Source organism: Adiantum capillus-veneris, chromosome 29 (assembly GCF_014529385.1).
Source record: "Adiantum capillus-veneris isolate H3 chromosome 29, ASM1452938v2, whole genome shotgun sequence".
In the NCBI taxonomy this organism is placed as follows: domain Eukaryota; kingdom Viridiplantae; phylum Streptophyta; class Polypodiopsida; order Polypodiales; family Pteridaceae; genus Adiantum; species Adiantum capillus-veneris.
This window is the reverse complement of record NC_140959.1, coordinates 90,113,682-90,185,770: the sequence shown is the minus strand read 5'-3', so window position 1 is coordinate 90,185,770 and position 72,089 is coordinate 90,113,682. Positions and strand designations below refer to the sequence as shown.

Below are 72,089 nucleotides of genomic sequence, written 5' to 3'. Positions count from 1 at the left end.
TAATTTGGGAAAAAAAAATTAAAAATCATTTTTTTCCGAAAATAGCATTAAAAGTTTCCTTTCTTAATGTGACAGTCAAATCGCGCTATGAAAATGGACTTTTGCCTCAATGTGATGCATATCTTTAAATAATATGTAAAAATGGTACTGAAACAAATTGTACACAAGACCGTTATTGTTGAATGAAAATTTATATTCAAAGTCCAAAATTTGTGAAAGCTAAGTAAATTGATTACAGAGGGGATTGTTTCCAAAAATGTAAGAGTTTCAAAGGTGTAATAGTGATAGCATAGCTCCATCCATGCCCCAATCATCTTGGACCTTCATTTTGTCTTCCATTCTCTTTCCAATCTACAAACATTCAGCAAAAAGTGAAGCAATCAACATCACACTTTGATGGACCAAAACTTTAGTGAAAGGATCTCCACCTCGTGACCTTGGAGATGAAATGGAGCTTGTTGAAGGTCCTCAAAACCCATAATGGCTAAATGTTCACGCACATTGTTGAGAGTCCAATGCTTGTTCACCTGGACAGCTTCCAAAGCATCGTAGGAATCCTCACTATAATGTCAAAGCTTGCAATAGATCCATCTACACACTATAAGGGAGTCCACACTCCAAGCTTGCTCATCCGATGATCATAGTGAGATTGCATGTACAAGGAGGTGCAGGATTTTAAATAGCGCATCCCAATATCTAATGCTCCAGCCTTATAACGATACCTATCTCCATTGTGCATGCCTTCCACAAAACCCTAGTTCTCTTCTAAAAGACTCCCTAAATCCTCATAATGCACATCTTGACATACAAGCATTGTGGTTGTCTCCGCAAATGCAAACTCTTCAAATACATATGCACAAAAAAAAAAGGCAAACACCAACTCAAGCCCACATATCTTGACACTTTTGAGTAGTTCAAGGAGTTTTGGACATCTTTTACCATCTTTTGTTTGAAAGATGCTACCAACTATAAATCTAGCACACTCCACACTTAATGAGGAAGATAACTTGATGGGTTCAAGCTTCCCATAACCTTGTGTAGAAGTAGATACAATATAGGAGTGAGAATAGAAGAAAATTCTTCTTTGATCCAGTTTGGCTGGGAAAAGGTGTGCGGAAATTGTTGCTTCAATATCCGCATGTATAGCATTGAATGTGCCGGAGAGGCGATTAAGTGGTTGCTCCTAGTGGAAATATGACTGCAAAATCAAGCCAAAACATAATAATGAAACCAAAAAAACAATACAATGTGACTTCACACCTAGCTTTGTATTCTCCAAACATGTACTTACAAGGTGCTAGGAATCGAGCTCACTGTTGCAATTGCATACTTGACATTGAGAAATATGTTGCACAATGGCTACAGTCCCCTTGTCCTTGTGATTCTTGAAGTTAAGGAGCTTTCATTTCCAATTATGATCCAAGTTTTCAATGTTTCAAACAAGGTGAGGTCCAATAGCAAATGGCTGCATGTATACCCAAGCACCTTTGGTAAACTCTTGTGGTAACCACTCACCATCTATACCTCTTGTGTTGTGGCATGCAAGTGTTTTGACCTCATCCTTTGGCCACCTTTGCATAGTAAAACTTGCCATGGGTGAGTAAAGGAAATTAGGAGGAGAAGGAGGACCTTGCTTGTTGCTACAATGCAGGTAGGAGAAAGGGAATGAATTTTTTTGGTGTGTCAATGGGAGGTGGTAGTGGAAGAGAGGGGGAGGAGCATGGTTGGTGCCAGAATGTAGATAGGAGAAGGTGGATGACCCTTGCTTGGTGATGGCAATGGGAGGTGGGAGGGGAGGAGAGAAGAGCTTCCTTGCAGATGCAACGGAGATGGTAGTAGAGAGATAGTGTTGGAGTAGAGGGTGAGTGTGATGGTTGCAACCAAGAGGGCTTGGAAAAGGGATTCTAGAGAGAGAAAAACCCTTTTTACATATAGAGTAGTTTTTTTTGGAGGTGGGGGGGGGGGGGGGGGGGCTTTGAAGAGTCGAAAATGATGTTTCAAAAGGTTTTGAAAAAAAATGAATTTTAGGATTTTTTGGTGTACTTTTTGACTTTTGGATGTCAAAAATTTCTTTTTTGACGGTAAAATACGTTAAGGGGGATAAGGTTTGATTTTTGAAAAATTTCAATTTTTTGGGGGTTTTCCAATACTGGGAAAAAAGGAGAGAAACTTGGAGCTTCCAAAAGCCCTCCCCCCCCCCAACACACACACACACACACCTTCTCACTAGGTAAGAGGCCATTACCAAATGTGTAAGACTACTTTGTTCCCCTAGTATTTTGAGGGAATAGAGTGTGTCCACCACCCTCTTCCTATTGGTTGGCCTCTTATTAATTTTAATCTCAAAGAGCCCCTAAAGGGTTCATACTTTTCGTAATGTCTCTTTCTCTCTCTCTCTCTCTCTCTCTCTCTCTCTCTCTCTCTCTCTCTCTCTCTCTCTCTCTCTCTCTCCTTACGTACACCTGCATCCTTTGATAAAGCCTTTGGATATAATAGAGATATCCAACATCAATTGAATAATTTTGTATTATTGCCCTTTTCTTGTTAGCAAAAATATTGAACTATCCGACTCATGAGTATGAGCTTCTCATAGTCAGCATCGAGTTGTGCTTAACTTTTTACTTTTGACTAATGTTCTTGGATGGCATTCCTGTCTTTATCTCATAGTCTTTGCATCATCTAATTATCTCAAATTATTTCTTGTTATTGGCCTCACATGGCTCATGTTATCATTTCATAAGTGCTTACAATTTGCATCATTATAAGCATAAATGACATGTACAAACTTAATCATTCTTGGTCTATTTGGCACTACAACATGTCACACAAAAATCGATGTCTATACCTACACAAATAAATGGGTTTTAAAATATAAATATGTTTGTATTGGCATCATATAGGCAGCAAAACCATATCATGAGTATAGGCATCGGTATAGGTGTTGGAATAAATGTTGTAATAAGCATCTAAATATTTGCTAGAAAGTACGGACTCCTATATATTGCTTCTAACACCAATGCCCATACCAATGCCAAAACTTGCAAACATTTTTCAAGCAGAGAGCATTGCAACTAGTGTTGCATGTACACCAAAAACCAATCCTCTTTGGTCAAAAGGAAGAGTCAAAAGAAACCACACTTTATCGACATGTTGGCTAAAAATTGGGCAATACAGTGAGAGCAGATCTGCATTGTAACCATAACCATTACCATAAAAATATTTTAGAACCATAACCATAATCATAACCATAACCATGATCATAAGCATAAGTATAACCATAATAAGATTCATAAACCATAACCATAACAAGATTCCAAAACCATAACCATAACTATAACAAGATTCCCAAACCATAACCATAACCATCACAAGATTCCAAAAACATAACCATGATCATAACAAGATTTCCAAACCATAACCATAACCATAACCATGACCATAACAAGATTCTAAAACCATAACAACGATGAAAACCATAGCCATAACCATAACAAGATTTCCAAACCATAATCATAAATTCATAATCATAACAAGATTCCAAAACCATAACCATAATCATAAAAATATTTTCAAACCATAATCATAACCATATCAAGATCTTCAAAACATAATGATTACCATAACATGATTCCAAAACCATAACCACAACCATCACAAGATTCCAAAACCATAATCGTAACCATAACCAAAGAGAAACTCCATAACCATGATCATGCTCAAAACCACAACCATAACCAGTGACCATGATCATAATCATAACAAAAACCAAAACTAAGTATACATGAACCATAATCAATGAAAACAAATTCATGAACCATAACCATAACCATAACTAAATATATATGAACCAAAAGTATAACCATAACTAACTATATTGAATTGAAACCATATACATGAGCCATATTCATCAAGGTAATGCCTTAATCAACAGACTCTTCCCCATCCTAAAGCTGGCATAGAAGATCTAACAATCCATGCTTGTATCCACTTTTCTTCTGGACGTGTCAAAGGATGCTTCATGGAAATTTTCTATAAGATAAATATTACAAAACATATGCTATTTAAATAGTATATAACACTTAAACACTCATGTCAAAGAGTATTGTATCATCCACTCCTAAGATGTGAAGATTCAATAGACTCTAGATATACTCTAGATGCATCTCATTGTTGTTGGAATCTATCAAGATGGTCATATGCCTCTCGTGCAATTCTTGCTTCCTCCTTTTGTATCCAACTATATCGGCTTTAGTTCAATATTTGTGTACATGTTTCTTCCCTTTGATCGGCGGTGTGACATCATCTCAATCACCACATTCATAAGATTCTAGTCATTGCAAATTGGATTGTACCCATCTACCAACATGTAATCTATGTGAATGACCTGAATAATGTAATTCTTTCTCTCTTGATCCTGAGCATCCCAATGCTTGAGTAGATCAAACCTTACAACCATAAAGAAGAAAATAAAAATATTCAAGCATTGACCAAGCACCAAGTATATAATGCATATAGGTCTTGCTTTCAAGGTACTTAACTGATTGCCAAATCCTGGCCAATTGTCCATGGTTCACATGAGAATGCCTTGCCAACCACATGTCAACCACATCAATCCCATCTCCAAGATTGGTACATGTCAACCACATCAATCTGTGTCCACAAGATTTGAAGCTCTTCTACAAGTGGTGCCAAATAGATGTCCATGTTCTTTGCCTTGTACTTCCCTAGGACAATCAATGACAATAGCAGACGGTCCTTCTTGATAACCAACCATAGTGGAATATTATAGTTCACCAAAAAAATACACCATGTGCTCAATGAGAAATCCGTAATCCAAAAGGGTTCAATCCATTGATTGCTAAACCAAGATAGGCACAATGAGGCTCTTTTCAAATGCATGTCATCTTTCTTCTATGTGCTTCCATGCAAGAGAATCATCAATCACATAAAATGTGGATCTAGTGTTTTGATGCCATGTCATCAAAGCTTCTAGACTTTACGTGAACATGCTCTTTATTCTTGGAATGATTGGAAAGTGTCATAGAATCTTTGGAGGGATAAATTCTCCTTGTGTATCCTCTCTATACCTCTTTGATCCACATTTGGGACCCAATTCTAAATTCTTATACTCATAGTACATAACCATTAGGACATGCATGTATATAATTATAATCCATCTCCAAGTTCATAAGAAGCTATATGGTGGCCGGTCGGATAGGAGGCATGTGATTGCCTTCTGGAAAAGTTTTCTCGTTGAGCAATCTGACAATACCACTCAAACAATTTAAAGAAGAAGTTTGTGTTAAAGCTTACTTAGTGTATCATATATTCACCTTAAAATCTCTATGACACTCATGTCAAACTATCTTTAAATAGATTTTATGGTAAGCATTTCCAAAGTTATACAAAGAACAAACATTTTTGCACCATTGTAAAGCGGCATGTGAGCAAGAGCTTATTACACAGCACACAATCACATGCCATCCTATGTCCATAATTAATCTAGTGATTACACAAAAAATTAATATAGGTAATGGTGAGTGCGATTTGTTATTACAATATATAATATTTAACACAGAGTCAATGAACAAACGGCTAGCCCTAGGCAAACTAAAATGGCCAAACCATAAGATGCTAACCCTAAGCGACTAGCCCTAAATGGATTAAAGTGGACAAGCCAATGCGACCCTAAGCCGATTTAGAGGGACCAATCTTTGGAAGCTTTACACGATCAACCCTAGGCGCCTTTACATGACCAACCCTAAGCACCTTTACACCGCCAACTCCTAGTGGCTAAACCAAAAACTGCTCATCTTAAGCGGCTAGCCCTAAGTAGATTGAAATGGCCAAACAAACACCGCCATAACCCAATTAAGAGAAGCCAAGCCTAAGAGTATTTACATAACTCCTAGAGGCCACCTAGGCGTCTTTACATGGCCAACTTCTAGCATCCAAACCTAAGTATCTTTACACGGCCATATTCTAGTGGCCAAACCAAACCAAGGGCTTCTACAAACCTAAGCACCTTTACATCGCCAGCTCCTAGAAGACAAACCAAAGCCACCAACCCTAAGTGGATAGCCCTAAGAAGATAGAAATGGCCAAACCAAAATACGCCACCAAACCAAATCCACCAACCCTAAGTGGATAGCCCTAAGAAGATAGAAATGGCCAAACCAAAATACGCCAACCCCAAGCGTCTTTACATGACCAACCCTAAGCACCTTTACACGGACAAGTCCTGGAGGCCAAACCAAAAGTCACTCACCCAAAGTGGCCAGCTCTAAGCGGATTGAAATGGCCACCCTAACCCAATTTAGAGAAGCCAAAACCAAGGGACGTTACATGACCAATCCTAAGTAGCTAACTAATGTGATGCTAAGCCGGTTTCAAGGACTTAAAGGTTCCTTTAGAGCTTCTACATTGGCACAATGTAAACTACCTCACATTCTCTAGTCATTCCCGATCTCTGCACACATCAGTTCAGAGGTGCATGGAGATTAGGATCGTCGAGTTATAATCTTGTCTTTATTGTCCAATGCCTATATTTGTGGATGTGACATATGTGCACACCCACGTGTACATGACAGTGCATGTAGTGGGAAAAAGCCCTTTGCCTTCTCATGTTTTTCTAAATTGTGACCTCTATGATAAGCCTAGACTAACTAGAAGTTGCATCTTATCTTGGCTATGCAGTATTATGCTAACCCAAAGAGGAAAGTTCTAAGCAGACTAAGATGAACAAACCCTAACACTCTAACCTAAAAATTATAGCGGCCAAACCAAAAGCCGCATCCCTAAGTGGCTTGCCCTAAGTGGATTGAAATGGTGAAATGCCACCTTGACCTGATTTAGAGCAGCCAAGCCTAAGTGGCTTTACATGGACAACCCTAAGCAATCAAACACGGCCGACTATTTGCAACCAAACCAAAAGCCGCTAGCTCTTAGCAGACTGAAACAACCAAATCAATACAGCCATAAGCCAATTTAGAGCGGCCAAGGCTTAAGCAAATTTACACGGCCATCTTTGTAGAAACCATACTATAAGGCGCTAACTCTAAGTGGCTAGCCCTAAGCCAATTGAAACAGCCAAACCAAAAGAAAAAATTGAAACTATAAGCCACTAGCCCTAAGCGGCTAACTGTAATTCGACTGTAATAATTGGAAAATTCTATGCGAAAAGTTATAAGCAAACTGATTAGATAGCCAAACCCTAACACTCTAACCTAAAAGTCCTAGCAGTCAAACCAAAAGCCACCACCCCTAAGCGGCTAGTCCTAGGCAGATTGAAATGGTCAAATATCACCCTAACCCGATTTACAACAACCAAACCTAAGAGGCTTTACACGGCCATTCCTAAGTGGCCAAACACAACCAATTATTAGTGGCCAAATTAAAAGCCGCTAACCCTAAGCAGCTAGCCCTGAAAGGAACAAAATAGCCAAGCCAATGCTGCCATAAGGCAATTTAGAGCGGTCAACCTTAAGTAGCTTTAAACAGTCAACTCCTAGTGGCCAAACTATAAGCCGCTAACCCTAAGCAGCTCGCTCTAAGGTGATCTAGATAGCCAAACCAAAAAGGATTGAAACTATAAGCAACTAATCCTACGTGGCTAGCTCTAAGCCGATTCAAAAAAATGGTCAACTCTAAGCATCAAGTTCTAAGAAAACTAATTAGATGGCCAAACCCTAACACTCTAACTTAAAACTCCTAGCAACCAAACCAAAATCCATGCCACCCCTAAGCGGCTAGCCCTAAGTGGATTGAAATGGCTAAACAACACCTTAACCCAATTTAGAGTAGCCAAATCTAAGCAACTTTCCACGGCTAACCCTAAGCGGCTAAACACGGCCAGATCTTAGCGACCAAATCAAAAGCTTCTAACTCTAAATGACTAGGCCTTAACAATCTAAAACATCCAAACCAATGTGGCCATATTGAATTTAGAGTAGCCAACCTTAAGCACCTTTACATGGCCAATTAACTCCTAGTAACCAAACTATAAGCTGCTAATCTTAAGCGGCTATCTCTAAGCCGACTGAAACAACCAAACCAAAAATTCCTAAAACTATAAGCCACTAACTCTAAGCAGCTAGCTCTAAGCCGATTGAAACAAGTGGCCAACTCTAAGTGGCAAGTTCTAAGCGGACTAATTAAAGGGCCAAACCCTAACACTCTAGCATAAAACTGTTACCATATACATAAGGTAGTGATGTGTGTGAACACACTAGGACCGCCGGGGCACTTTTTCCCTCTTTAGGAGGTTTTTTCCCCCGTGCATTGTAAATACGCCCATCACTCTAGGGCTATCGATCTTTCCATTGCACACTAAGTAACACACTCTCTATTGTGTGCCTTGAGCTTCCTTCGTCTTCTCCAAGCTGTGTGTGTTTCTCCGCAACCCTAATTCAAACAATTGGTATCAGAGCAGGTCACGTCCTCCCGGGCTTAGTCGCCAGCTGCTCCAGCACACACCAGTTCACTTTCTCCGATTTCAGTGAGCTTTGGCGAGCGTTCGCAATTCGACAATATTTTGGGACAGCTCGAAGAGTTTGGTCTGCTCAGAATTTTGATTTGGGCTCATTTCGGCCTCCGTTTCCACCACAGGCAGTACTGCACAGGCTATTTTGTCATTTTGTGCAGAATTTCTGTCAGTGCCATTTTTTGCATAACAGGTGCCTTATAGTCTTCTGCGGTTTGTGCTATATAGCACAGGTTGTTCCCGCTCCGTTTCTCCTATTTTCGGGCAGTTTTCACATCAGGTGCAGCATGTACCACGGCTGACAACAACAACACAGATGTGTTCAAGATGTTTGCTGCTGAGGACAGGTTGGATGGGGACAACTACCCTATGTGGGCTTATATGATGCAACATGTTATTGTGTCAAAGGGTGTCTGGAACATTGTGCAGGGCATTTATGTACGTCCTGGTTCTGAGGATGTAGGCGATGTTGAGGATGTTGCAGGTCTTGCTACAAGGATTGTAGCTGTTAGAGTTGTTTTGCCTACGGCAGAACAAGCTCGTTGGGATGTTAAGGATGCGCAGGCTCATGCAGTGATTGCGTTGTCTGTGAAGCGCACCATTGTTCCTCACATCCGTTTAGAAAAATCTCCAAAACAGGCTTGGGATATTTTAGCAGGTCTTTATGCAAGACGCAATGAGCCTAAAATTGATTTGCTGCGTAAAGAGTTGGAGTCGAAGATTATGCATGAGGAAGATGATATGGACAATTTCCTTGCTAGTGTCAAGGATATCAATGAGCAGCTTATTTCTGCAGGTGAAGTCATTTCAGACAATTCCCTTGTGCAGATTGTTCTTGATACCTTACCAGATTCCTACCAGACTTTTGCTAGTACTTGGAGACTTATGACCCAAGGAAATCCTGAAGTTGTCAAGTTTGATGCATTATGCACATTGCTGTTGCAAGAGTCACTTTCTAGAAAAAACAGGACTAGGCAGCGTGCAGTTGAACAGGCTTTTATTGCTTCTCAAAGAAAGGGTGGTAACAGTAATGTAGCCACTTCTTATGGTTCTGCTGCAAGTGGAAAATATTATGTTCCTAATGCTTCTGCTGGCAACAATTCGTCTGGAAATTTTGGTGATAAGGGCAAAAAGAAGATGTGTTGCCATTATTGTAAAGCCATTGATCACTTGATCAAGTCATGTCGAAGGCCAAAGAGGCTAAGAAGAAAGAGGGTGGTTCCATTGCAAATGCTGGTTCCACGACAAATGCAGCCATTGTTGAGTCTTCTGTGAAAGGAGACTGTGTTGCTGATGTTGATGCAGAATGGGCTTTTAGTGCAGAGTGCACTTACAATCCTGCTGTCCATGATGCATGCTTGTCAGTTGCTGCAGATTCACATGTGTGGTATTTCGACAGTGGTGCTACAAAGCACATTACCTCACATCGTGAATTGTTTACCTCTCTCGAGTCTGTCCCTCATGGGAATTCAGTCACTTGTGCCAACAATGCCTCTTATCCAGTTTAGGGAGTTGGAAAGATTGTGCTCACTGCTGCTAATGGCAATTGCTTCACACTTGTTGATGCACTTTATGTACCTGGGATCAAGAAGAATCTCTTGTCTGTATCCGCACTTGCTAGACTTGGACTTGTAGTCAAATTTGTGGATGACAGATGTACAATTCATGATCTCAGTTTTGGTGATGAAATTGTTGCATCTGGGCTTTTGTGCCGTGGGATGTACAAGCTCACTTTGTATGACAAGTGTGGACAAAATTTTGCAAATGCTGTTGCAGATTCAAGGGCTATTTCAGATGCAAAACTTTGGCATGCACGTTTTGGTCATCTGAATTTTGCCAGTTTGTTGCGTTTGCAAAAATCTGATATGGTTGCCTCTTTGCCGCCTCTTGGAGCACCTGTCAAACATGTTTGTGAAGGCTGTATTTTGGGTAAGATGCAGCGTTCTAAATTTCCAAAGGATGGTTCAGTTCGGGCCACATGCAGTTTGCAGCTTGTGCATAGTGATGTTTGTGGGCCCATGCAAACTCCGTCCTTGGGCAATTACCTATACTTCATGACTTTCATTGATGATTACTCCAGGCATGCATGGGTATTTCCGCTTAAAGAGAAGTCCGAAGTTTTTATGTGCTTCAAACAATTTCTGGCTATGGCTGAAAATCTCTCGAAATGTACTATGGGCACCCTCCGTTCCGATCGAGGGGGGGGAGTATATTTCTCTTTAATTTAATGCATTTTTGGCTAGTCATGGGATAAAACACCAATGTACAGTGCCTTATACACCTCAGCAAAATGGTGTTGCTGAGAGGAAAAACAGGTCACTGACGGAAATGGCACGATGTATGGTCAAAAGTCAAGCTTTGCCGCATTCTTTTTGGCTTGAGGCCATCATGTGTACCACTTATGTACTTAACAGGTGTCCTACGAAAGCTTTGCAGTCTATTACTCCATATGAAGCATGGCATGATAGAAAGCCTTCTATTGAGCACATGCATGTTTTTGGCTGTTTGGCATATGCTTTGGTGCCACAAGTGCAACGCAGAAAATTGGATGATAAGGCTGTCAAATGTATTTTTGTTGGTTATAGTGTAGAAAGCAAAGGTTACAGGTTGTATCATCCACAAAAAAAAAACGTATTCTGGTTTCTCGGGATGTAGTGTTTGTGGAAGATTCTGTTCAGCCCTTGCTGTCATGTACTAGAGACAGTAATGTAAGCTCACAAGATATTTATGACACTTTGTTGCCTCTTTTCAGTGGTGGAAATACGAATGTAAGTTCCAATGAGGCAAATGTACAACCTATGGGGGTTTCAAAAAATGTTTTAGATCAGCCTATTATTGATGCAGACGTACATGATGTACTTGATGAGGAAAGGGCTGAACATGAGCAGGCTAGAGGAATGCCAAAATGGCTGGTGCACACTTTGCGTGACAGTAAATTGGATGCACCTTTCTCTAGTCGTACTCGTTCAGGCTCTCGCCATGCATCTTATGCATCAGATTGTTATGCTTTGGCTGTGTCTAGTTTACATGATGTTGAGGAGCCTCTGTCTTTTGATGAAGCACAGAATTCAGAAAATTGGATGGCTGCCATGCAATCAGAATATGATGCACTTATAGAAAATGACACATGGACTTTATGTGATTTTCCTCCTGGCAAAAAGGCCATTGGTACGAAGTGGGTTTACAAGTTGAAACGCAAGCCGGATGGTGAGGTCGATCGCCATAAGGCTCGACTTGTTGCAAAGGGTTATGCACAGCAAAAAGGCATAGATTATGAAGAGTCTTTTGCTCCCACTTGCCGTATGACTACTGTGCATTTTCTATGTGCATTGGCAGCTCATTTTGGTTGGGATGTACATCAATCAGAAATTGTTACTACTTTCTTGAATGGTGACATATTTGAGGAAGTTTATGTAACGCAGCCTCGCGGTTTTGTCATAAAAGGACAAGAGGACAAAGTGTGCAGATGTAAGAAAAGGCTTTGTATGGGTTGAAGCAATCTCCTCGTGCTTGGTATGAGAAAGCTGACACTCATTTGGTTAAACGAGGCTTTTGTAACAGTCCAACAGAAAGCACATTGTATGTAAAGCGTGAGGATGATGTATTTCTCATTGTGGTTCTTTATGTCGATGATTTGCTGATCACTAGACCAAATGAGAGACATATTTCTGAATTTAAGGCTGATTTGAATGCTACTTTCAAGATGAAAGATTTGGGACTGTTGCATCATTACTTGGGTATACAATTTAAGCAGTGTGATGGTGGTATTGCCTTGTGTCAGAAAAGTTACATAGAGACATTGCTATGTAAGTTTGGACTTGAGGATTGCAAACCTATTGCCACTCCCATGGAAACAGGTTTGAAGTTGAGTCTACATGATGCTGGCGATCCTACTGATGTCACTCTTTACCAAACTGTTGTTGGCTGCCTCATTTATGTATGCAACACGACGCCAGATATTCAGTTTGCAGTCTCACAGGTCAGCAGATTTATGCATATCCCAGGGTCTAGGCATTGGCAGGCTGTCAAGAGGATTTTCCGCTACCTTAGTAGCACTTTACATCTTGGCTTGTTTTATCCCAAGGGGGGATCATTGCCGCCAGACTTACATGCTTTTTCGGACTCAGATTGGGTTGGTTGTTTTGACACGCGAGTGTCCACAAGTGGTTTTTGTTTCATGCTTGGCAGTTCATGTATATCATGGTTGAACAAGAAGCAACCTACTGTGGCCACTTTGAGTTTTGAGGCTGAGTACAGGGCAGTCTTCACAGCTACGGTTGATGAGTGTGTATGGCTCAGACGCCTTATGGCTGATTTGGGTGTTGGACAGACACTGCCAACACTATCTACACTGACAGTCAGAGCCCATTGGCAGTTGCGAGGAACCCAGTTTTTCATGCTCGCACAAAGCACATTGAGGTGTATTACCACTATGTCAGGGAGAGGCTCTCAGCAGGAGAGATCGGCTTGGCTTATGTGCCAACACAAGACAAACTTGCAGATCTTTTCACAAAGGCATTGTCTCGTGAGAAGCTTGAAGCTTTCTGCAAAGCTTTGGGCTTACTCCCCTTTGTGGACTGATCTTGTCCTCAGGGCATGGCACTTTCCTTTACTCATGTGCCAGCTCTCGTTCACCGCATCACTCCAGGGGGGATTTGTTACCATATACATGTGGTAATGATGTGTGTGAACACACTAGGACCGCCCGGGCACTTTTTCCCTCTTTAGGAGGTTTTTTTCCCCGTGCATTGTAATTACGCTCATCACTCTAGGGCTATCAATCTTTCCATTGCACACTAAGTAACACACTCTCTATTGTGTGCCTTGAGCTTCCTTCGTCTTCTCCAAGCTGTGTGTGTTTCTCTGCAACCCTAATTCCAACAAAAACTTCTAGCAACCAAACCAAAAGCCACCAAATCTAAGTGGATTGAAATGTAAAAACGGCACCTTGATCGGATTTAGAGCGGCCAAACCTAAGCGGCTTCACATGTCCAACCCTAAGCGACCAAACATAGCCAACTATTAGCAACCAAACCAAAAGTTGCTAACCCTAAGTGGCTAGCCCATAATGGATTGAAACAGCTAAACCAATGCGGCCATAAACCAATTTAGAGCAACCAATCTTAAGTAGCTTTACATGGCCAATTAACTCTTAGCGGTCAAACTATAAGCCGCCAACCTTAAGCGGCCAGCTCTAAGTGGACTCAAACAACCAAACCAAAAAGGACTCAAACTATAAGCCGCTAACCTTAAGCGGCTACTAGCTCTAAGCCCACTAAGACAGGTGGCCAACCTTAAGCGGCAAGTCCTAAGCAAAATAATTAGATGGTCAAATCCTAACACTAAAACATAAAGTCTACCTCTAAGATAAATCATCCTAACATTAACATTAAGTTTACATAAATCTTCAACATAAACCTACAGCTAACACAACGTTATGTATTGATCTCTCTACTCTAGGGTTTCTTTAATGTGATCACAAAAACGCGAACATGTTAATAATCATGAGTGATCACTTTTTAAAACACATTATCACATTAAATTTTCATGTAACCTTCTTATTAACTTGCAAAAATCACCCAAGCTAGTAGTCCCACTGGGCTTTTCCACATCCTGACAGACCCGTTCGTACGTTTTTTCCATATACCAATAGGCACACCGTGAAAAAATAATAGCCCAATGGGCTTTTGGTGGGTTATCAAATCACCATTCATCGCCTTAAATGTGATAATGTAAAGTGTAATTATGTGAATATGATAAAAACATGTGGTAATCACAAAAATTTCACGTGATACATGATTAATAAATCCCTGCTCTAGTCGATTGAACTAAAACTTAAAATGAGATAGCATAAATATAGTAATTAAATATAAAATAATGTAAACATAAACATAAATTATATCTTCAATGTAAATCATCCTAACACTAACATTAACATTAAGTTACATTTGGTGACCATAAATCTTCAACAAAAACCTATGTCTAACATAACGCTAACTATTGATGTCTCTACTTGATCAAACTTAAACTTAGATTGAAGTAACATAAATATAAAGTAATTAAGTTTAAATGAATGTAAACATAAACAAATCGATAAATTTTCTTTTTAAGTAAATATTCATGTTAAACAAATTCCAATTACTTTGTTTAAGTAAACATCTATATCAAAGTAACAAATAAAGAATTGAATTCAAAAAATTACTATTAATTGTTATATTTATTATGTAAACATCTGTGTGCATGTGTAGTGTGTATATTTATGTGCAAATGTGTGTGTGTGTGTGTGTGTGCGCACGCACGCGCGCACAGACCCAAAAAAAAGAGCACTCACATTTGAACAATGTGAGCAGAAAAAACCTTTAGGATTGGAGAAAAACTTGCAATAAAACAAAAAACATACAATTTGTTACACAAACACACAAACACACCTTCACTCTAACATAAATCCCAAAAAAAAAAAACTTTGTTCTTGAAGAGGGTGTGTAAGTCTCAATACAAGGCTAGGTGAAGCCAAACTCAACAGATCTACAAGTATGGAGAAGCATAGAGGAGAAAAGGAGAAAAATCAGTACAAACCAAAAATGATCCCGTGGGTTTTGTTTTACAGCAAGGCATCAGTATAAACCTTGAAATACAGATTGATATACACATTGGTATACGCATTGGTATGTGCATCTAAATAAACATTGATATCAGAGTCGGTGTAGGCGACAATATTTTAGAATTTGATCTTTATTCAATTTGAGACTCCCTCTAGTTTTACGAATGTATATATCAACACCCCCTATCGACATCTGTAATCTAGCATTGGTCATTGATTTGGCATTGGTCATTGATTGATCTCTTGTAGTGTGGCTTTTGGCTTGAGCTAAAGAATACCAACCAAAACTTTTTACCTTTGTTATTTTCGTATACTCTAGAATCACTAACTAAAATTATTTGTTGTCTCGAACCACCCTGGTTATAGCCATGCACTTGGGTACATACTTCAATTGAGATGGGCTCTATTGGGGTGTAGGCCAGGTGGCTATGGGAAACCACCCTTACTTACTTTTTCCCCTAATCAATATAAGGAGAGAAAGTGAGAGAGTTGACCACCTCTCACTTTCCTCTCCACTAACCCACTGTGCTGTGCAGCTTCTTCTTCTTCTTCCCTAATGCCTCCTTCTCTTGCATGAGTCCCTCTCTTGCACACTCCACCGTAGCATCCATCAATTGGTATCGGAGCTCAGGGCATCCAACCCCGAGCCCCGGATCACCACGCACGCAGGGACCCCAATCAAGAAACGGGGGAAATGGGCCAAGCTTGGAGGAAGCAAATCTTGATAGAGTTGTGTGCTTGTGTGCCACAAAAGCAAGCAAGGAAATCGGGATTTGCGGGTTGAAGCGAGGGGGGAGAATTCGATCGAGCTCACAAGCAAAGGAACCCGGCCGGGCAGCGCCTTGCAAAGGTAGTACAGGCATTCGAAAGTTGAGTGCAAGCTAGTGAGAAGCAATCGAACGCGGACTGTGTAGCACGAAAGCAAAGTTTTGGGATTTTGAACGCTCGAAGCTAATTAGTGCAATAAAGGGAATGGATTGCATTTCATAAGCCATCAAGTAAGAACTTGACAGTGCTGGGCAGTAAGCAGCAAATTGAACAGCGAGATTGGGGAAAAAATGGTCAATTGAGCTTGTATATAGAAGCACAGGAGTACAGAGTTACACATAGCGAGCATGGATGAAAATTGGAAGCACTAAGGGAGGTGCAGTCCATCGGCGTGGCAACTTGAAGGCTTGAGATTCTGCGGGCAAGAACCTTGAACGAAGGGGTTTTTGATGGTCATAAACAGACACACACACAACACAGAACCAGGTACTCGAAGTATTGGTCAGGGCTACCGTGAGCACTAGAGAGTCCCTTGAGCAGGTATTTGCAATTTTGAGGCAATTGGCGAGCTTGTCAAGCTGGGAAGGAATTCGAGCAGGACATTGGCAAGCTTGTGGTGTGTTACACACACACACACAAGCCTTGTCATGCTATAGCTGGTCAAATCCTGCATAATCGACAGAGAGCTTGTTTTGCCCTTTTTTGTAAGCCTTTTAAAACAAGTTGTGTGTGCAAGATTCCATTCCCACTGCTGAACCTCGACCATTCCCCGACTCCTCTTCCCGAACCCCGAGTTGCTAGCAAAGCGAGCAGTTGATTGAGAGATAGAACCAAAAGTTGAGAGAGAGAGAGAGAGAGAGAGAGAGAGAGAGAGAGAGAGAGAGAGAGAGAGAGATAGAAAAAGGAGAGCAAAACAGTGGTTGCATCTCCGCTTCCGGACTCTCCAATTTCCTTCCCGCACACAGTGTGTGTACACTCCTCGACCTTTGATATCCAGTCGATCTATGGCATCTCCATTCTCAGGCATTTAGAAAGAGTGAGAAAGTGTCGATGGCGGCTCCGAGCATCGTCTACGGCTACTCGGCTAGCCACGCCCGTCTGGCGGCGGGAGATGACATTGACATCGGCAATTGGCACCGTTTCAACACTGACTCTCACATTTCGGCACCGACGCGACACGTAGCAACTTTCTGCATGTCAAGGCCGAACTGCCATTCGAACACCAATTGCAACCGTCAAAATCTGTGGACAAGAGCGCATGCAAGAATTTTATTTTTGCTTTCCATCCCTCTTTCTCTCGTAGTTTCCAACCGGCCCCTCTCGATGCCATGCACCGGTTGAACTCCCCCATCTCCCTCTCTTTCTCTTGGTCCATTGTCGGCCACACGCTCTCTCTCGGTTCAACCACCCAACTCCATGAAGGAGCCTCACCAAACTCCTACGCCACAAGCACCACTCTTTCACTATTTGATACAGATTTCTAATCATTGTTTTTGATAAGTACTATTTGCAGATTTTTACCTTCGCAACTGAGGACAGTTGCTTTCCAAAGGAGAGGTATGTTATGGAATTGATATTTTATTATTTATTGCAGATGTGACAGGTGGAAAATACTAGACCGAGCTAGGCGTATGCGAATGGAAATATATATATATTGTACATTTTATTGTTCAAGTGATCTATTATGAGCTTTGGCCATTTATGACCGGCCGGCCAGTTTGTACTCACAATTGACCATTTAAGAAATCTATAAAACAAATACATGCAAAAGGGAAATGGTCACTCTTGCACGAGGGAGATTGCACCCGGTGTCTGTGTACTCTTCTCTCCTCTCCTTTCTCCTTTCTCGCCGTGCCGGTATGGCACTCCGCTGTAGGAGGCACATCTGCACGTGTTTTTCTTCTCTTTCTCTCTCTCTCTCTCGCTCTATGTCTCTCTTTGTTTGCGTACGTCATTGATTATGTGTGTGTGCGACGATTCAGGTATACCAATTTATCGTTGTATGGTATGTATTGTGTTATTATGAGTATTTTGCAGGGCCATCGCGACGTTCCCGCTTGTAGCAGTGGTATCAGAGCGTAGGCTACGCTCCAAAGATTAAAGATAATCAACAACTAAGTACCTTTTTTTTCTGAATGTTTGTAGAGTTTGTTATATGCTTTCATTTGTAGTAACTAGTGTGATTGATAAAGACAGCTAAGGGTCTTCAAAATGAAAGAGAATCCCTTCTTTGTTGTCGTAATATTATGATTAGCAATGTAATTATGATAATTAATCATAATAACATATTAAAACTTAATCTTATGAGAATACTCATAGAAAGAAGAGCTTGGAGATGTTTTCCATAGCTATATAGGGAAGATATAGGGAGTACTTTATTCAAGGGATTAATATAGAGTAACAATGATTTTCTTGTGAAAGCGTAGCGAGATGACGGTTTATGATGCCAAGACGATCAAGGTCGGTAGCAATTTTAAGCCTATTAGGAAGGAGACGACTCAAACAAGAAGGTGGAGCTATAAAGGATTTATTTTTATTTTATTTTATTTTTTCATCTCTCTCACGGCTATTGACTCTCGTCAAACCCTCGTCATCCTGCAGAAATCACCAATGCGAGTAGCCCCGGGTGCAAGCAGTGCGTCATAATGCGGAGCACGCATAGTCGATGTAGTTAGATGAGCAAAAAAAAACACGAGATTCAACTTCGCAACAGCTTCTATCACCAACAACGTCTGCACTTGCTGCAGCCAGCCCTCACGGTTGGCGAGTTAACTCCACCGCATCCTCACTTTTTTTAAAGCATGCCAAATTGGCTCTGTAAAACAGCACGAAGGACAACCAACGCCTTGTGCGCGTAGCAACTTTCTGCATGTCAAGGCCGAGCTGCCATTCGAACACCAATTGCAACCGTCAAAATCTGTGGACACCAGCACATGCAAGAATTTTATTTTTGCTTTCCATCTGTCTTTCTCTCGCAGTTTCCAGTCGGGCCCTCTTGATGCCATGCAGCGGTTGAACTCCCCCATCTCCCTCTCTTTCTCTTGGTCCACTGTCGGCCACACGCTCTCTCTCAGTTCAACCACCCAACTCCATGAAGGAGCCTTACCAAACTCCTACGCCACAAGCACCACTCTTTCACTATTTGAGACAGATTTCTAATCATTGTTTTTGGTAAGTACTGTTTGCAGATTTTTACCTTCGCAACTGAGGAGAGTTGCTTTCCAACGGAGAGGTATGTTATGGAATTGATATTTTATTATTTATTGCAGATGTGACAGGTGGAAAAGACTAGACCGAGCTAGGCCTATGCGAATGGAAATATATATATATTGTACATTTTATTATTCAAGTGCTCTATTATGAGCTTTGGCCATTTATGACCGGCCGGCCAGTTTGTACTCACAATTGACCATTTAAGAAATCTATAAAACAAATGCGTGCAAGAGGGAAATGGTCAGTCTTGCACGGGGGGAGATTTGCACCCAATGTCTGTGTATTCTTCTCTCCTCTCCTCTCTCCTTTCTCACCGTGCCGGTGTGGCACTCCACTGTAGGAGGTGCATCTACACGTGTTCTTCTTCTCTCTCTCTCGCTCTATGTTTGTCTCTGTTCGCGTACGTCATTGATTATGTGCGTGTGCGATGATTCAGGTATACCGATTTATTGTTTTATGGTATGTATTGTGTTATTATGAGTATTTTGCAGCGCTATCGCGACGTTCCCGCTTGTGGTAGTGGTATCAGAGCGTAGGCTACGCTCCAAAGATTAAAGATAATCAACAGCTAAGTACCTTTTTTTTTTATAATGTTTGTAGAGTTTGTTATTTGCTTTCATTTGTAGTAACTAGTGTAATTTATAAAGACACTTAAGGGTCTTCAAAATGAAAGAGAATCCCTTCTTTGTCTCTGTTCGCGTACGTCATTGATTATGTGCGTGTGCGATAATTCAAGTATATCGATTTATCGTTTTATGGTATGTATTGTGTTATTATGAGTATTTTGCAGGACCATCGTGACGTTCCTGTATGTAGCAGTGGTATTAGAGCGTATGCTACGCTCCAAAGATTAAAGATAATCAACAACTAAGTACCTTTTTTCTTTTTTAATGTTTGTAGAGTTTGTTATATGCTTTCATTTGTAGTAACTAGTGTGATTGATTAAGATAGCTAACGGTCTTCAAAATGAAAGAGAATCCCTTCTTTGTTGTCGTAATATTGTGATTAGCAATGTAATTATGATAATTAATCATAATAACATATTAAAACTTAATCTTATGAGAATACTCATAGAAAGAAGAGCTTGGAGATGTTTTCCATAGCTATATAGGGAAGAAATAGGGAGTACTTTATTCAGGGGATTAATATAGAGTAACAATGATTTTCTTGTGAAAGCGTAGCGAGATGACGGTTTATGATGCCAAGACGATCAAGGTAGGTAGCAATTTTAAGCCCGTTAGGAAGGAGACGACTCAAAGAAGAAGGTGGAGCTCTAAAGGATTTATTATTATTTTATTTTATTTTATTTTTTCATCTCTCTCACGGCTATTGACCCTCGTCAAACCCTTGTCATCCTGCACAAATCACCAAGGCGAGTAGCCCCGGGTGCAAGCAGTGCGTCATAATGCGGAGCACGCATAGTCGATGTAGTTAGAGAGCAAAAAAAAACACGAGATTCAACTTCGCAACAACTTCTATCACCAACAATGTCTACACTTGCAGCAGCCAGCCCTCACGGTTGGCGAGTTAACTCCACCGCATCTTCACTTTTTTTCAAGCATGCCAAATTGGCTCTGTAAAACAGAACAAAGGACAACCAACCCCTTGTGCATGTAGCAGCTTTCTGCATGTCAAGGCAGAGCTGCCATTCGAACACCAATTGCAACCGTCAAAATCTGTGGACACGAGCGCATGCAAGAATTTTATTTTTGCTTTCCATCTATCTTTCTCTCGCAGTTTCCAGCCGGCCCCTCTCGATGCCATGCAGCGGTTGAACTCCCCCATCTCCCTCTCTTTCTCTTGGTCCACTGTCGGCCACACGCTCTGTCTCGGTTCAACCACCCAACTCCATGAAGGAGCCTCACCAAACTCCTACGCCACAAGCACCACTCTTTCACTATTTGAGACAGATTTCTAAGCATTGTTTTTGACAAGTATTGTTTGCAGATTTTTACCTTCGCAACTGAGGACAGTTGCTTTCCAACGGAGAGGTATATTATAGAATTGATATTTTATTATTTATTGCAGATGTGACAGGTGGAAAAGACTAGACCGAGCTAGGCCTATGCGAATGGAAATATATATATATATTGTACATTTTATTGTTCAAGTGCTCTATTATGAGCTTTGGTCATTTATGACCGGCCGGCCAGTTTATACTCACAATTGACCATTTAAGAAATCTATAAAACAAATGCGTGCAAGAGGGAAATGGTCACTCTTGCACGGGGAGAGATTGCACCCAATGTCTGTGTATTCTTATCTTCTCTCCTCTCTCCTTTCTCGCCGTGCCGGTGTGGCACTCCATTGTAGGAGGCGCATCTGCACGTGTTCTTCTTCTTCTTCTCTCTCTCTCTCTCTCTCTCTCTCTCTCTCTCTCTCTCTCTCTCTCTCTCTCTCTCTCTCTCTCTCTCTCTCTCTCGCTCTATGTCTCTCTCTGTTTGCGTACGTCATTGATTATGTGCGTGTGCGACGATTCAGGTATAATGATTTATCATTTTATGGTATGTATTGTGTTATTATGAGTATTTTGCAGGGCCATCGCGACGTTCCCGCTTGTAGCACACTATACTATGTGTTGAGATATTTTTGATAGTTTTTCTCGGTCGTTTCTAAGACTCGCACCAAAGGAGCCCTTTTTGAGTCTGTGGCTAGTCCATTTTTGTATGCATTAGCCTCTGGAGGGTCGATAGCGTGGGGTTTTCTTTGAGCTGGGGTATGCTCAAATGTTGGGACACCTTTAGTGATACAGGTAGCTGAAGTTCCCCTTTTACGGTACCCTTGCCATAGGAAATGAATCGTGACGGTTTCATATGCTTTTGACGCCGAGTTGGAAATCATCTTGGCAGTGATAATATCAGTTTTTTGATGTCCAGTTAGTGCATTTGGCACATTTATGCATATTTTGAGTTGATTTTTGACTCCTCATACAAAGAAGACTCTGCCCAAATTTCTGTAGCTGCTTGCCATAGTTTGTCACCTCTCACCCTCTTGTCAGCGATGGCTTCTTCTTCAAAAAAGAAAGAGTATTTCATTTGCAAGCTGGATGGCAGCAGCTTCACCATGTGGAAAGAGCGCATGAAAGATGTTTTGGAAAACAAAGGCCTATCAAAATCGTTGAGAGAGAGTGCAGAGAATGATGACTATATGCAAGCTCAGCGGGAGCTTTTGGATGCGAGAGCCATGGCTACGACACATCTACATCTAGCCAAGTTAGTGTTCTTCACTATCAAAGGGAAGACAACAACCAAGGAACTTTGGGATAGCTTATATTCAACATGGGAGAGCAAAATTGCATCCAACAAAGTTTTTCTCATGAAAAATCTTATGAAGATCAACATGAATGAAGGTAGCACAATTTCTAGTCACTTAAATGAGTTCAACTCCTTTTTCAATCAGTTTTGACATCTAAGGGATTTAAGGAGCTTGATGAAGAACTCAAGTCTATATTCTTGTTATGCTCTCTACCCAATTCATGGGACATTTTTTGCACAACCATTAACAATTCAGCTCCGAATGGCAAGTTAGTGTTCAATACTATCACAGATGCATTTCTCATCACTAAAGAAATTCGACGTAAATCTCTCGGCGGTGCTAGTCATAGAGATTCATATATGGCTGACAGTTCAACAAAGGCAAGAGGCCGTGACAGGAACAAATACAAAAGCAAAAGTAGAGAGCGAAATCCTCGTAGTCCTAGTAGACACAGAAACTTAAGTAGAGACCACAGTGCCAAAGATTTTGAGTGTTACTATTGCCATAAGAAGGGCCATTACAAAAAGGGTTGTCGTAATTTCCTAAGAGATGAAAAAAACATGCAAAAAGATAATTCTGGAAAAGGAAAAAGTACGGTAAAGATCAAGGAGCTCAATGTGGTTGAGTCTCCCATGCCTACCACTGCAGTAGAGGATGCTCCTCCTCCAGTGATGAACATTATGTCAACAAAGATTCATGCAGAGGTGATAGCAGATCCCTCAAATGTTCTCATTTTCACTTAAGATCTCAATCCAGATGCTTTGGTTGCACAATTTGAGGATTATGCATAGAATTGGATTCTTGATTTTGGTGCAAGAGAGTGGTTTTCCTCTTATTCATCCATGCATGGCATAGTCAAGCTTGGTGATTTCTATGAGCTTGACATTATTGGCATTGGTGATGTGAAACTTTAGATGCATAATGGCACTACTTTTGTGTTGCAAAATGTGTGCCGAAGCTTACAAAGAGCTTGTTTTTTGTAGGGCAATTGGATGATCTTGGCTACACTACATTTTTGGTAATCGTTCTTGACTGTTCCACAAGAACAACCTTGTCATGATCAAAGGTCTTAAAAACAGATCCCTGTACTCTTTGTTTGTTTTGAGTGTTGAGGAACACTCTATCTATGTTGCCAAGCTGTTGTCTATTGAGTTGTGGCATAGCCGGCTAGGGAATATTAGCCAAAAGGGAATGAAAAAAATTCAACATTTTGGCTACTTACTTGTGTTAGATTACACGGAATTTTTATTGTGTGAGCATTGTCTATATTGCAAACAAACTAGGTTGACATCTTCGCCATTGAACTAGAAACTAGGCAAACCCCTAGACTTAGTGCACAGTGTTTTGTGTGGTCCAATGCCACATAAAACTCTGGGGAGGGGCAAACTATTTTCTCACGTTCATAGATTATTCTACCAGAAAGGTGTGGGTGTATCTCTTGAAGCATAAGGAAGAGTTCTTTTCAACATTTCAGAAATTCCTCGCCATGGTTGAGAACCAATCAGGAAAAAAGCTCAAAGATTTTCACACAAACAATGGTGGAGAATATGTCTCCAGGGACTTCAAGGAGTTTTGCAATTGAAGAGGCATTCGTCGGTAGTTTACTGCTCCCGACACACCTACACAAAATTGGATAGCTGAAAGAATGAATCTCACAATTCAAGAGCGAGTTATCTCTATGATGTCTATGGTAAAGCTTACTCCAGAGTTTTGGGGGGAAGCTTTTCTAACAGTAATGCACATCATCAAGAGGTCACCTAGTTCTCCTTTGAATTTCAAAATTCTAGAGGAATTATGGATTGGAAAAACACCAAGCTATGAGCATTTACGTGTATTTGGATGTGAGGCATATGCACATATGTCCAAGCGGCACTTTGTCGCAAGCTAGATCACAGATCACACAAATGCATTTTTATCGGCTATGGTGCAAATGGAGAGATGGGCTATCGTCTCTGGCACTAGAATCCAACAACGTCATTCGTAGCTCACACATAATTTTCAATGAATAAAGAATGCACAAGAAGCCCATTAAAGAATGAGAGTATAGACGCATTTGTTTTGAGGATGTTGCCTCTGAACTAACTCAGTTCAGTAGTGTTGCACCTAATCCTCAAGTGCAAGATACTACTATTGCTCAGGAGAGAGCAGAGGCCAGCAAGCACACACTGAGACGCTCCATAAGAGTATCACGTGCACCCGAGCGGTTTGAGCCGAGTATACACCACATTTTGGTCAGTGACAGTGGAGAGCCAACCTGCTATAAATAAGCTATACAAATGGACGATAGCATTAAGTGGGAGCAGGCTATGCAATCAGAGTACAATTCAATTGTGGCTAATGAGACATGGGATTTGGTTGAATTACCAAAAAGCAAAAATACTTTACCTTGCAAGTGGGTATACAAAAAGAAGTATACAAATGGAAGATCACGAGCTTAGGTACAAGGCTCATCTAGTTGCCAAGGATTTCAAGTAGCACAAATGTGTGGATTTCGATGAGATTTTCTCTTCAGTAGTCAAGATGACTACACTTCGCACTGTGCTTGGCTTGGTTGCTATCTAGGACATGGAACTTGTCCAAATGGACGTGAACACAGTGTTTCTTCATGGGGATCTAGATGAAGATGTATACATGAAACAACTAGAGGGTTTCGTACGTGACACCCAGAAGACAACGAGAGTAGAATTGGTTTGTAGACTTAAAAAGGCACTCTAGCTATGGCCTCAAGAAAGGCGTTCAAGGGAGTGGCATCAAAAATTTGACAAAATTCATGCAATCTCAGGGTTACATAAGAAGTCAAGAGGATCAGTGCTTATACACAAAGAGGTTGAACAATGGTTCTTTAATCATCTTGATCTTGTATGTAGATGATATGCTTATCAGAGGCAAATCAATTGATGAGATCAATCATTTAAAGAAGATGCTAAGCACTTAGTTTTCTAAGAAAGATTTGGGAAATGCCAATCACTTTCTTGGTATGCAAATCAAGAGAGACAGGCAACTTGGAATTCTTGAATTATCTCAAGAAAAGTATATCCACAAAGTCTTGCAACGTTTCAGTATGTAAGGGGGGAAGTCACTGAATAGGGGGTGAGTCACTGAGTACCCCAATGCAAGCATACTCCAAACTTAGCAACAAGGACGATTCTCCCAAGACAAATATTGAGAAAGAGGAAATGACGAAAGTGTCATACTCTTGAGTACTTGGCAATTTAATGTACGCTATGGTAGCCACAAGACCAGCCATTGCACATGCAATGGGAGTGGTTAGTAGGTACATGGCAAACCCTGGAAAGAAGCATTGGGAAGCAGTGAAGAAAATACTCAAATACGTGAAGGGTACAGCTAGCAAGTGTTTACACTTCGAAAACAGTGATGCATCTATTGTAGGTTACATGGATGCGGATTATGCGGGTTGCGTGGATCGGAGAAGATCCACATCTGGCTATGTGTTCATGTTTGGAGGAGTAGCTATCTCTTGGAGGTCATGTCTCCAAGACCCTCATCTACCACTGAGGCAAAATACGTTGTTGCATCTGACGCAAGCAAGGAAGCCATATGAATAGCTCATCTAGTGGGAGATTTGGGCATTCACGAGGTTCCACTACTGCATTGTGATAGTCAGAGTGCCATTGCTTTCCCAAAGAATCCGGTGTTTCACTCTAAGTCAAAACATGTAGAGGTCAGATACCATGTCATACGAGATACATTGGTTGGCAAGCGCATCGAGCTTGTCAAGTTCCACACTAACAACAACCCCGCAGATGCTCTCACGAAGGGCCTAGCCTCGGAGCGATTTACATATTGCATAGAACTTCTGGGTGTAGGATGAAGAAAGCCTAGGCGATGCTTCATCAACTTTGTATAGACTAACTATATTGATGCCACTATTGGCCACCATGACCTTCAAGTAAGAGGTTGTTGGGGTGTAGGACGGAAACCACCCTTACTTACTTTTTCCCCTAATCAATATAGGGAGAGAAAGTGAGAGAGTTGGTGAGATAGTGGAAGCTACTCCTTACTGACCTAGAGAGAACTATGCAAGAGCAATTGATACACTTTTGGGGTTGCCCAATGCCCCTTTTCTTCTTGTGTAAAAGAAGTCTTCCTAAGAGTATGTTGGTGTGGGGTAGCAACTTTGGTTCCCCCGTTCCTAATCATACTCTGAAAAGGTCACTTATTTCTCACTTTTGGGGGGTTGTCCCCTATTCATCTCCAAGATTGTAGCCCATCAAGCTCCTCTATAAAGGATTGATTGATTGCAAGCCACCAATCATGTAATCATTTGTTTGGTGATTCACTTGTTGAAAAACTTTGGTTGTACTTTATTTCATATAGTTCAATATTGTGTCTCTTTCTTCATTATGAATGCTACAGATTGTCTTAGGGGGTAATTTGTAAGATGGAGGGAAGTGATTGCACCTCACATGTGATGGTGTGGGGTTTTTTTTTTGGGGGGGAGGCGGGAGGGGGGGGCAGTGTTTAGAAAAAATCATTTTCACAACCCTCCAAGACAAATCTGAACTGGAAATTTTACAATACTAGCAAGTATTTTTGCAAATTTACACTATTTTCCATGTATTTTAAGCAGAATTTTCTCCCTCTTGCCCTCCCCTCAACTGGCTACTTTGATTTTGCAACCGGCTCAAGGCTAAGCTAAGGGACACTTTTCCGGAACATTTTGGGGAGGGGGGGGCTTTGGGAAGAGCAACTGCACCTCAAAAGAGGTGCAGTTAGAACACCCCACTTCAATAGGAATCCTTGGGATTCTCTTTTTGGCATGGGAAATTGTGAGCTTTTCCCAGATTTCCCAACTCCATGATACGGACACACTTTTTAATGTGTACAGCTTTCATATCCCTCTCCTTCAAAGCATGAAAGGAAATGAATGAAACACATTTTTATTCTTTTTTCTAAACTTTGCCTTTTCCTTTCAATTTTATAAGCTTTGACAATTGATTTGATTTGTAGCCTTTTTTTAATTGTTCTTCTTTCCTTCTTTGATTGAGAAGCTTTACACCCTCTCTCTCTCTCTCTCATGTATATATATAAATATATATATATATATATATATATATATATATATATATATATACTCTTTCCAATGTAGGAGAGGGCATCCACTTGTCACTCCCTGGTTCATTTCATAAAACACCTTATAAAACATCTAATCTAAAATGCAAAAGCAAAGGGTAAGGTTGTAAGAAATGACAGCCTTTGCCTTTGCCTTTGCAGAATGTAAGATCTGAGAAGCCTTTTCAAATGTAAAGTCAAAAGACTTTCTATTCTACACAAAATAAATGTTGAAGTTTGATTGCACGTAACAAAAAGGGGATAACTTTAATAGATATTTTGTTACTTAATGCGAATTTCTTTTTGAAAATATAACAAAGAAGAATTTTATTGATTTTTTTAAATGTAATGAAATGTAATTTTTGAAAATATATTTGGTTTTATCTTTTCAAGGAAATTTTTTCAAGACCAATATTGATATGTTTAAAAAAAAATTGGAAGCATGTATTTCTTTAAAGAGCTTGAAAAAAAGAAAAAAGCTCGCATAATGTTGACTTGGGGCTGTCTCGTTTTGAGGACATGCCTGACATGCAAATCTAGGGGTTGTTGAGAGAGAGAGAGAGAGAGAGAGAGAGAGAGAGAGAGAGAGAGATGTACATTACCTGTGTGCATACACATGTACATTTATGAGGGGGAGAAAGAGAAAGAAAGATTTTACCGTTGAGTCCACGCGCTTTTCAAATTTTCAAGATAGTATTTTGGGGCATTAGTGATAGCTAAAGTTTTTCACCCGTAGAAAATGGATTAAATGCCTGAGAAAGAACAATCCTCACATTAACACCCCAAATCGGTAGAGAGATTTCCCAATTGATGGACCTTTGACCAATTCTTGGATATTTTTTTCTTTTTAGTTTTAAGAGTTAACATGTGGGCCATGCTTTGAAATCTATAAATTCCTTAAATTTTGGCAGACAAGCGTGCGAATCTAAAATCAACAAGAGAGAACACCCCAAATGGGTAGGAGATTTCTCAGTTGATGGATCTTTTACCAATTCTTGGATATTTTTTTCTTTTTATTTTTAAGAGTTAACATGTGGGCCATGCTTAAAAATCTCCAAATTCCATAAATTTTGGCAGGTAGGGATGCCGATCTAAAATCAACGAGAGAGAGAGAGAGAGAGAGAGAGAGAGAGAGAGAGAGAGAGAGAGAGAGAGAGAGAGGGGGGAGGGAGGGGCGAGGGGTGAGGACAATGTTTTAGTACCGTATTTAATGTGTTGAAATGCAAACTCCAACAAATGACGCAGGAGGAGAGACGAAGACAGAACAAAATGTTCGTGTTTAGGAATAATCTAAAGTGACTTTAAAAGTTACAAGACAAATCTTCAACAAAAGTGAATATCTATGGGGAGGAGAGAGAGAGAGAGAGAGAGAGAGAGAGAGAGAGAGAGAGAGAGAGGAGAGAGGAGATGATAAAGAAGAAGAAAAATTTTAATGCCATCGGAACAATCCAAAAGATATATCTCACAACATGGACAAGAATAAAGTTATTTTTGTTTCAGCTTCTCTCTCTCTCTCTCTCTCTCTCTCTCTCTCTCTCTCTCTCACACACACACACACACACACACACACACACACACACACACACACACTTATACACATGTCTTGATAAAAGGAGAATTTGAAATGTTGTAGGAACATCTAATGAGATCTCAAAGATCTATATGATGAGAGAGAGAGAGAGAGAGAGAGAGAGAGAGAGAGAGAGACCAATCATAGCCGTCTATACTTTTCTTTTTTAAAAAAAAGGGAGTTCGCTTCTTCTTTTTAAATGTCCACCTGGGATCGCCACTTCAACTAAAGGGTTTGGGGGGGGGGACGAGGGGAGCATAGAAACTTGATTGTCATAGTTACTGTATTGGAACAGTAGCAAGATGCCTCAAGACCTATGTGACAAATCTTTCCTTCAAGCATATATGTGTGTGTGTGTGCGCACGCGTACACAAGTGCGTTATGTGTACATATAGACATAATTGGAACAGTAGCAAGATGCCTCAAGATCTATGCGACAAATCCTCAGTTCAAGCATATGTGTGTGTGTGTGTGTGTGTGTGTGTGTGTGTGTGTGTGTACTATGCGTACATACATCTATACATATGTACAAGGATAGAAGGAAGTAAGAGAGTGGAGCAGAGACATTGAATCCAATTGCGTTCCTATCATTGAAACCAATTATAGCACCCACTCCATTTATAAAAAAAAGTTTTATTATTATATTGACTTCTCTTAGCTTTCATCTCTTCACACCATGCTAACTTATCTAATCTCTATAATCAAGCTTGGTAGCATTGCTAGATCAAGGTAGACCAAAAAGAGGAATCTCTCTCTCTCTCTCTCTCTCTCTCTCTCTCTCTCTCTACACACACACACACCCCAGTAGTATTAGAGCACTCCTAAGTTTTTTGAACAAGGGCTAGCACCTCATGAAAAATAATTTCTATGAGAAGCTTTCAATCTTGATATCAAAGAATGCTTTGTAGCATCTACTAAGAGTTCATGTCGTGCATCACTTTTATAAATGCGGTAGACTATACATGTAGGAAGAGAATATTGATAGTGTTCCACTTGGAGGAGAAGATAACCCTATGAGAATAGAAGCATTGTTTCTTTGATCGCAACAATGCGCGAGTCACATACTAGTATATATATAAACACACACACACACACACACAAACTAAATATTTCAATTTTGTTAATTTTTGAACTTACTACGCATGGTTGCGTTCAATTCGAGAGGGAGAGGGATAATTGCAATTGTGTTCAATTTTGAGAGTGGTAACAAATTTTGATGGATAATTGGTTAACCCCTCCGATGTGGACCCCCTCTTACTCCCTAAAAAGAAAGCAAATGAGAGAGAGAGAGAGAGAGAGAGAGAGTGAGAGTTTTTCCATCACTCCCATATTATCTTAGTGATGGGGCCTCAATCAATATTACCAATACCTATGAATTTTCCTTGAACGAACCCAAAATTTCAGAGAAAAAATTAAACTTCTCCATGGGTTGTCCTCACTGGGGTCTTTAATGAACCCCATGCCATGGGATCAACGACGTGCAAGCTACACTCAAAAATCAAAAACATCATGCACCATCAAATGCTGTCCAAGTTTATTTTTTTTGGTCGAGTTTACTTTTTCACGTTTGAATCTACCATATAATGGTTTGTTTCGCCTTGGATGCCAACAAAACCTACATGCCTGCGTGGTTAGAGCATCCACCTACAATGGAGGTTGCACAAGCAAGGGAAGTCCAGTCCGACGTCATGCGAGGCAACAACAAATGTCTCAAAGGCGGGGCAACGCCTTAGAGCTGCTACACGTAGAATAGGTTTTTTTCTAAGTTTATGGAGAGATGAGTTGCGTAACTCGGCATGTTAGCTCTTTGGTTACGAGATGGTACACGCGGTTGAAGGTCCTCATGGATTCGAATTCAAGTCTTTGAAGTGTAAGCGACACAATGAGGTGGGTGAGATTCGGAGGAATTGGTTTGTTATTGAATATAGTATTAGTTAGAAAGAAGGAAGAGAGTCGTGCTAAAAGGGGAAGTTGGCCAAAAGTCAAGTAGTCTGTTTTTGGAATTTATGCTTCAACCTATGGTGAGCCCTTTTGGAACTAAAGCTTATGTGAATTGCTTCTCTGTCGTATCCTTATAAAAGGGAAATGGTTGATTTGACTCGAACCCATGACCCTCAAAGAGAGAAGCTTGCGATAATCTCCGTAACTAACCAAGCAGCCACATCGATCTGCTCTAGGAAAGCAACAATCAAAAAGCTTACAAGTAGGGCGGCCCAAGTCTCTCTGCAAATCAACTCCTGTTGCTCTGCCCATAATCCTCAGTTCCTACGTGTCCTGTGCTGGTCTCTCCACTGCCCTGTCCGCACGCCCACCTGTCTGACTGCAGCAGCGTCCAATTCCTCACATCGTATCTCCTTTAATGTGATTCTTTGTATTTTTTGATTTAATATGATTGGGTACCCCCTACTACTGGCTCTATACTCCTCCCATTAGAGTGAATCTTCACAGATTCTTCACACGTATCTACCTTTCCATGCGAAACATGTAAAACCAAGATGCTCTTGTCGGCATCGAACATTGACACTCCAGATGAAAGCAAAATTGTAGTGCTAACCACATAGCCACAGCGCCTCCTCTGCGCATAGTATCACCCTTGCACTATAAAAAACATCTTGCTTTGTTGCTACCTTTGACGCGAAGTGCCTCACCCCGCCCCCTTGCCTGCCTCTCTCTGGCTTCATCGCTACACTCGCCTCTCAGTACCTTCCTTGCTCGTTCGTCCCCAATTCCATCGCTAGCTATCCGACCTTTTCCTTTTGTGCCACAACCACCTCGGCACCCCTCCATTTTGTTGCCACCCCCTCGCCCCCCACCCTCTCCTTTCATTTCTCCACAGCGCATATCCGTTAGATTCCTTTCAAAAAACCTTTCCAAAATTGTACCACACATACTAGTCTATATCTATATGTATTCTATAACGACAGAGGGAGTCTACTTTACACATGTCAAAGTCTGCGAGATGAAGGCTAAATTTCAAAAGTGAGAGAAGTTGTTGTGCACGCGATAAAGAGGGAGAGCGAAAGAGAAAGAGAGAGGCCGCCGAAGGCAGCCGATCGTACTCGTACTATCTATAATGGGAGGAGGGATTCGAACTCCCTCCCTGCGACACATGGTGTATTTTCCTTGCTCCGGCCAGTTCCGGTGGTGTGCTCTGTAGCTGTGCTCTGTAGCCTAGTGCTCAGTGCGCTCAAAGAGAGAAAGAGAGAGGCGGCTTGTATTTGCACATGTATCAATCTATACACAATGAGCGCCCTCCATACTAGTGTAACATAGTGCAACGCAATTACTTCACGGTAAAGTAAACCCCGTTGTGTGAATTTGAATGGTGAGAGTAAAATTAGGCTACTGGGTTCTGCTCAGCATTTGAGCGTTACGGAGTAGGCGAACCAAGCGTTCTCCTCACTGTTGATGCTGGGCGTGGAGATGTGGCGCTGCTCGGCGACGCCATGGCAGAATGCGAAGTCGCCCGTGCCGCCAACGATGGCGGCGGACTTGACGGGCTCGGCCGTGGCAATGCTCTCTCCCATCAGGCTGAAGGTGTCCTTGTAGGGGCCATCGTCGTAGTTGAAAGTCTGGCTGAGGCAGAACGTGAGCCGGTTGTGGCCACAGTCGCCGTACCAGCCCTGCACCAGCAGGTCGGCGGGGTTGGCGAGGGAGGTCGTCTTGCCCATGCGATTGTCGAATGTGCTGAGGACGAGCTTCTGGGCGACGGCTGGAGCAGCCGTTGGGATTGGCCAACATAGCGAGGTTCTGCACGACGGTGAGCATGTAGAAGTCCAGCTTGATCGACTTGGACTTCGCTTTCTTGTAGGCCGCAGCTGGCCGGGGTTCCTTAGTAAAGTAAATAAGAACCACCAGCACATTGGCTGCACGAGGTCGATGCTGTCGCCATCGCTCGTATGCAGCACTTGTTCCCTGATCTCACCAATCAGAGGAGAACTATTACTAGCTGGTAGTGCGTGCCTAAAGAGGAGGAGGACTGCAGCGTGTTGTGTAGATTATGGCGCGAATTTGTTGGGAGCACAACAACTACATGCAATGCTCTCGGCGCCCCCACTTTATAATAATTACGGAAAATTACCAAATTTGCGGAAATTCCCAAAATACCCCTCAAATTTAGAAAATTCCCAAGGTACCCCCAATATTTCTTCATAAATTCCCAAAATGCCCTTCAAATTTTCGCAAATTCCCAAAATACCCTTGGTTGTGAGATTAAATTTCAGCTTCAAAGATGAAAAAAAATTGTAGCTTTTCATAAGAAGATTGATTGTCTATCAATACAAGATGATAAAACTAGAATTTGAGTTGGTTATGTAGGCTTTGGAGAAGAATTGCGGCATTAATTTTAGACATAAATGCCTTTTTTGCGAGGTAAGTCACAAATTACATGCTTAGGACTCAAAAACAGATCTCAATTGGGTATAAGCATGTTAACTTGTCATGCTTTTTGGTGTCCCGGACAATGTTAGTAAGAGGTGCTTGTTAGCATCTATTCAAAACCAAAGAGCAAGTGAAGTTTGAAATTTTAATAACCATAAGATATATTATTTGTTCCCTCCCATATGGGGTGTGGCCTCTGTTTTCAGTTACGACGACGACGTGGGGTGTAGCCTCTGTTCTCTCTCTCTCTCTCTCTCTCTCTGCGGCGCAAACTCCCTCTCTGTCTCACTCTCAGACCAGTTTACAGTTTGCCATGTTCCGACTCCCTCCCTCTCTCTCTCTCTCTCTCTCTCTCTCTCTCTCTCTCTCTCTCTCGCTCGCTCTCGCATTGCTTCTTGCCTCGAAGTTGAGTTGTCAAAGCTTAGCAGACTTGCATATATGGAAAACCAGCAGACAACATTATTGCCACTAGAAATGGAGGCAGAAGGGAGCCATTACAGGAAATGAATCACAAAACCAGCATCCAGCTCTTTCTATTATCAGGAAATATGAGATAGAAAGAAAGCGTAAACAGCGGGAGCACCGACAGATGACAACTAAATGAGGACATCATGCCGTCGACGATGAGGAGAAAAGGAAAATCTCCTTCGAGATTGTGAAAGCTTTCAAGAACAGGACTAAAGGTCTCAACAAAGAAGCAAAGTGTGAAATCTGGAATCTTGTTGCTCAACATCCGCTTGTTCGGGCAATCCGTGATCAGTCTTTAGAGGAGGAGGCTGCTGTGCAGAGTGCAATTGTCTCCAATGTCCGCAACACACTAGCTATCGTCAAGCAGCCAGCTTCTAACGAGGAGCCATTTTTGAAGAATGCAGCATTGCAGATGATGATAAATTCAAAGGAGAACATGCCTATTGCCAAATTCTCCAGGGTCCTAAAAGTCGACCGTCGCAGCTTGTTCAAAGCAAAATCATGGCAGGTGAAGTCTGGTGTCAATGCTCGACTGTTTTCATTGGCTGGATGTCACAAGCAACACCGTCATAGCCCTATCATAGATGAAATTAAGGAATTGGTCTACACATTTTGGACAGAGGAGACTCGTGTTTCACCCAACAAGAAGGATGTTTGTCGAAAGAGAGTGGGAAGGAAAAGCTACATAAAACACCCTGTGCACCTCCTGAATGAGTCTCAGGTGATCAATGACATACTTGCGCCATAAATTATGCATTCTAGCATGCTAGTAATCTACCTAGCATACAGAGCATGCTAGTTATCACAACATGTTATGCTTTGTATGCCACCTAGCATGTGTGCTAGTTAGCATAGTCTCACTCCTAGTATGTTGGGTATGCTGTTTAGCATGATAAGTATGCTGTCTAGCACAATATGTAAGCTACTATAACACCCTTTATGCTACCTATTATGCTAACTAGCATGCTCAAAATGTTCTTTGACACAATGAGTATGCTAGCTAGGCTTTCGTAGTATGCTAACTAGCATAATGGGTAAGCTGGTTTATGGTATATGCTAGTTAGCATTCCTGTATGGTGGGTATGGTGTTCAACATAAATCTTCTGCTAGTTAGCATGCCTAGTGATCTTGAGGACTACGCTGGTTAGCACAATATGTATGCTACTTTAACACCTTTTATGCTAGTGTGCTGGCTATGCTATTCAACATAACAAGTGTGTTGGTTAACACAATATGTATGCTAGTTAACATACCTTCTATTCTTCTTAGCACACTTTGTGTGGTTAACCATGACTCATATGTTAAACTACACACTGATTTTGCTTGTTAGCACAGCTAGTATGCTAGTTAGCATACTCAGCTGTGCTAACTAGCAAAATAGCATGTTAGTAAGCATACTCAGCTAGCTAACTAGCATGCTGAGTATGCTAGTTAGCACAACTAAGAATGCTAAGTAGCATAACGGGTAAGCTGGTTTATGCTAGTATGCTAGTTAGCATATTCAGCTATGCTAACTAGCATACTCAGCATGCTAGTTAGCATACTCAGCATGCTAACTAACATGCTCATGAGTATGCTAGTTAGCACAGCTGAGAATGCTAAGTAGCATAACGGATAAGCTAATTTATGCTAGTTAGCATTCGTAGTGTACTGGCTATGCTGTTCAACATAATAAGTGTGCTGGTTAACACAATATGTATGCTAGTTAGCATACCTTCTATTCTTCTTAGCACACATTCATGTGGTTAACAATGACTCATATGCTTAATTACACACTGATTATCCTTGTTAGTATGCTAGTTAGCATATTCAGCTATGCTAACTAGCATACTCAGCATGATGATGAGTATGCTAGTTAGCACATCTAGTATGCTAACTAGTATGTTGATGAGTATTCTAGTTAGCACAGCTAATATGCTAGTTAGCATAGCTAGTATGCTAGTTAGCACAGCAAGTATGCTAACTCAGCATGCTAGTTAGCATACTCAGCATGCTAATGAGTATACTCAGCATGCTGATGAGTATGCCTCGTATGCTAAACTACACACTGATTGTGCTTGTTAGCACAACCAGTATTCTAGTTAGCATACTCAGCATGCTAGTTAGCATGCTAATGAGTATGCTAGTTAGCACAGCTAGTATGCTAACGCAGCATGCTAGTTAGCATACTCAGCATGCTAACTAGCATGCTGATGAGTATACCTCGTATGCTAAACTACACACTGATTGTGCTTGTTAGCACAGCTAGTATGCTAGTTAGCATACTCAGCATGATAACTAGCATGCTGATGAGTATGCTAGTTAGCACAGCTAGTATGCTAACTCAGCATGCCAGTTAGCATACTCAACATGCTAACTAGCATGCTGATGAGTATACTCAGCATGCTGATGAGAATGCCTCGTATGCTAAACTACACACTGATTGTGCTTATTAGCACAGCTAGTATGCTAGTTAGCATACTCAACATGCTATCTAGCATGCTTAGTATACAATGTTATACCCAGTTACATGCATGTTAGGACCATACCCAGCTACATGCTTGTTAGGACCATACAATGTGCTGTTTAACACATCAATTTGTTTCTATGGTGGATGTATTAAGTAGCAATGCATATAGTCCTGTTTGGATTATTTCTCCTAGTAAACATACTGATCAAATATGGATATTGCAGGTTGAGCTCTTTCAAAGATTCAAACAAAAACATCCCGATTGCAAGATTGGCATGAGGATGTTTGAGATGTTAAAGCCATTCTTTTGTAGGAGGCTGAAGGATAGGTACACATGCTATTGCGAATACCATGTGCAGATAACCTTTTTGAAAGACGCACTAAACCACATGTGCTCTCGTTCTTTTGGGCTGCATGATACATGTTGCAACTGTGTATGCAATATCTGTGCTACAGGCAAGAACATTAGCAGCGGATGCCTGGCTTCACATCACACGTTCAAAGGTGTCACACAGATGTGGGAGTCCGTTCTCTGTCCAAAGCCAGCAGATGCAGTTTTCCATAGAAGGGAATGCATGATGGGGGACTGTAAAATATGTGGAATAAAGAAGTTAGAATTATGTTGCTTAGAAATAGCAAAGCCAAGTAAGAGTATTAATGTGAAAGTATTTGCGTATGTAGGAGCAAAAGACGGGCATGGAAACAGTAAGAAAAGAAAAGATCTTTTGCATAAAGAAATGCAATGTTGGGAGTTTCTTCGACTATTGCAGACCAAGTTGAAGCTCTTCATCACTCATAACTATGTGGCACGATGGCAAGGACAACAATTTAAGGATTGTATACTTCGCTTTCCGGATGATATCATTGTCTCAGTTGTTGACTTTGCTAAAAATTACGCCTTCAAGAAGCAAAATGAGATTCAATCAATGCATTGGCACTCTAGTCAAGTCACTATTTTTGTACACATAACGTACTACCGCAAGGCAGGGGAGGTAGTCAAAACAATCCACTTCTTCATATCAAATCATAGTGTGAATGACACACTGTTTGTGCAACATTGCTTCATGCTACACCGTGACTCGGTACAACAAGAGGGTGTCAATTGTAAACAACATTGGGTGTGGTCAGATTGTCAGGACACGGGTCCTACGGGCAGGGCCCTACCCTAAAGGGGGGTCACGGACCCCGGCCACGGGCCAGCTAGCAGTGTGGACAGGGGATCCTAGGGCTAAGAGCCTATAAGTATGGGCGGTTGGGTGGAGGATCCAGGTCTCTAGCTCCTAGGGTTCTCATATTGGTATCAGAGCTCAGGGGGAGGGAGGAGTCATGGAGGTGGGGGAGGATTGCATGAGGCATGCATGGTCTCTCTCTCTCTCTCTCTCTCTCTCTCTCTCTCTCTCTCTCTCTCTCTCTCTCTCTCTCTCTCTCTCTCTCTCTCTCTCTCTCTCTCTCTCTCTCTCTCTCTCTCTCTCTCTCTCGGCGGGTTTGGGCCGTGAAGGAAGCTATGCAAGAGGAGCAGCCGAGGAGCAGGCGACCACGTGAAGGAGCTCTTGTGTCGAGGAGTCCTATGGCGGGATAGACAGAGCTCAGAGGACGCGGGAGTCAACCCTAAGCCGAGGGAAGGCGTATTTTTGGCCAGCACCAAATGGTGCGCTGGTGGAATCAGCGGGTGCACCCCGGCATCCTATGCAACTCCCGTCCCTGCTGCAAGCCCCAACAAAACCCATGCAAGCCAGCGCGACGGGATTTCTCCCCTGCAGAGTTGCTTGCGTCGCCACCATGGCCAACAGGTTTTGCTGGTTTATTTTTTTTATTTTTTTTTAACATTTTGTGGCTTGGCCGACTTGGGCAGCCTTGGGCGCCCAAGGGAAAAACCCTTAGGGCCCTTCTCTCCTAAGGGCTGTGCTCCACGGCGAAGCGGACGAGCATCATACAAAAGCGCAGTTCTTCAAGGAATAAGTGGCCATGGTGTTGATTCACAAAGGCCACCATACTTGTGACATGCAGCCAAGGGCAGGCATGCAAGGCTATGGAAGCACACAAGGACATGTCCAGGATCCGAGATGGACAACAGGATGTTCGACCCTAGATTGTCAGATCCCCTCATGGCTCGGCATAGACGATCATGTTGATTGCCTCGAGGAACTTCGATGCGTTGATTGAGGGACTCGAGCATGGCTCGAGCTTCAGCAGTGAACATTCGTATGGATACGACAAGGTCGTATTTGCACTACACAAGGGGGATCGAAGTATACCTTTCCTCATGCTTGAAAGGGGAATCCACAACATGCCCGATGACAGAAACAGTTGTGCGGGTAAGTTATGACGACATGGAAGCAAGAGGTCAAGGCACGCCATATCTTGGTATGCGTGTTCATGCATGCTGCCAGAGATCAACACCATGGTACTCCAAGTCATCACGCAATTCATGAGGTATGCAGTTATTTTACATTTTTGATTCGGATGTGATGGGGAGATGGCAAAATAGAGACTGTCAGCTCACAAAATCCCTACCAGTTTATTCTGTGCAAGGCACTTATGGTTTTGGTTCTCACGCTTGAGACCGTCATAGTAGCCAAGGGCTTACGTTTTTGCATGCAAGGCATGCTAAGCAAATAGCATGGATTCCACCACTTCATGCATTATTCTTCCGCTATCACACTCGCAACTCTGTCAAGGACAGACTAAGTGATGGATTGTTGAACCTGATGGCTGGTTGCTATCAACACCCACCAACACTAAAAGGCACCTAAATCTCGTACTTATTTCACAGGCAAAGCGCCAATGCTAAGTCATTTTCATACAATCACAACCCTGTAAGGCAGGAGATCAAGATGTGGTTGTGTTTTTCTGTTAACTCTCTCAATGAGAGAGTCATAGCAGAAACTTGTTGTATGCTTATAGGATACGCTGCACATTAGGCATAAGATACACACGAGCATGGCAATCAACTATACACGTCATAGTCGTTCAAGGAAAGTTCCGCAGCCCAGCATGCTCTTCTTCTCTCTCATTCTCTCTCTTTAAGGGAATAATGAAAATTTTCTAAGAAGCTTTTGATACGTGTTTTGCTCGTAAGTTCACCTGAGCCAAGGTGCTCTAACTCTCAGCTAGCACGTGGCTAAGATGCTACTCAAATTAGTCTTCATCGGTTCGTCCATTGAGCACTAATTTGCACAAGGGATATGAGCCACACAGGCTAAGAGCCATTGTCAGGCCAAGGGTAAGACCCAACTATTGGCATTCTTTGGGTGATTGTTTTCAAGAGTGAACAGATCTACCCAGGGAAGTATATATCGAGGTTAATGGACAAGCAACGGTCTTCTCATTCACGATGTATACAGTGTCATTTTTGCACTACATGTTTTCACTGCGACACTCAAGTTGAGTTTTTGATAAATCTTCAACTCACAGCAGCTGATCTCTACAAGGAGGTATAGATGCAACAATCAGTTGAGACAGCATGGCTGTCCACAAGAGCTAGGCAGTTCTCTTGTGTGGATTTCTTGCTCTTTCTATAGCACTACGCAGTGTCTATGGACATATTGTTTGGGGTACGACCCGGAGGGTGACTGCTAAATCACCCCATAGGCATTGAGGATCACAGTTTGATCTCTCCCAGTTAAAATTTCAAGGAAAGCATTCCGCAATCTACCACACTGTAGCAGACACATTCAACTTTTTGAGTTGATTTCAATCAGTATGTACACGGTTAACTATGTTGGTTACCGTTGCCTGTTGGTTGAGCAGTTTCTACAGAGGGTCTTACCAAGGGGTTTGACTACGTTGATGTTAGCCAAAGGGGTTGGATTGCGCAGGCAACACCCACGGTTTCCAGTGCAAGTCGTATAAATACGCTTGAATGTTTCAAAGCCATGTCAAGGGCATGTTGGAAATGGGTATTTTGGACCGTAGCATCCAAAATACATTCTGTTGTTACGAACCTGGTGTAGGGTTCGATTTGGCACATGTTGTCACATGGGATACAACATGGTCTAGGAACTCAAGGAGTTCAGTTTAGCCAGTGCGGAGCATGATAATGAGGGTACCTCTCACTCTTGTCGTAGAGTGTTTGTAGTTACCTCCACACACAAGTACCAGCTCGTACTTGATGGATGTCTCTTTTCTTGATATCCTTGTTTGAGACATATTCCACACGTGGCGAATATGAGTCTCTGGGACTGACACTAGCGCCAACTATCTAACAATGTGTCGCGACAAAGTCCCTAGGTGCTGGACACATCCATGGATTCGACCATTTTGAGCACACGGTATCAGGAGAAATTTCAGTGGCCAGAAATTATCGGGTACTACGTAAAAACTTGTTACGATTACAAGTGCTATGAAACCACCTTAACGGAGGGTTGTTTCTACATATAGCTAAGTATGCTATGTCCATGAGAATGTCTCATGGTTGGCACCTAGAGGTGACCGGGTTGTCACATTCTGTTATGGTCCAAAGTCTCGTCATGGAATTGGGGTTCGTATATGTTTGTGTTAAATGCATGCACACTAGGTGTTATGGGCCCTAGTGTTTAACACCAATTTATTCGGAGCGGCATGCAACTTCATGGACATTATTGTTTCTGCAATTTTTTGCACTGCCAGTGCAATCTCTCTTGCAGACTTCGTATGAGTTTACACCCTGCCATACAACGCGATGGCTGAGTATGGGTGTTTGTGATTGGCTGCTTGAAACTCCAATCTGCTTTCAACCTAGTTGGTTGTCTCCATTCCATATCGAGTATATGGCTGGATACTCAATGATTGAGTCATAGTTTGTCGTCAGTCGTGGGCGATTTTCTGTAAGTGGTTGGGGGAAAGCACCTCACTCTTACTGCTGCTATTCATCCCGCGTAGGATGGGCAGTTTACAAGCATTCTATTTAGTACTAAAGGATATGCAAAGTGCATATGTTAAATCATGCTAAAAGATATGCTAAGTGCATACGTTAGCAAGAAGTGGAACAACTGGATCGGTTACCTTTCTAGTTTGGAGTTTGCTTCATATGATGCAAGGCATGTTACGGCTAGTTTTAGTCTCTGCCTGTTATTCTCAAGTTATCAACCTTAATCATCAGTTTTGATGCGGTTGGCTAATGGCAAGAAACCATAGAAAGTCAAGGACTTGGTTGTTGCTGATGAGTATGTCAGCATAGTACTTTCATGGAAAGATGAGCCGAGGTTATATTGCACATTCAAGTACCTCCAGAAAGTCTGAAACTTGGGTATACATTTAGACACCTCTTCGTTATGATAACTCGTTTAACATACTCAAGTGAGTTTTAAATGGAGTCTTCTCATATTGTTGGTTACGGGTCGGTTAACCAAGACGGTTGTACAAGGACAACAATGTGGAAAATCAAAATGTTATTCTTGATTTCATTGAACCTCCCAATAAACCGGGTTTCGATTCAACAAACCGTTGGATCCCTGAGGGATGCCACGGTGGAAAACATTAGTGTTCTTATGCAGATACCACCACTTGTGTTTTCGAGGACGAAAACTCTTCCAAAGGGGGGAGTAATGTCAGGACACGGGTCCTACGGGCAGGGCCCTACCCTAAAGGGGGGATCACGGACCTCGGCCACGGGCCAGCTAGCAGTGTGGACAGGGGATCCTAGGGCTAAGAGCCTATAAGTATGGGCTTTTGGGTGGAGGATCCAGGTCTCTAGCTCCTAGGGTTCTCATACAGATGGTGCGGCCTCGCAATTCAAGGGAGCCAGGCCTTTCTATTTTGTTGCAAGATATGGTGGACTCACAGGGATTGGGATGAGCTGGTTCTTCTTTGGATCAGGGCATGGCAAGGGCGAGCATGATGGTGCAGGAGCAGTTGTGAAAAGAACCTTGACCCATGAACAACTAAAACCTAATGGATCTATATTGCAGTCTGTAGCAGATGTGGTTTCTTATTGCCAGGCCAACCTATCGCAGGGAGCACCTGCATCATATCCTTCAAAAGAAAGGGAATGTGCTCGTGTGTTCTGGGAGGTTAAAGAGGGAGATGTTAACAGGGAAGTTAAGTGGAATTGTGCCATTGTGGCAAATACTCACTCTTTGCATGCTATTCGTGGTCACAACCCGCAGGATCCAACTGCCCTTGCAACAAGAAAGTTGGCATGCTTCTGTGATGCATGCATGAACGGAAGGTGGAATCGCTGCATCAATAAATCTCACGTGGAGGCTTGGGATTATTAGATTCTGCATCCATTACTTGAGCAAACAGATGAAGTTTTGACAAAGGAAGTCGTTGGCTATGATGACTTCACATATGAAGGTCATCATGATGTGTTGAGTAGCGCTCTATGTTCTGGAGACACATTTGTTGTAAATCCAGATGCTTTAACCAACGCCGAAGATGTGGATTTTCTATCTGGTCAAGTGTGTTGCAAAAAAGGAGAAGGTGGAGAAGGGGTACATTGATGAATGGAGCAATGTAATTGACAGAGGCTCATATGTTGTGCAAGGACTGTATTACAAGCAATTGGATGAATACACCTTCAAGCTAGACCACAAGCAGCCTATCGTCCACCTACTTTCACATCTGGTGCGATGTATCAAAATACCCATGGAGCACGTCCCAAGGAGAAGGCAGGTGTACACAATCACTCCAGAAAGCTATGAAGCAATCTGTAATAGCATGCCCTTCAGCTTTTAAGTTGTATCCACTGGATTTTCTATATACCACTTTGTTGTAAGGGTATGCAGTTTTATTATAAAGTTGGTTTTGTGTCAGCATGCTCAGCATGCTAACTATCAAACTGTTTACATTAATTGCCAGCATCAAATTATTTACATAGGGTTCAATTTTACAATGACAGTCACTGCCCCCAAAACTCTTAAGGCCTCCTCGGAGGGCGCTTGTAGTGACCGGGCTGTCCTTCTCGCTGTTTGTCTTCTTCTTGCTGCCTCTTTTCTTTTCTCTTTGCTTCCTCCTTTCTCTTTGCTTCATCCTTTCTCTCTGCTTCCTCCTCTGCTTCTAGGCTGGCACTATGATGCTCCCTTTCTCTTCTTTCCCTCTCCACCTTTTCTTTCTCTCTTTCTGCTTCTAGGTCAGCTTCCCGTTGTTTGCGATGAATTTCTTCCAGTCTTTTAGCCTCTATATCCATCTTTTGAATGTCAAGCAAACGTTTGACGACTGCATCAGAAAACTCATCTGAGCCTGTCTCAAACACATTATCAACAACATATGCTTCCCGATCATCTGTTTGCAGCCAAAGAAAAATCCAGGACTTCAAAGTTTCTATAAGGAACTTTTCCCTCTGCTCAGCACTCTGGTGCTCTAGACTAGGAGTAACAAGCCAAGTTTGTGGTGGATTCTGAAACACTTTGTAGAAGCTATTATCGATTATAAGTGTGTTTTGGGCGTTGTACCTCGGAGTGTGTTTCCAGAACAAGGATAAGTCTTTCATAAACACAGGTTTTCTCTGGATCTGCCAGGATTTCTTTGTACAGTGCGCTTGAGCAAAAAACCCATTAATCTTTGGCACCTGCTCTTTAAAAACAGTACGGCAAATACTCATGACTTTACTATGGAGGCTTGTGCTCCATATAAACACATTAAAGAACTGCAGGCACCAGTCCAAAAAAAAAGGTTGTCCTTGCGACAGAACACCTGCTTATCAAGTACATCGTATTTCAGCATTTCATCTGCATATGCCAGGGGCTTTCCACCAAAGCGAGGCTCTACCATTGCCACCAAAAGACCGTTCAGGTCTAGCACCAGAGCTCTTTTTTCATCACATAAACGCTTCGGCACCCATATTGGGTATGGTAGAGGATACCATTCAGCAAAAATAATCGGCCCACTTGGGTGCACATAATTTAGGTGCCTAATAATACTACGGGCAAGCTATGAATATCATTCAAGGCATTTTTCAATCTCCATTTTGTGTCTCCTTAACTGCTTGGCTTTGTGGACTCGCCATCTCCGTAATTTCTGCCATTGCATGGCCGCAGTTGCATCAGGCATGACGATTAATGCCTGTTTCTCTTCCTCTGCAGGGAAACCGCGATACGAAATGAACAAGTTTTTTAAAAAAACCGCAAAAATTATAATGAACTGCTGCTCAGATTTATATTGCACAAACATACATTTTCATTGGAAAACAAAATGCATGTCAGTTACAATACGCATGTGGGTTTCAAAATGGTCTAGCATATACAGTGAAGGGCACAACCGGGTAGGGAGCAATAAGTCTTAACACAATTTTTTGCAAGCTCTTGAGCGGGTGGCTTTCTTTTCACCTTTGGAGCTTTCAGCCTTGTCCGAACCACAGGTTGTGCTTGCAATGTCTTCGGGTACCTATTCAAGGCCAACTTTTCTTTTCAGCTGAGCATTACGCAAAAAACCCTCGAGAGGGCTGTTGTCACCAACTTCTTGCTCATATTCTATGTTGTCATTCTTCAAAGTTTCCATTGAGCCACTAGCCACTATCTGCTGAGAAGCTTCTGCTTTGTCAGTTGCAGCAGGCATCGCTGGTACACGAGGAGCCATGACAAAAAAATCATCTTCTTTTTCATCTTCAGAGTTCCTTCTCACATCACCGCCTTCCTCCGTTGTTTTCATGCTTTCATTTGGCATCTGCTGGGAGCCCTCATCCACCCCTTCACTCCTTGCATCCAGCTCAACACCCTTCTCCGTCGAAGGGTTCTCACCTGTATCCAGCTCATCACTCTCCTCGATCGAAAGGTCCTCCATTACAGCCTTTCCCTTGCCCTTTGTGTCATGCACACTGCCCACATCACGAAGGGACTGCCACAGGCCTGCAACAAAAAACGTGGATTAAGACTCATATAAGCATGTCATGTATGCTAGAAAATGTTTGATATGCTATGACTATGTGTACGGCCTGGCATACATTGGAATCCATTATGCTGACAAGCCCAATATGCTAATTCGAATTGCTCAGTATGATAACTAGCATATCCAATATGCTAGTTTGCATCTGGAGATGGTATCTTACTTACTAGATTTGCCATTATGACAAACGTACTCTAGTCTGTACACTGAGGACAAGTATGCTAATTAGCATACAAGATATGGTAATTAGCATATCCAGTCAACACACTCAGTATTCTAATTAACACTGTGGGTATGCTAATAATCACACCCTGTACGCTAAAAGACAGTCCTTGTATGCTAGCTACTAGTAGTCCCATTATGCTCATTATCATACCCAGTATGCTAATTAGCATATCCAATATGCTAATTAGCATTCCTAGTATGCTAATTAGTATACCCAGTATGCTATTTAGCATATCCAGTATGCTAATCAACATACTCAGTACGTGAATCAGCATACCCAGTATGCCAATTAGCATTCCCAGTATGCTAATTAGCATACCGAGTATGCTATTTAGCATATCCAATATGCTAATAAGCATATCCAGTACGCTAATCAGCATACCCAGTATGCTAATCAGTATATACACTTTGCTAGTTAGCACTTGGATATGGTAGTTAACTTACTAGATATGCTAATATGCCAAACTTACTCTAATCTGTACACTGAGCACAGGGTATGCTAATTAGCATACAAGATATGCTAATTAGCATATCCAATTAACACACTCAATATTCTCACTGGGTATGCTGATTAGCCTACCCAGTATGCTAATTAGCATACCCAGTATGCTAATTAGCATATCCAGTATGCTAATGAGCATACCCAGTATGCTAATCAGCATATCCAATTAACACACTCAATATTCTAATTAAAACATTGGGTATGCTAATTAGCACACCCTATACAATCTTACCAGATGTTGGTGTGATTGGATGTCTTTGCCCTCTGGGTTTCCAACACCATTCTTGTGGTATCCTCTGCTAGCAGGTCACAGCTCTACATTTTGTCGACAAGGAGCATGCAACTGCAAAGCAGAGAAAGTGGTAGCTATGCCCATAGGGCATCTTGACCGTGGCATTGGTTCCCTTTACTTCAAGTGGCAAACTGAAGCCACTGCATGGGTTGATCATCGTCCCATCGCATATCCCTTCTATACTTTCTGTAAAAGTGCCCATAGCCATATTACACAGGGCAGTGGGAATGGAGGAGCCTTGTAGCATCTTTCTCATGTCCATTAGGAGCTGCAATTGACCTTCACATGCATTCACTTTTGCTTCCATAACCTCCACATTAATCTGCACACCAAAAAAAAGAGGAGCATGGTAAGTACTGATAGCCATTTTTCGGCTATCCAAATTTCCATAATGAGCTACCTCACCCTACCAAAATCACCCAAACACTGTGGCTATCCCTATCATTTCATTGTACATAGGCGTGTGTGAGTTAGGGGACTTTCCCCATATTTTCTTAAAAACCCTCAATTAGCTAGTCACTGGGCTAGTTGAGCCAAAAAAAATTAAATTTAAAAAAAGAAAGGTATATTATGGCCTCTTTGTGTGTAAATATTTCATTGTATATAGTACCTAAATATAAGGATTTTTCATAATTATTTTGGTATTTATTTAAATATTTATATTTAGGTGTGTGTTATTTATGCTATGTACATTGACTCACCACCAATACCACAATTTTTCTTACCATACTCTTTATTCCATAAAGAAATAATTTCATGCAAGCTTCTCTTATTTTTGGTGTAACTCCATCCCAACAAAAATCCAAAGAAACTAGTTTTATTTATGTGTATATTTTTTTCACTATTATGATTTTTTTCCTTCCTACATCTATTCTCTACTACTCTCATAAATTAGAACACCAAAAATATTCATCTTTTTATGGTGGATTATAATGAGATAGATTTATTTTCACCCCTTTATATTTTTTTCACCTATATTATTTATATTTGACATGTACATATTGTTTTAGACCCCTCAATATTTGATTTCCTTAGTTGTACTATTCATTTATATAATGATCTGAACAATATCTTCAATTATAGACCTACCAAATAAGGTCAAGGGTATGTGGCATGCATGCATGCACCATGGAGGGCTCACTCTTGGACGCATTCAAAAGAATCATCCAAAGAAGGACCCCACAAGGACTTTGTGCAGTGGGAAAAGAGAGTCGGTTTCGCTGAATTTTTTAAGGTCACTTGCTCTCATGATTTGAAAAGGTAATATAAACAAAAGTTGTAGCTCGTGGGCTGAAATTTTGTCTCAAATTTTTTCATTTTTTTTTGAACTACGCGCTGTGAGCTATGATTTTATTGGTGGACCCCAGTTTGCCCATGCCATGCTCCCACACTCCCTCTTCCACTTTATCATTTTCCTCTTTCACACACACTTCTCCACTCATCATCCCCACCTCTCTCACCAGTCCTCTCTGCACCCTACTCACCTTCTTCTCAACCTTGAAGAATAAGAGAAACCATGGTGAAATCATGTCTCCTACACACACTTCCATTCCAAAATTGACCACCTAGTCTCATTTTTCCTCTTCCATATTACCCATATCTATCAAAAAAACCACAAAATTCAGCCTCTTCTCTTGAAAGACAGCACCATGTTGATCGATTACTCATATTCAATTACCTTGGCTCTTAAGGAAGGTCAAGAGTGGAGAAAAAACGCATCGTCAAAGCTAGTGGACCGTCAACAAGCGTCAAAATTGACCCTACTCAAGACACTTGGAGCATCAACATTGTAAGAAATCCATGTTTTCTTACCTATTAAGGGTTTTTTCTTCCTTATTCGTATCCTACATGGATACTCCCATTGTAAATATCCAATTCCATTTGTAAATCAATAAAAATACTAACTCCACTAATTTACTAACACTAACCTAGTATGAAAAGTCCTATCACCTCCACTTCTCTCCTCTCTCTTTTCTTCATCTATCCCCACCAACTTCTTGATAATTCCAAGCAAAAGAAATTAGATAAGTGCTGAAAATCTAACCTAACCATGGTTAGAGGAGTAACCCTAGCCCTCAAAATTGCTATAAAAGGAGGGTGTAGCTAGCACAAATGTGGGAGCCATAAGCAAGAGCACTATGCTATAGCTTGAGAAGCCAAGCTCAACCTCTCTAGAAGGAGCTCTTGAGTGGAAGCTCATTGTCTTATGCATATGCATGTGTTGTATTAGGGGTGATTAGCAAGGGAACTCTGTGCCATTGTAAGAGAGAGTGATCATTCAATTGAGAGTAGGAAATCTATCATTTCTCCTACTAGTGTAAGCCCAACATTTGCTGAATCAAGGAGGGTGGATTTGGACTAAGCTTGGATACTTTGTCTCTCTTCCAACGTGAAGTAATGGACAACAATGATGTGTAAGTGTCTTGGTGTTTTTTTAAGTTCTTGATAGCTTGTCTCTGGGTGTTGTCATCAATTTAGCCATAAATCCCACATACTGTAAGAGGGCGACAGGGTGGAGAGGACTCCCCTGGCCTTAAGATAGTGATTGGGGTGGATTTTCTTGTGATGTGTTGTGGTGTAATTTACTCAATCGATGTTGAAAAAATACTAATCTCACTTTGATTGTTCATGACAAATTTGTAAGAAAGTATTAATGCAACAAGCACCCCCTACCCCTTCTCTCTCTTTCTTACATATATAATTGTGTTTGCTTGATCACTGCCGATACATTTCAAAGCAACCCGAGCACTCTCTCTCTCTCTCTCTCTCTCTCTCTCTCTCTCTCTCTCTCTCTCTCTCTCTCTCTCTCTCTCTCTCTCTCTCTCTCTCTCTCTCTCTCTACGCGTCCTAGTTCGCATCCAAAACTAGATGGTGCCCCAAATTTGTGTAGGGTTAGGTTGCGGGTTTGTGTGTGTGTTGTTGTTTTTTCCAACCCCAACCCAATTGAGCAACACGAGAGCCTAGAAGAGTGCTTAGAGGCCACTCTTCTTGTTGCCTACCCCAGACCGCCTCAGTACATAGGTTTGTTGTGCACATATTCCAATCATACGGTGGAAGCATAAAAGTCACGCACTTACACGCTCACAAGTTGAGTCAGCAGAGCAAGAGTGTCCTCACTGTCACGAAATGCCAAACCTTCCAATGTCTCTATTTTTACTTTACACTATATTTCCCTCTTTGCATCCATGTTGTCGCTCTGTAGTAACCTCTGTAATTCATTTTCAGCGTCATGAAGCTTTTGTCTCATAGCAAGCACAATTGGGATGACCCTAGCATTGCTTGCTTGGACAACCCTCGCAGCTTTAAACTCTGATTTTGCAGTTAGAAGATGTTCTTTAGCATCTTGCAGTTGTTTGCTGAGAATTTCAGAGGCAGCCTTTATGTGCTGCAAATTCTCAACGCCAAAAAATGACAGGCTTTCAGCCTACTGGTGAGTGCTGTGGCGAGAGATGGGTGTCTCCTTGGTATCCTCCTTAATTCCGGCTTGCACCTCCTCGATGTTTTGACATACGTTGCGTATCCTCCACTTTTCGACATGGGCCTCATAGTACCCTTTCTCTCGGAGGTCTTGCAAATGCTGGATAGAGAATTCAGCCCAATTGAATTGCATGGCTGAGCTACTTGCAATTGCCGCCGGGCTGAATTCTTTTACAAACCCCTTGGCAAATGCAGAGTTAATCTCCATGTTTGATGGGGTCTTCTGGTACACCTTGTAATGCAGCTGCATCACCTGGTCGAACATATCAGTACGCAAACAACTGCATTTAATGCGATAATGACTACGATTCTTTGACTCTTTGAAAACACTGAACCACTCCACATCACTGATCTGATCCCACCTCACTAGTTTCATTAGGCAAAATTTGGACTCACAAAGGGGCCCTTTAAGGAGTTTGACTTTACCTCTCTCTACCAAAACGGGCGCATGGATAAATTTTTGCAAATAAACTCCAAAGTTGACGGAGGTTTGACAGTTAGAATGTCCTCTTCAAGCTCTATCTACTGATATATAGCACGCCATGAGATTCCTCATATTTTAGAAGAGTGAATAAAAAAAAGAATCTTCTAAAATATGAAGAATCTCATGGCGTGCTATATATCAGTAGATAGAGTTTGAAGAGGACATTCTAAATGTCAAACCTCAGCCAACTTTGGATTTTATTTGCAAAAATTTATCCATGCGCCCGTTTTGGTAGAGAGAGGTAAAGTCAAACTCCTTAAAGGGCCCCTTTGTGAGTTCAAATTTTGCCTAATGGGGGTTGGCACCATCCAGGGAGAGGCCATGAACATCATTGAAATCTTCTGCTGTAATACAAAACTTGCTCTGTACTGGGACTGTAAACTTTGGAGCTTTCCATCGGCCTGCACACCCCCAATGTCACAAGATTAGCAGATTTTTCTATTTGTTGGTATGTAAAAACTTATAATGTAGCTAGGAGTGTGTTAACAATAGGAAAGTGCAGTATTGAGCACTTCCTTCCAATTTCAAGGTTCAAATCAAACACTGGTTTGTGCTTCTTGAGCCAGACTTCGACTTGAGCGATTGTATTTCAAGTGACTATTCACAAGATGTCCTACTGCTAAAGCCGACATCAAGGGACAACTCTCCAGCCAAGACAGCACCAACAACTATCCTCGCAAATCATAATGAGGTAGAGAGAGAGAGAGAGAGAGAGAGAGAGAGAGAGAGAGAGAGAGAGAGAGAGAGTATTGAGTCATCCTTCCCCTTTGTATGCAAGGTCTTTTCCATTGGGGATGCTAGGGAATCAGAGAGCTTCACCCTTTTTCGGGGCGGAGAAGAAGCAGCAGAAAGTTCAGCCCTTGACTTTGTTTTTGGTTCTCTCTTGCCTCTGGTCCCTGCGCCCCGCTTCTCTCCATGCATGTTGACTGCCCCACTCCGCTTCTCTCCATGCATTTTGACTGCCCCACTCCCCTCAAAGTAACACTGTGTAAATGGTCAGGAAATTGGATTTAGGGTGGTCTTCCTATTTTGAAATATTTGATGGATTCTCACACGTTTGAAAAGCTACACTCTCATTATGCTTACAAGATATGCTTGTTGCCACATGATAACTAGCACAAAAAGCATGACAAGTTAACATGCTTACACCCAATTGTCAAAATGGTATCAAAGATTAGAAAATCTTGAACAATCCAACCAAAATAGATACAAGGGTATTTTGGGAATTTTTGAAATTTGAGGAGTATTTTGAGAATTTCCACAAATTAGAGGGGTATTTTGGTAATTTTACCTAATAATTAGCTCGATACGATGCGTTGTATTAAGGCCGCCGGTCGGGGTATTTTGTCAGTTGCTCATCATAAAGACGACAAAAGCAACAAAACAACTCTCTTTTGAAACTAGTACCGTCATAAATAATTAAAGATAGAGAGAATGAAAGGAGTGGAAGGCCACGTAAGAGGTGCTCGAGGGTAGGCCTATCTCTTTTTCTCCCACACGATAGAGAGATTGAATCATTGAAAGCAGTGGAAGGCCAGTTAAGAGGTGCTCTAGGGTAGGCCTACTACCTTTCTTCCCTCTAACTGAAAAACAATACCCTCTTTTTTTTGTTGAAAATAACACGAAATTGCATTAAGAGAGAAAAGCATCACAAATGTGCCTCACAGCTTGTTGGGAGAGAGGCATCCCTTATGGAGAGAGAAAACAAAAATACAAAAAGGGGGAGGCATCCCACAGTTGAGGGTGAACATTACAGTTTAAGACAAGAGAAAGCCTTTCGTTGGAGTAGAATATCAACATCATGTCTTTCCAACATTGCCATCTATGTATAACACATAAAGACATAGGATATACTTCCCACTTGTGGCTTAGACAAGCAACAAATAGTTTCTTAACCTCTATTATGACCGAGGGTGAGTTATCACCAAAACTATGATTGAAGATGGATTTGGTTCTCTAAGTCCAGCAAGACCATAGGTAAGTGAGCCTCAACAAGTTCCAAAGTGGGATGTCCATCCTTAAGCATTCACCTATCAGTAACTCCTTGACTATAAATTATTGGGGATGCACCTCTTTGCAGTAAGACTATAGAAAATGTTATTTGTTGGCATTGTGTTGACATCCAAAGAAAATATGATCCAAGTCTTCAACAACATATATTGCACCTTCTGTAATTGCCATCTCGTATCTTGGCCTGGAGAGATCTTACTCATGTACATACATCCTGATGAATGATAATCTATGCTAGAAAACTATGTTTGATATGGATCACAAAACCCTATACACATTTGAGCCTATATATCCATTGCTTTGAGCTCCAGTTTAGGGTCCATTTCCTATTCAACCTTCTTCTGAGGTCTTCATCAAAAGTTTGGCAACCTTTTGAGAGCTATTGTAGGCTTTCCATGCCCAGTCCTTGAGAAACAACCACTTGCACTGATGAGACATCCCACCACCCAACCAGAAAATTCTTGACTTCTTTTATCATGCATATAAACTTAGATATACAACTAGAAGTTAGGTTATATGAGTTAACAATTTGGGTGGGGGTCAACCAAGTCCCATTTATTTGGAGATCATTCCAAGTTTTAAGGCCAACTTTAAAGCACTTGTGGGTTTTAATGGATAGAGTTCTTCTAGTAAATTTTAGTATTCAGCCTGTCCATATGGAATCCCACAATAGAAAATGAGTAGATAACACAATAGTATGAGGAATGTGTAACCCCTTTTCAATTTCCAACTGAATTCCACATCAAAGACACAATCAATTATCTTCCACAGGCTTGACATTCCATACTGAGGTGATCATACCCCATAGGTTAAGATTGGACCAAGCCTTTTTAGAATGCAGGTTCAAAAATCAGAGGCATACAAGCTTTACTAGAACATACATTCCAAGTTTTAACACACCCAGACCACCTCTTGATTTATGCATACAACAAATTTTTTGGTGTTTTTTGTACATCGTCTGAACCGCCCCATAAAAATCTCCTTGCCAATGAGATAACTTTTAGTTGTAGCTTAGATGGTTTCCAACAGGACAAGAACTAGATAAGGGAGGGCAAAAGATAATGGTTGAATACAAATGTTCTTGAAGACAAAGAAGGTTGAAGGGATTGCCACATAAAACTCTTTTTTGTGAATTTTTCTAGGACCCAATCCCATCTCTGAGCCATGGCTACTTTGATTCCCATTGGAATCCCCAATAATTTGAAGACATCGCCATCAGGTATCTCTCGATATCCTATTGGAGTGATTGGCAAGGTAGTTTTCCCATCAAAGGCTTTAAATCCAGTTTTGTGGTGGTTGATTTGAGAGCCACTTGCAAGGAAAAGAATTTTAGTGTCAATAGATTAATGATTAGCAGTGCACAAAGCATTAGTGTCATTTGCAAACATTTGTAGACATAGATCAATATGAGAGACAAAGACTATGATCGATTTCAATTTACCTTCTTGTTTGATCTATTTTCTAACTAGCCTGGAATGAGCTGGTCTCTTTAGATAGTTATGCCAGTGTTGAAGCCAGTTGTGAGTTTAGAGAACCCATACGGTACAGATCAAACAACTAGAATCAAAGTACTGAACTGCAATAGAAAAATTGAACTAAGACAGAGTACTGAACTGGAAAGACTAAAGGCTGGAACATCGGAACTGATAATGTATATTCAGATTAGTATGCGTAATACAGAAAGTACAAGCTAATCATTAAAGTACAAATGTCTCCAAGCCCAAAAGGTTCCCACGATTAATACAAGAACTTCAAAGATAAGTACAGAGGCTAACAATAGTACATGACAACCAACCCAAAACCAACCAACCAACCCCGTAGAATTTGTAATGGGTCCTATTTATAGGGTTGTGTAGAGTTACTATAGTAACTACTATAGTTACTACCCGTCAGATACTTCTGGAAGCTACCACCGATAATTCCTAAAGGACTTTTTCCGCCTGCGACATCTACATCCTTCCTTTCTTTCTTTAATTTTTGTATGAACCAAAATTTATCATCGATGAGCCAAAAGGAATCTTCTACCTTCAAAAGTATAGGGACATTCTTGATGTGTGTATTTGGGAAAGCCGCCTCATTCTTGATGTGTGTATCTGAAAAATCCACCTCTGAATTTCGATATCAGGACATAGACTACCTAGTATTCTTCCATTGAACCCGCTGTTAGGAGTTTTTTGGAGCAAGGGATTGCACATATGTACATACCCATGCATGGTGCATCGAATAAAGGATTGCCCATTTTCCAGAACCAGGTGGTTACGTGGGGCCCACATGTGTACAGGTAGGACAACATGTACATAATGCATCGATTTTCACTATCACCAGTACTAGTGTGTTTTTTCTATAATAATGAGGAGTTGGTAGCGCGTAAAACTTCTTAAGGAAGCTATCCGCAGGCCGACGACATGAGGTAAGCACGTGCGTCAGATGGCATCTAGTGGCATCAGGAGGTCGAATGGGGTCAATATTTGCACGTGGATAAGTACGGACACAACGGGGTGTTTTCTTGTGATAATTATGCAGAAAGGTCATCATGAGGACTATATTTGGGGGCCACTTCACGTGGTTGTGGAATGCATTATTGAAAAAAGTTGAGTGCCAGGTGTGTGGATGGATGCGGCAGGGTGACAAATATGCACTGCGAGGCCACTTTTTGGCATGTTCGGGGTCCGTTTGAGGTCAACTAAAAGGTCAAAGGTTCCCAAGTAATAAAGCTAAGTGTGGGAACTGAAAAACCTGAGAGAAGACTAGAACCAGAAAAAACGTGGAGAGAAGAGGAGGAACAACCGCAACTGAGTTTTTGCTGTTTTTGGAGCCTATTTTGGCCATAAACTGCTCATGTGAGGTCGGATTTGAGCATTGTGACATTTTAGACTGGGATTTTGGGCCGTTTCGGACGTGATGGTGCTGTCCATTTTGCCAAATTTCTCATTGTTTTTCTGTTGTTTTGGCTGTGTAAGTTTCTCCTATGAGCGAAGCCTCTTCTCAAGTTTGTGATTCTATCTGGCATATTTCATCAATATTGTGTGAGCTATTTTCCCCATTGGTGTTGGTGGACTAAGATCAATTGTATCTAAACATCAGAAATTATCCTCTTTTGAGCTGAGTTTTTTTAGGTGTGTATGCGTGTGTGTGTCTGTGTTGAGTGGGCAAAGGGATAGTCTCTCTCCTCTCACTCCATCGGTGTGTTCCCTGTCTCGGCCAGGTGGGTTGTGTAAGCCGAGTGGTGCCCCATAGTGTGTGTGTGTGTGTGTGTATCATCCCAAGATTTTGTGCCGGGTGATTATAGAGGCATTATGTGTGTTTCCATCCTGCTCATATTCTTTTGGCGCCCCCACGGAGGATCTTCTTTGAGTACCTTCAGCTTCATGATTACAGGTTGCAGATTACAGGTTACAGGTTATAGGGACAGATACAGGTACAGGTGATTCACACAGGTACAGGTAGCTAGAGTAGAGTGATATACTAGCCAGTGAAAGTCACTTGCAGTTGCCGTGGGTATGCATCATTTGGCGCATGTTTGAGCGCATTGTCTGCTGGTATTGTATGTTACTTGTGGAAACTGCCATTGTATGCCTTTGTGGAGCCATACTTGGTTTTATTTGGCAGTCCCAGCTATTTCTAAGACTTGGTCTGGAAGATAGTCATTTCTGAGACTTGACTATACGAGATTGCATAAGCTTTCGTGAGAGGGTCAATAGCATGAGGTTTTATTGAGTTGGGGGATTCTCAAATTTGAAATCCTTTCGGTGATACAGATCGTTGGAGCACCCTTTTCATGACCTCGCCATAGGCTATGTACTAGTGATTCCTACTTGATGCTCGGGTTCTATTGTTGGCAGGTTATGCATACATATACAGTCTATATTTTGGGTTCTTACTGCTCTACTTCTGCAGAAACTCTACCAAAATTTTTCCAAGTTGTGATGGTTGGTTTTTTGGTCTTTTGAGCCATTTATGTTGTTATGTTGCTGAAATTCTAGCAAAATCAGAGGATAAGTCAGGTGTGCCTTCTTGGGAGCTGCATGGTTGGCTTTAATGGATGATCAAATGGACCTCAATTCACTCCTTTTCATTTAACTCAAAGAATCCAATAAATGTTCATGTGTCCAGGAAGATTTTTTTCCAGCAGCACATAGTCTTTATGTTCGGGCCAAGAAGATTAAGAGAGATATTGGAATGCCCTTTGCCTGTTGTAATTCCGATGATTAACTATGAAAACTCATTTGATGTGCATGTGTTTGTCCTTATCTAAACTTGAGCTCCATTGAAGTTTCTGGAGATTGGGTCAGTCAAAAGTTTTGGGTTCAAAAGAGCGACAAAGGCGAGGATGTCAAGGCCAAGAGGAAAACAAGGGCTCGTTGCAAGTTTCATGTTTCAGACTTTCCACTAGGGGATGTGCAATTAAGCTATGGCTTGAAGGAGGATTTGACAAGCAGGCAAGCAGATGCTACTTTTGGGCAGCTTATAGAGATGGTGCCTAAGCTAAAGCGACAGTGGAAGAGGATGGTTAACCCAATGGAGAAAGAATCAGAGAGAGGTTCAGTGAAGGTGTTGGCGATGGACAAGCTACCAGAAATTTTCCCAATAGTAGATGTGTGGCACAAAAGAAAAAATCTGGGACAAGATTATGTGGATGGTGGAGCCCAAATATGTGTCATAACACACTCATGTGTTGAGAAGATGGGTCTTACAGTGACTGGGGTGTCAGGCTTCCGGATTAGATTGGAAAACCATCAAAAAGAAAAAAGTTTGGGTGTTGTAAACAGCTTAGAAGTGGAGGCGTATGATGCAAAGGTGATGGTTGATTTTCATATGATGCCAGCGGTATTGGGAGCATATCCTATTATACTGGGCAGACCATGGTTACGTAAAGTGGGAGCTCTTCAAGATTGGAGACGTGGTACAATTAGCCTCTATAAAAAGACAGGTGCCAAGAAGCTATATAATATGGACACAAGGAAACAATTGGAAGAGCTTTATGAAGATGAAGATGAGTCTAGTGATGAAGACTATTCCACAGTGACTGATGAGAACAGTGATAGTACTACTAGTAGTGATGAGGATGTTGATGTTGTTCTTTTGATGGACAAAGAAATCCAGGAGTCTGGTTTAGTAACATTTGGAAATGAGGTTGAAGATGAAAGTGAAGGGCCTTATGAAGTGATTGAAGGGCTGATGTAAACCAAGGTTGAATTGTCAAAGAAGAAGGAATTGATGACACAAATGATCAGTGGAGACCTCTCAGCTATGGAGAAGGAGATATATTTGCACATGCTATGGAGAAGGAGATATATTTGCACATGCTGGCTAGTTTTCCTGATTTGTTCATTACTTCATATGAAGAGATTAGAGGGTTCAAAGGAGAAGAGATGCATATAGAGCTGAAAGAAGGTGCTAAGCTAGTGAAACAAAGGCTAAGAAAGATGGGTCAAGAGAAAATGGAAGCTTTGAGAGAAGAGGTGGACAAGTTATTGAAGGTAGGGTTCATAGTTCGAGTGGAGACCACAGAATGGATGAGTCCAGTAGTAGTCAGTCCAAAGAAGGATGGGAAGTGGAGGATTTGTGTAGATTTTAAACCCTTAAATGCAGCCACTAAGAAGAACCCATATCCTCTTCTAGTCATTGATCAGATCTTGGATTTAGTGGCAGGTTATGAGAGGTACAGTGTGTGTGATGGTTTTTCAGTCTATTTTCAATTGAAGATTGCTCTTAAAGACCGAACAAGGACAACTTTCATTACGCCATGGGGATGCTATTGCTACACGGTATTTCCATTTGGGTTGTCAAATGGACCATCTTTCTATCAAGAGAGAGCAAATTGGTTATTGGAACCATTCAATTGTAGTTGCGTTAAAGCTTTTATGGACGACCTCAATGTCTACAGCAATAGGGTTGAGCACCATCAGAAGCTGCAGATGGTATTGGCTCGATATGATGAATGCGGAGGACAACTAAATCCAAAGAAATGTCATCTAGGACAGCCAAGGGTGAAGTTATTGGCCCATATGGTGTCAGAAAATGGCATTGAGGCTGATCCAAATAAGCTTAATTCTATTATTCTTCTTCCAACACCTACGAGTACAAAGCAATTGGCAACCTTTATACACAAAGTGAAGTACATGGCACGGTTTATTCCATTGTCTTCACAGCTTCTTTATCCATTACAACAAGTGGCAAATCATGAACCATTGCAATGGGATGACAAGTGTGAAGAAGTGTTTCAAGAGGTGAAAGAGTGTTAGGGGGGCTATCAGCTATGCAGGCTCCTGATTGGAAGAAAGCGTTTTATGTAAATCCATCAGTAGGGGATGATGCCATTGGATCCATGCTATTGCCAAAGGGGAAGGGCAGTCATTATATGAGGCCAGTGTAATGTGCAAGGCGAGTAAAGTTGATAGTAGAGAGAAAATTCTCGGAAGTAGAGCTAGTGATGGCCAGTGTAATATTTGCTTGTCGACGATTTCTTCATTACTTGCTACCACGACCTTTTGTATTCCTGACGAGTTATGCCTTTTTTCCACAATTAATTAATGGTACTAACATGTCAAATGTGGTCAAGAAATGGGTAATTGAGCTGCAAGAATTTGAGTTCTCATTTTTAGTGGAAGACAGTACAAGGGCTACCCTAGCTGATTTGTTGACTTACAACGAGGATCCCCTTCTTGTTAAGGAGGAAGCGGTGAGAAAGGTAGTCAAAGCAGCGCCACAGATCAGAAATACACATGTTTTGTTCTTTGATGGATCATACAGAAAGAGCCATGATGCGGCTTCAGGGGGCATAGCACTTTACGATCCAGAGGGGAAGCTAGTATGCAAGAGAGGGTTCAAATTGGATGCTCATAGTAACAATGAGGCTGAATATGCTACTTTGGAAGCCAGATTACACATTTGTTTGAAGCAGTGGATTAGAAGGTTGAGCATAAAAGGTGATGCCTTGTTAGTTGTGAAGCAAGTGTTGGGTGTGTGGAAGAGCAAGAACACCTCATTGAAGGAAATGTGTTTCAGAATTAAAGGCCTGTTAGAAAAGTTCGAAGCATGGAGCATTAAACACATTGAACGTGCTCTAAATGGAGAGGCACATGAAGCAACTTAGAGCATCATTGGGGAGGTGTTTGTGTTGAGGACCAATTTACCTTTTTATCATGACCGGGAAAGTTTGGCTCAAAAAGAGGAGTTTTTGCTAACAGGAATGAGAGGACAAGGAAGGAAGAAGTGCCCCAGGTCGTAGTAAGAAGAAGGAAAACAGCGACGAAGGTGAGGATTTCAAGGCCAAGAGGAAAAGAAAGGCTCGTTGGAAGTTTCATGTTTCAGACTTTCCACTAGGGGATGTGCAATTAAGCTATGGCTTGAAGGAGGATTTGACAAGCAGGAAAGCAGATGCTACTTTTGGGCAGCTTATAGAGATGGTGCCTAAGCTAAAGCAACAGTGGAAGAGGATGGTTAACCCAATGGAGAAAGAATCAGAGAGAGGTTCAATGAAGGTGTTGGCGATGGACAAGCTACCAGAAATTTTCCCAATAGTAGATGTGTGGCACAAAAGAAAAAATCTGGGACAAGATTATGTGGATGGTGGAGCCCAAATATGTGTCATAACACACTCATGTGTTGAGAAGATGGGTCTTACAGTGACTGGGGTGTCAGGCTTCCGGATTAGATTGGAAAACCATCAAAAAGAAAAAAGTTTGGGTGTTGTAAACAGCTTAGAAGTGGAGGCGTATGATGCAAAGGTGATGGTTGATTTTCATATGATGCCAGCGGTATTGGGAGCATATCCTATTATACTGGGCAGACCATGGTTACGTAAAGTGGGAGCTCTTCAAGATTGGAGACGTGGTACAATTAGCCTCTATAAAAAGACAGGTGCCAAGAAGCTATATAATATGGACACAAGGAAACAATTGGAAGAGCTTTATGAAGATGAAGATGAGTCTAGTGATGAAGACTATTCCACAGTGACTGATGAGAATAGTGATAGTACTACTAGTAGTGATGAGGATGTTGATGTTGTTCTTTTGATGGACAAAGAAATCCAGGAGTCTGGTTTAGTAACATTTGGAAATGAGGTTGAAGATGAAAGTGAAGGGCCTTATGAAGTGATTGAAGGGCTGATGTAAACCATGGTTGAATTGTCAAAGAAGCAGGAATTGATGACACAAATGATCAGTGGAGACCTCTCAGCTATGGAGAAGGAGATATATTTGCACATGCTGGCTAGTTTTCCTGATTTGTTCATTACTTCATATGAAGAGATTAGAGGGTTCAAAGGAGAAGAGATGCATATAGAGATAAAGGAAGGTGCTAAGCCAGTGTGGCAAAGGCTAAGAAGGATGGGTGAAGAGCAAAAGGAATCCTTGAGGGAATAGGTGGACAAGATATTGAAGGCAGGGTTCATAGTTCCAGTGGAGACCACAGAATGCGTGAGTCCAGTAGTAGTCAGCCCAAAGAAGGATGGGAAGTGGAGGATTTGTGTAGATTTTAAACCCTTAAATGTAGCCACTAAGAAGAACCCATATCCTCTTCTAGTCATTGATCAGATCTTGGATTCAGGTTATGAGAGGTACAGTGTGTGTGATGGTTTTTCACGCTATTTTCAATTGAAGATTGCTCTTAAAGACCGAACAGAGACAACTTTCTTTACGCCATGGGGCTGTTATTGCTACACGGTATTTCCATTTGGGTTGTCAAATGGACCATCTTTCTATCAAGAGAGAGCAAAATGGGTATTGGAACCATTCAATTGTAGTTGTGTTAAATCTTTTATGGACGACTTCTATGTCTACAGTAGTAGACATAGAAGGGTATTGGAACCACTCAATTGTAGTTGTGTTAAAGCTTTTATGGACGACTTCTATGTCTACAGTAGTAGGGTTGAACACCATGAGAAGATGCAGATGGTATTGGCTCAATATGATGAATGTGGAGGACAACTAAATCCAAAGAAATGTCATCTAGCATAGCCAAGGGTGAAGTTATTGGGCCATATGGTGTTAGACAATGGCATTGAGGCTGATCCAAATAAGGTTAATTCTATTATTCTTCTTCCAACACCTACGAGTACAAAGCAATTGGCAACCTTTATACACAAAGTGAAGTACATGGCACGGTTTATTCCATTGTCTTCACAGCTTCTTTATCCATTACAACAAGTGGCAAATCATGAACCATTGCAATGGGATGACAAGTGTGAAGAAGTGTTTCAAGAGGTGAAAGAGGTGGTAGGGGGGCTATCAGCTATGCAGGCTCTTGATTGGAAGAAAGCGTTTTATGTAAATCCATCAGTAGGGGATGATGCCATTGGAGCCATGCTATTGCAAAAGGGGAAGGGCAGTCATTATATGAGGCCAGTGTAATGTGCAAGCCGAGTGAAGTTGATAGCAGAGAGAAAATTCTCGAAAGTAGAGCTAGTGATGGCTAGTGTAATATTTGCTTGTCGACGATTTCGTCATTACTTGCTACCACGACCTTTTGTTTTCTTGACGAGTTATGCCCTTTGGCCACAATGAATTAATGGCACTAACATGTCAAATGTGGTCAAGAAATGGGTAATTGAGCTGCAAGAGTTTGAGTTCTCATTTTTAGTGGAAGACAGTACAAGGGCTACCCTAGCTGATTTGTTGACTTACAAGGAGAATCCCCTTCTTGTTAAGGAAGATGTGGTGAGAAAGGTAATCAAAGAAGCGCCACAGATCAGCAATGCACATGTTACGTTCTTTGATGGCTCATACAGAAAGAGCCGTGATGCGGCTTCAGGGGGCATAGCACTTTACGATCTAGAGGGGAAGCTAGTATGCAAGAGAGGGTTCAAATTGGATGCTCATAGTAACAATGAGTCTGAATATGCTACTTTGGAAGCCAGATTACACATTTTTTTGAAGCAGGGGATTAGAACGTTGAGCATAAAAGGTGATGCCTTGTTAATTGTGAAGCAAGTGTTGGGTGTGTGGAAGAGCAAGAACACCTCATTGAAGGAAATGTGTTTTAGAATTAAAGGTCTGTTAAAAAAGTTCGAAGCATGGATCATCAGACACATTGAACGTGCTCTAAATGGAGAGGCACATGAAGCAGCTCAAAGCATGATTGGGGAGCTATTTGTGTTGAGGACCAATTTACCTCTTTATCACCGCCGGGAAAGTTTGGTTTAAGAAGAGGAGTTTTTGCTAATAGGAATCATTCCGAAAGACATTCAGAAGTCTAAGAAGTATGGTTTTGTGCGTAGAGCATACAGGTACAAATTGATTGGGGATGTCTTTTACATGAAAGGGGATGATCTCGTGTTGAGACGTGTACCTTGGCGGGAGGAGCTTTATAGAGTGTTGGAAGAGAATCATGAAGGGCATGTGGTGGCCATTTTGCTCTAAAGATCACCTTGCATAAGATCTTGCAAGAAGGGTATGTATGGCCTAGTTTGCACAAGGATGTTCACCATTGGTGTAGGTCTTGCAATAGGTGTCAAGCATTTGGGAAGAGAGTGTTGAAGCGAGAGCTACGAAAAACCATTATGGCGTTTGATGTGTTTGAAAAGTGGGGGATTGATGCAATAGGCCCGTTACCTATCAGAAGCAGGGGAAAAAGCTATATTTTGACTGCAGTGGACTATCTCTCTAGATGGGCAGAGGCTATATCAGTAAAACAAATCACTACAAAGGATGTGGCAAAATTTGTGTATGATGAAATATGTTGCAAGTTTGGGGTGCCACTAGAGCTACTTTCAGATAAGGGGCCAGGATTAAAGCTAAACTACTAGACTTTTTATGCGCAAAGATGAAGATTAGGCACCAGCATACCACTCCCTATTACCCATAGTGTAATGGCTTAAATGAAAGATTCAATGGAGAGTTGGTACAAATTCTTTCAAAAGTGACAGAGCACTAAGGAAAGAATTGGGATTTGGAATTTTCTAGTGCATTATGGGCTTATTGTACTTCGGTGAAGAGAGGTACAGGGTTTCCTCCATTTCATTTTGTATATGAAAAGGAAGCACTATTGCCTGTGGAGGTAGAGTTGTCTGCAGTAATGATGCTAGAGAAGCTGCTTGGGCCGCCTAGGGATGCATTCAAAGAGAGGCTCTTACAGTTACAAGAGGTTCAGCTGGATAGGATGTGCGCATTGGAACATTATGGGCAGATACAGGATAAGGCTTTGGCAAAGATAAATGAAAAGGTCAAAAGTAAGGGTATCAAGAAGCATGACTTGGTTTTGTGCTACAACAGTTACAAGAGGTTCAGCTGGATAGGATGTGCACATTGGAACATTATGGGCAGATGCAGGATAAGGCTTGGGCAAAGATAAATGAAAAGGTCAAAAGTAAGGGTATCAAGAAGCATGACTTGGTTTTGTGCTGACAACACCTTCCAAAAGAAGTTTCAAGTTAAGTGGGAAGGCCCTTTCAAGGTAGTGGAGTGTTTTCCAAATGGCACATATCAGTTGGCTAACCTGGATGGGATTCTACATAAGTCAAGGGTAAATGGATTGCGTCTTAAATTTTATCATGCTAGATTGATGATGGTGGAGCAAGATGAGTTGTCTACGGAGCAAGTAATGTTGGTGAGGGATGAGGAGATGCGGCGAGTCTAGTATCTCTTTTTGTTGTTGTTGATCATGAATGATCTAGCAGGCTAGGGAATGGGCAAACTATGTTAGGAGTTTTCTGGAGCAAGGGATTGCACATATGTACATACCCATGCATAGTGCATCAAATAAAGGATTTCCCAGTTTCCAGAACTAGGTGGTTATGTGGGGCCCATATGTGTACAGGTAGGACAACATGTACATAATGCATCGATTTTCACTATCACTAGTACCAATGTGTTTTTTCTATAATAATGAGGAGTTGATAGCATGTAAAACTTCTTGAGGAAGCTATCTGCGGGCCGATGACATGAGGTAAGCAGGTACGTCAGATGGCATCTAGTGGCGTCAGGAGGTCGAATGGGGTCAATATTTGCACGTGGATAAGTACGCACACAATGTGGGTGTTTTCTTGTGATAATTGTGCAGAAAGGTCATCATGAGGACTGTATTTGGGGGCCACTTCACATGGTTGTAGGATGCATTATTGGAAAAATTTGAGTAGGTGTGCGGATCGATGCGGCAGGGTGACAACTATGCATTGCAAGGCCACTTTTTGGCGTGTTCGGGGTCCGTTTGAGGTCAACTGAAAGGCCAAGGTGCCCAAGTAATAAAGCTAATTGTGGGAACTGAAAAACCTGAGAGAAGACCAGAAAAAACGTGGAGAGAAGAGGAGGAACAGCCGCAACTGAGTTTTTGTTGTTTTGGGAGCCTGTTTTGGCCATAAACTGCTCATCCGAGGTCGGATTTGAGCACTGTGACATTGCAGATTGGGGTTTTGGGCCGTTTTGAACGTGATGGCGGTGTCCATTTTTCCAAATTCCTTATTGTTTTTCTGCTGTTTTGACTGTGTAAGTTTCTCCTATGAGTGAAGCCTCTTCTCAAGTTTGTGATTGTATCTAGCACATTTCATCAATACTGTGTGAGCTATTTTCCCCATTGGTGTTGGCCTAAGCTCAATTGTATCTAAACATCATAAATTATCATCTTTTGAGCTGAGTCTTTTGGGTGTGTGTATGCGTGTGTGTGTCAGTGTTGAGTGGGCAAAGGGATAGTCTCTCTCCTCTCACTCCATCGGTGTGTTCCCTGTCTCGGCCAGGTGGGTTGTGTAAGCCGAGTGGTGCCCCATAGTGTGTGTGTGTGTGTGTGTGTGTGTGTGTGTGTGTGTGTGTGTGTGTGTGTGTGTGTGTGTGTGTGTATCATCCCAAGAGTGTGTGTCGCGTGATTATAGAGGCATTGTGTGTGTTTCCATCCCGCTCACGCCGCTTCCTCTTGCCTTTCCTCTTTGGTGCCTCAGAAGGATGACTACCATCATTTTCCTTCTGGATGAGTCTGTAAATGGCCTCCAAGTTGATCCTTTCTTGCTGTAGTCATCTCATGTTCATAGGGCGTGAGAGGGTTGTATGTTTTCGTGTCATGGTCATACAAGGTTTGTTTGCCTTTAGTGAGAGGGGCTCTGGCCAGCTTATGACAATGAGAGGCAGTGTGTATCCTTCATTTTAGTGTCTATTCAAGGACTCTGTCTACCAGTTGAATATTGTTGGGATGAGGGGATAATTCACAAACTTCTTGATAATGGAAACTGGCTGATTTCGAGTTTTGTACCATCTACCTAGCCCCAACATAGAGTATCTGGAAGCACCCTAAATCAAAGAAAATAGTTTCATCTATAAAAAACCTCCTTGTGATGGGTGTTGCTTGATGCCTTGATCTTTTATTGAGTGTAATCAGCCGTAGCGAATGCTGATCAATGGTGTCAGACTCAGAAGGGTAGACTAAATCTTTATCTTTATCTCTGCTAGTTAGTGATATTTGATGATGTAGTTTGTGTTGGTCCCCAGGTGTAGTATTTTTCTAGGTTCCATTAGTATGTTGTTGGACAACATGATGATTCTGGTCTTCAGCAACATCAGTATCAATAATTGATTATACCAATACTCAGAATAATCCTGAAGAAGATTCTAATGAAGAGGAGGATTATCATCATCATGGTCATCAGGTTTATATGGATTGTCCCCTATATCCTCCTCCTCTTTGTCAGAATCTTATTCAGAATTATTCTGAGTATTGATATAATTAGTTATGGCCTGATTTACCAGTGTTGTGTTATAATCACTCACTTTATCCTGCAAATCACTTTGAATGGAGTCAATCAGTGCTTTAAGATCTTTAAGATTTAGTGTAACACGACCCTCAAGATTTAGTATATCATCAATATTTTGGTAAATATACTTCTCCAGTACAGACTGCTTGAACACAGTGTGCGTTTTGAGTATCTCTTTATAATCAGAGCACTTCATGCATAGCAGGTTCTGAAATCTATCAGCATCTGTCTGGGCTTTTTTCTCTACTTCAAAAATCAGTTGTTTGTCAGATTCCAACCTAAGAAGCTTAGTCTCTAGAGCACTGATGGTTCAAGATCTCTGAGCTTCCTCAATCCGATGGCAAAGAGCTTGGTCAGCAAGTTTCCTTTGAGCTTACCGTGTGCCAGCTTTAGTTGTGGCCAGTTCTACTTTGAGTTTTTCTAATTCAATGTTGGACACTAACGCTTCCATCATTTTTCCGAGGGTGTGCACGATAGTATTCCAGGATGTCTGAATAGCAACAGAGCATCCATCTATAATACTGGCTATATCAAAATTGTCTCGCTCATAACCAACACAGGATCCGGGTATGGAAGGGTTGCTCTATCTGGTTTCCACAGTACCATCCTACCCTTTAGAATATTTTTTTGCAGACGTTGGAGCCGGTCACACTTTACTATTGGTAAAGTTGAGTCACTGCTTTGCTGACTTGGAGGAATGGAAGAGGCTTTATCCTTTCCTTTTTCAATCTTCTCTATTGGCACAGATGACTGCTCAGTAGGCTGGGTTTCTGGAAGCACAGTGGAAGATGTTGCCTCGCCAAATCTTTTGTGCAAATCCTTCACTACCTCAGAGCTTTGAGCCAAACTGGTCCTAGGTTTTTTAGAGATACCGGTCTCAGTAGCTTCACCAGTTCTTTTATGGCCCACAAAAACCACTTACTGATATGGATGTGTATCTTGGTCTAGTTCTTCCAGCTTTGAGGACTGACAAAGATCACAAATCATCTCCTTCAGTTAACAATGGAATCTTTCCTAAACAAGACATCACAGCTAAGGAATCCTTAGGCACATAGTACAGAGAGATGGCTGAAATCCTTTTTAAAGCCAGAGTCAGACTAATCAGCCACTCTCACAAGGATGGATACACACTGCCTCGCATTGTCATAAGTTGGCCAAAGCCCCTCTCACTAAAGGAAAACAAACCATGTATGATCATGACACCAAAACATACAACCCTCTCATGCCCTATGAACATGAGATGACTACAGCAAGGAAGGATCAACCTGAACAAGAGGCCATTTATAGACTTATCCAGAAGGAAAATGCTGGTACTTGTCCTTTTGAGATACCAAAGAGGAAACGCAAGATGAAGCGAGTTCTGTGGAAGGATACTAGGTGGTCCACTTCCTGATATTGAAATCTAGAGGTGGATTTTCCATATACACACATCAAGAAGGACCCTATACTTTTGAAGGCAAAAGATTGCTTTTGGCTCGTTCGATAATAAATTTTGGTTCATACCAAAATTCAAGAAAGAAGGGAAGGATGTAGATGTTGCAGGCAAGAACAGTCCCTTAGGAATTATTGACGATAACTTGTAGAAGTATCCGACGATCCGTAACTAAAAGATTTACAGTAGTAACTCTCACAATCCTATAAATAGGACCCATTACACAAAACATTTGGCCACATGTAACTTTGGGCGGCATGACTACATCTTAGAACACCAACAGGGAGAGAGTTCGCTAGTCAAAGAGCATTCCAGCTCATCCCACCGTGATCACCAAAACGGAATGACCTAGTCTCTTTAGATAGCTATTCTAGTGTTGGAGTTTAGAGCCACTTGTGACTTCAGAGACCCAGACGGTGCATATCAGATCAGACAACTGGAATCAAAGTACTGAACTCAAATAGAGAGTTGAACTAAGACACAGTACTGAACTAGAAATACTGAAGACTGGAACACTGGAACTGATAATGTATATTCATATCAATATGCGTAATACAGAAAGTACAAGATAATCATTAAAGTACAATTGGATCCAAGCCCAAAAGGTTTCGAGGATTATTAATACAAGAATTTCAAAGATAAGTATAGAGGCTAACAATAGTACATGACAACCAACCCCGTAGAATGTGTAATGGGTCCTATTTATAGGATTGTGTAGAGTTACTACGGTAACTATTGTAATCACTACCCGTCGGATACTTTTGGAAGTTACCGCCAATAGTTCCTAAGGAACTGCTCCCGCCGCCGCTGGTAATTCCTAAGGGACTGTTCTCACCTACGACGTCTACACAGCCAACCCAAGGCATCTGGCACAATAGCAAAAGCAGAGGGGCAAGAGGACACCCTTGTAAGATAGACCTCATAAATCTGATGGCATTAGTTAGTTCACCATTTATGGAAATCTTTGCAAAATCATTACCAAAGATCACATGAACAAATTTTACCAATATTTTGTCCATTTCTATGTCAAACAAGGATTGTAAGACAAACTCCGATTCTAATCTGTCATAAGCTTTGTCAAATTCAACTTTGAAAAAGAAAAAATTATGTCCATCCTCTAGTGCATCCTTCCCATATAGTAGTTATAGGATCAAGAAAAAACCTGGCTTTTATGAAATCTGGTTTTGTCCAAAGGATTGTCTGGTGGAGCCTGATGCTCTTAAGTAACCTTGTGAAGCTAGGTTCTCCTTGAGTCCTCTTGAATGGTTTGTTGAAATTTGTCTTAGGATTGAGAACCACAATGTAGGTTTCATAAACATCTTCCAACAACACATCAATTAGCCTTAGAGTTAGCACATCGTCTTTTCCTCTAGGGCTTGATAGTGTTCCTCATGTTGACTTGTTGAAACTGCCTTTTTGGGTTTTTTTAGGCTCATTAGCACCACTAATCTATTGTTTGTCTTGTTGCAAGACAAGGAAATTTTTAATTAAGTGTCCTTGTTGATAGCAATGAAAACATGAATTGGGCGAATTTTTGTAGAGGATCTTTTGTTCATGCAACAAGGTTCCTATGTAGTCCTTAATAGGACCTCTGAGTTTAGGTCTATCAAAAATTGAAGGTCTCATTTACGGTTGATAGCCCCTTTATTCTTTTTCCCTAACACCTTTCCTATAGCTCCACCTGTATTCCTTAGCCAGGGATAATATTCCCATAGGTAGGAGTCTGGGAATAGAACCCAAACAGGAGCCTCAATATTTTTTTCTCTTTTAATATTAAAACCATTATACACTTAAAGAAGGAGATTGGATTATTTTTTATAAGCCACTAACCCTTGATGATTACCTATAGAGCACTATCTTCAAAACAAGATAGGTAGTATTTGTTAAGAAGGTATAATTGAATGTTCTAAAGGAAAGATTTTTTTCCTCCCGGTTAATAGCTACACAATTTTTAAAAGCTTCTATGGAGGGTCTAGGACCATGGAACAGGCCCATCACTACCCTGTCCACCACTAGTTGATTGTGTGAGGGTTCTAGATCTTTTTTTCCAATGGTAAACTCCTCAATATTCTCAGAGATGCTTTGGTCTCCATTATGAGGTTTAGAAGAAACATCTTCTCGATACTAGTCAAGTAAGTTAGATTTAGTAGGATTAGCCACAGAATGAGAGAAAGAAACAGATTGGTATCCATGCATGTTTAAGTAAGTTAGATTTACCCTAGGCATGCCATTACTCCCCCCTTGGAGAAGCATTTTCGCCCTCAAAAACAAAAGTGGAGATATCTTCACAAGAACACTAATGTTTTCTATAGTGGCATCCTTCATGGATTCAATTTTCCATTTGACCAAAACACGGTTTAGTAGGAGGTTCAATGAAATCAAGAAGAGCATCTTGGTTGTCCACATTGTTGTCCCTTTGCAATCGTCTTGGGTAACCGGCCCATAGCACCGAATGTTTAGAAAAATCCATGGAAAAATCCTCGATGTGTTATCTGTGTAGGTCATTCAACCCCAGACACACTAACCGTGTAGATGAGCCTAACAAAAAGAAGAAGACCTAGGTAACACCCCCGATTCAGCAAAGCCCCATGTCAACGACCCTTTTGTCTAAGGCTAAGCGATGTAGGTGATCCTACTCTTGTAGTGACGTTGTCATGAGAAACATAACATGTGAGTCCAATCACAATAGCACCTTACCATATGCACAAACAATCTTTTCCAAGCAGTTAGACTGTACAGGGTCTCTACCCTTACACGTCTACCATAAACCATACAGATCACTTCATGATCTAATCCCAAAACCATAAACCATAATCCAATCACATCACATGCGTGAGCACTCCACCCAAGTCAGGTGAGGCACAACCAATCCTGCATAACCACTTTAGAACATAACATGGCTGCAAAAATTTTGGCAACATAACCATATCCAGAAAAAAAAACCAAGAGAGCCACACCGGCTTCTGAAATAAAATCACAACCATAATCCATGAGGGAATCTCAGCCCTTAACCACAAATCATATTCACACTGAACTAACTCCCACACTTTGAGTTTGACATAACTGCAGTCAATCGGAGTCCACACACATGACTCTTAAGACGTGAGCTTTTCATGCATAAAATAAGTCAGACAAGCATCTAAACATGATATAAAAATCCAATTTTGACAACATCCAACCATGCAAAGTTGATGCATCATATCTGCACTTCACCTCTCTAGCACATAGAGCTAGTTTTGGACCTAGAAAGGTCGAAAGCAATCATACCCATGCACATGAGGCATCGACATCAATCCATAAGGTTCCATACATCATGTCATAACATTCCATGACCATAAACATGATGCAAAACAGCTCCGACTTTTAGGTCAGTCATAAACCATAACTTCACACAAATGCAAAAAAAATAACTTTTTGCCATTTTCAGGAGCATGCATAACATGCAAATGAAATTATTTGATCTCAAGCCAATGCATCAAGCTCAAATACATAATATAGACTAACACCCTATTACATTAATTTACCCATATGATACTCACACAACAAGTGGTAACTCAAAAAGAAAGCCACTTTAATCATGTTTGCCTATGCGATGACTAACCATATATCCTCACATAAGTTTATGGGCATCTAATAAGTGAAATAATCTCATTAAAAAAAACCATAAATCATACATAAGTGGCTCGGTTAACTCACGACATCATATGGTACTTCCCCTAGGTAGCACCCTGCACGCGTAGGTAAAACCTGTTATGGAATGATTAATAACTCGCATACTCGAGGTGATAACGAAGACATACATACATTTATCATCAATTTTTGTCAAGCTTTTCGATCATCTAAGTGGGTTTGCCCATCCGGTGAATCTATATGGTGGTTCTCCAAGGAGCCTGGGGTCCAAAATTTTGACTAAGTGCAGTGGGCAACAAGTAATTTTTTGACCATACCTGTTAGCTCGTACATGATTTTCACATGACACCTAAGAGAGAAAATATTCTAAATGATGTGTTTTATCTCAGGTATAAAGGGTTCGGTCTGATTCATAATGGTTTGTGAGTTATGACCAAGACAATGTTCATACCGCTTTGATGTGAAACGAAAAGCGTTTTTTTATGCACACAAGTGATCATAAACACATCGTGTGCATAAATCGATGTGTTAAACATGATGAAATAATCATGGGGCAACTTCATACGTACTAAAAAATCCATACATACCCTCGTATATGGAAAAAACATCACCGAGAGGGTGACTACTCAGAAAAATGACATAGAGAGAGAGATGATGGTGGCTATGGAGTTTAGAGCTTCTCACCGTGCTTTAGAATTGATTAGGGGATGTCAAAAGGCTTCTGGCTTTGTAACAAGAGAGCGGTGATGAGAGCTACATAGAGGTATTCACCAGAAGAGCTTTTGGAGAGCGCGCACACCGTGAAACGAGAGAGGAGATAGTAAGCAAGTAGAGAGAGAATATCCTTCTCCTTCTTCTTCTTCTTCCCATATACGAGAGAAAAGAGCTTATGTAGATGGTGATGAAGACCTTGCACCACTCCATATAATAGGTAAGTATTTCCTTGCAGTAGTAGATGTAACAGACGACACTGAAAACTAAGCATTGCAAGTGAATTTATAGGCATTGGGCCAAGCTCGCGTGACTCCCAAGCAAAACACTAGCACTAGTTTTTGGGCTAGGAATAGCTGCAGCTTTTTGTGAACTTTGCTAAAAACATGCCGTTGCTTTTGTTGGTCAACTCTCCCACTTACCATCCAATTTTTACTGTAAAATTGATCAATTGAACAGTATCCGGTCAACTAATGAAACCTGGCTAGGCTATGCCGCATCGTGATGTCTCGACATAATTATGACTTTCCCGTACTGCCTCGGCGTATTTAGGTACTTCTTTTTATAAAAATAATTCCCGTAAAAATCCC

The 72,089-nt window shown here is 41.4% G+C and overlaps 2 protein-coding genes across 2 annotated transcripts; one reads left to right on the top strand and one right to left on the bottom strand.

Moving 5' to 3' along the window:
- Positions 1 to 32,408: 32,408 nt before the first annotated feature.
- LOC147419567 (uncharacterized) lies at positions 32,409 to 32,705 on the top strand. The gene has a single exon (XM_086506133.1). It carries the CDS (start codon positions 32,409 to 32,411, stop codon positions 32,703 to 32,705), a length of 297 nt encoding a protein of 98 aa, XP_086362259.1.
- Positions 32,706 to 44,119: 11,414 nt separating this feature from the next.
- LOC147419566 (uncharacterized) lies at positions 44,120 to 50,995 on the bottom strand. The gene is made up of 4 exons (XM_086505825.1): positions 50,929 to 50,995; positions 50,347 to 50,442; positions 44,602 to 45,024; positions 44,120 to 44,256 (listed from the first exon to the last, which is right to left on the bottom strand). Exons 1-4 carry the CDS (start codon positions 50,993 to 50,995, stop codon positions 44,120 to 44,122), a joined length of 723 nt encoding a protein of 240 aa, XP_086361951.1.
- Between the last annotated feature and the right edge of the window lie 21,094 nt (positions 50,996 to 72,089).

Excerpts from the sequence above, each read along its gene's own strand:
- LOC147419567 (XM_086506133.1), top strand. The coding sequence starts at position 32,409 with ATGGCAGAATGCGAAGTCGCCCGTGCCGCCAACGATGGCGGCGGACTT.
- LOC147419566 (XM_086505825.1), bottom strand. The coding sequence starts at position 50,995 with ATGCATGGAGAGAAGCGGAGTGGGGCAGTCAACATGCATGGAGAGAAG. Across the intron at positions 50,443-50,928 it reads GCGGGGCGCAGGGACCAGAG|GCCGATGGAAAGCTCCAAAG; the intron begins GCAAGAGAGAAC and ends GGGGGTGTGCAG. Across the intron at positions 44,257-44,601 it reads CCCTCTCGAGGGTTTTTTGC|AGGAAGAGAAACAGGCATTA; the intron begins GTAATGCTCAGC and ends GTTTCCCTGCAG.